Source organism: Coffea eugenioides, chromosome 2 (assembly GCF_003713205.1).
Source record: "Coffea eugenioides isolate CCC68of chromosome 2, Ceug_1.0, whole genome shotgun sequence".
NCBI lineage: Eukaryota > Viridiplantae > Streptophyta > Magnoliopsida > Gentianales > Rubiaceae > Coffea > Coffea eugenioides.
In genome coordinates, this window is record NC_040036.1 from 71,355,948 (window position 1) to 71,427,130 (window position 71,183).

Below are 71,183 nucleotides of genomic sequence, written 5' to 3' on the forward strand. Positions count from 1 at the left end.
ATAGGGTCGTAAATTTTGACCTTCCCTGGTCTTGTTGAACAACAATTATGTATCTATTCATAGAGCTAGAATTCGTAACATCCTTGCCTACAAAAAGGGAACTAATGTTCCCAATCTCAACATACCTGCATAACCAATTCATAAATCCATTATTTGCATATATTTATGTTATTATTTTGCTTAGCTTTTGTTGTGGGTTTGTCAACTTATATATTTTCTATGGTCCTCATGAAAACAAGTTGAAAGATTGAATTGAGAAGATATTGAGAAAATTTGAGGATACTATTGTGGAAGTTATCAAGATATGATTAGATATATCATTGGGCACTTATCATGTGATTACACCTTGGCCAATCAAACAAGATCCCATTTACAATCCAACTTAACTTTGAAACGAAATTTGGTGTGAATTGGAGAGATTTTCTTTATCAAATATCTTATCTCCTAAGTTTTAACCTTGATAGGTTATCATTAATATCATTTTTCTTTTCTGTGTTTTCTTCTCTAGAAGATGAGTGGCTAGTTTTCTAGTTCAATTCAAGGAGAACAACTTTCGTCTCCATCATCGATTTTCAAAAGCATCGAATTTGAGAAGTATGGCTCGTTATTTGTAATTCCTTTATATTCAATTATTTATTTCATCTTTGTTCGATTCTAATGCAATTGATTATTATTTTTCGCTTGTTGAATTAGTTGTGGGATTGTAGACATGCTTTCTAGCTTCTTCTAATCTATAATTGTTGTTAGGGATTAGAACAAGAAACAGAGTGAATTAATTTGATTGTAAGACAAGTTAAATAATTATTTAGACTTTTGAATGGTTGCATGGATTAAATTTACAATATCTAATGCTATTATTGAATGAATGAGAATTGCTTTTCAACATTGAAATTGCTTGGTAATAAAAAAAAATTGACCAGAAGCTTCTTCTATGTAATTTGAGTATTGAATATCTCAATATTCCTTAGTTTTAAGGGCAATCAGATTTATTTACTTGAATTGAAAGGATGTCAGCAAAGTCTGTAGAGAGGATGCTTAACTTTTGAACTAAATTATTTTAAATTGGTTAGTTTCTTTAATATTTTAGAACTTGTTTATTAAATTTTTAATTCAAACCCCCCATTTTCTTTTCTGATTACAATTTCCTGTAAGACATTTAAAGTTAAATTTTTCTTCAGTTCCACCTGGTTTTCATCATTGTATTACAAAATTTTCTTTGTTGTGATTGAGGAGTCAATATTATTTTTGGAGGTTTTGACAGTCGACCGCGAACCTATTGTACGGATTCAAATACTAAAGGTGAGAGTCCAAAATCAATTGAGAACTGATTCAAATACTAGAGGATGAGAGTCCAAAATCAATTGAGAACAACTTGTTGGGTAAACTTGATTTGTTAGAAATTGCTTTAGGCTCTAAAGAAGTTCTTGAAATTTAGATTTGTTTTGAAATTGATAATAATGGCAGTCTTATAGTATCTATTAGAAATAAATCTATAGGATGGATCACCAACAGTAATGTTGTGAAAAGGTTGTCAAAGGAAGAAATTTACAATCACGCAAAAGGACTTGAGTATTGAGGCCAAGGATGCAATTTTCAGAAATAATAGATGTTTTTGAAGGAAATTTTATATATAAGTTTGGAAGGAAGGAGGTGTCTTGGTTCCATGTTTGCCGCACAATCCTCAGCAAATTATGCATCTGCAAGAAGATTAATTTGCTCTATCACTTTCCAATTCAATTGATCAAAAATTAGATATCATAGTGACTTCAGTATTTTGCTCTGTTGGTATTTGATAGCCTTAGAGCATGCAAACTGTTCAGAGCAATTGGCATCATTTATGGCTCACTTGTGTCCATGGTTCAAAGTCGTGGTCTTGGTCAAAATTGTGGTCGTCACTATTTCATATCGATTGAAGTGGAATCATCACAATCGTGGCGAGATGCATATTTAGTATAAAAACTATTTGCAAAAAATACATATATTATGTCTTACACAATCATTCTTTATTGTTTAGTAACAAATATATTTTTAACTCATTTTAGAGCATATTGATGTCCACTACTTAAATATTTTTGTGGGTCTCCCAAATATCACCAAATAAAGATTTGTCAGAAGTTTTAAATTTTTCTCCCTTCTTGTTAACTCTACAATGTTAATTTGATATTTTAATAATTATTATGAATCTCAAACCACTTTAATTATTGAGCAAGTATATTATTGTGTGCGCCATGTAGATGTAATCAAAATTGCAAGAGAACTCATAAATATATTTTAAAACATTTAAGGGTCATAACACAATATTTAAAAAGTTTAGTTTCCGTAGTCAATTCTTTTGTATATCTTGCTTCTGTTCTAATTTAATTATTGTTTTTTCATAGATATTCCACTTTAATTATGGGGGATTCAAAAATTCAATTAATTCAAATTTTGACATGGTACTATGTGAAATGCAGAATGATATTAACATAAAATTTAATTTTATTTATGTTTAACCCTATATATCTCTAATCTTTATAGCATTCACCACAATTAAGATCTGCTTATCAATAAATAATCCAGTAATGCATTGTAATACATTTGGATTTTTAAGGTTTTTTTTTTACATATTTCATCCTTAATTCAGCATTTTTTTTCTTTTTTGTGATTGTGTAAAAATTATATTAAATATCTTAAACCATGGAAGGGTCATGACCAGTAGTGGAGGAGAACGAGAAGCCCATAATATTTGTCATGCTCATGGTTGGGGTGCACACAAACCAAACTAAGTCAAGTTTTGGCTTAATCGAGTTGAATCAAGTTTTGGTCTAATCGAATCGAGTTTCAACTTAGTTTTATGAATCTCGACGAGCTCAAAATGTAAAGCTTGAACTTGAGCTCGACTCAAATTAACTTAAAAAACTAAAAAATGATTATTTTATTTTTTTAAAAAATGAGTAAAATAATAATTTTTCTTAACAAATAATAAAATATTAGGGATATAGATGTAATTTTACTATATATATATATATATATAATCAAACTGGCTCACGAGCTAACGAGTTAAATATCTTTGAACTCGAGTTCGAGTTCGACTTGATTAGTTCGAGCTCGAGTCGAGTTCGGACTCGAGTTGCTCATGCAGCCCTGCTCATGGCATTGAAGATTGTCGATGTAGGCTTGAAACCCAGTTGGAATGTGAAACTCTCATCCTTGTCCATGACTCTTCCTGGAGAAAACCTGGAATTAATGGTCATCCCCTTGTACCATTTGGGAGACCAGTCTCTCCTCCAACTCAGAGCCTTTTTGTTTTGATTAATGGTGTTGTGTATTTATTGATGTGATGCCACGTTTATGATCCTACAATTTTGATTTCGTTTGATCTCCGCAAGGAGGAGTTCGGGTCCGGTCAATCAAACCATCCCAGGATCCCTTGGTTTTGCTCAACCAGCTTGATTGGGTACTCGGTACAATTCATGGGATGCTCAGCGCTGTCAGGTCCTACTATAACTTGTGTTCCTTGAAACATTCTGTTTTATGCACTAGAAGATGATGATGGCGATTCCTGGAGGAGCTATGCTCTTTCCTTGCCCATTCCGCCTGAAAATCTAGTTGGAGGATCAGCACCACGTTGGGTGGCATTCCCATCTGGCAATCTCCCCAATGGCTAGATACCATTGCCCTCCTTATCCTGCATCTGAAGTCTGATTGCTTCTTTACACGTGTTTATTCTTATTATCATTGCAAAAGCAGTGTTGAGAGACTGCTCGGAGGGGGTGACCTCAACATGTTATCGGGTTCTGACAGAATTCTGGGCATGTATAGTTGCCTTAGGATCACCTGTCTAGAGGAAAATATTGCACCATTGGAGGTTTTATTCAGTACAGGTGGATGAACAATTATTGTTAGTACCTCCTGCCATAATTATCTGATTGTTGTAACTTAACTAAAGCCCCTGTAAATATTGAAAATTTTGATTTTAACACTTTGGCTTTATATGCATTCTTTTCACTGTATCTCTTCCAAATTAGTTTAAGCAGAGTTTGGCTATAAGCTCAAACTTGCGAATCAGCAGATATAGTCTAATAAACTACTGTCAGCTCAATTATACCGGTTCAGAGCAGTTTTGAGTTACTAATTACGTTTTGTTTCATCGCAAACAACAAGTTTTATTAAGAGAAGCAAGAGGAAATTACAAATAGAGGTAATCCATAGTAATACAAAACTGCAAACGTGCAGGAATCCGACATAGCACAGCTAGCTACACACATTCACCTATTTATCATCACAGCAAACGGCAAACTCTACTGCAGGACCATAGACAAGTTCTCATGATTCCTTCGGATACTTTTCTGAGCAGCGCAAGCCCCATCTACTGTTGTTCATCCTTCACATTGGCCTTACATACACAACATTTGTTCATCCTTCACCAAGATTTGCTAATGGATTTATTTTTTCCTTCCTTTCCAAACACGTTAAACTGAAGCACCTAAGGCCAACCTCGTCCTGTAAACTTCTGCTGCATTCCATAAACAAGATATCACTCAAACTTTAGCAACCTCGAAAATACGCTATAAGCTCTGAATCTTCTCCCAAAAGACTGATGAAATGGACAAGCAAAAAAATAAGTAAAGGAAATGATTAGCGGACCCCTCGACTAGATGACACAGCGCATATCCCAAATTAGTAGCAATTGAGGCCCCGTTTGCTAAAATCTTTCCTTGCATGTCGTTATTCCATTCAGAAAACTAGAACTTAAAGAAGACTTCATGACGGAGCAAATAAAAAACAACTCCGACGAAAATACATATAGTTGTTTTTGGCAGAACTATGTGAAATTTCTTTTAGTCTTTGTTCAACTATAAATAATCTTCTTATTATTCTGAAAGCTAATAGTGTATTATTGTATATGTGATCTTGTTCTTATGTAAAATCAACAGGTTTCTTTTAAGACGACTTTTATGCTTCCGCGGTGGAATGGTCAATCTTGGGAAGCTACATCCTATTTAGTGACCAAACTGATAATGGTTAGGATTTAGGAAGAAAGGGAACAAATCAGAGGAAGCATCAATTATCAATTACCTTGGAACGTATGGTCAAGAAAATAGGGTTGCAATTTCTGACCTTCCCTGGTCTTGTTAAACAACAATTATGTATCTATTCATCATTATCATTATCATTACTGTATAAAAAGTATGATGAGTTTTGACAATAAGGAGTGTGAGTGTAAGCATATTTTGATTTTAGTTTTTGTTATGCCTAAATTACCTTCATGTCTTTTAATTAAAGTTATTGCATTTTAGTCATGACACTAACAAGAAAAACGAAATGTTTCAATAAATTGCATCTCAAAAATGTTGGTAATTAAAATTAAAAACTACCCACTTACAACTATATTCACCAATCATTTTCTTCATCTTCAATTATTGTATGTGTTAAAATTATCTTCAATTATTATATTCTTTTGCATGGTAATTAAAGCTAACCATATTTTATACACATATTGGTTTAGAAGAAAATCACAATTAATAAGAAGACAAAAAGTTATAAACAATTAATGATCAAACTAAAATGTTAAATTGATGATTAAATTCACTATGTTATATCATATTGATTAATAAAACTTCAAAAAAATTATCGATAATTATAAAAATATAACAGAAAAGATTTACAATGACTGAAATTGATAAAAATTTGTAAATGTTGGTAATTAAAATTAAAAATTGCTCACTTACAACTATATTCACCAGTCATTTTCTTCATATCCAATTATTGTATGTGTTAAAATTATCTCTAATTATTATATTCGTGTGTGTGATAATTAAAGCTAACTGTATTTTATATACATATTGATTTAGAAGAAAATCACAATTAATAAGAAGATAAAAGGTTACAAACAATTAATGAGAAAACAAAAGGTTAAATTGATGATGAAATTCACCATATTATGTCATATTGTCTAAGAAAACTTCAAAAAAAATTTAATAATTATAAAAAAATATAATAGAAAAGGATTACAACTATTGAAATTGATAAAAATTTGTTATATCCAAATCATAATGTTTTAGTATGTATTTTGCCTAGGTTTTGTTTTTTGCACTGGTTTGACACAACATAGAAAATCTTCTCTTCTTATTGTCACAACCCAAGTAAAATATGCAATAACTCAGTTTAAATATGATAATCTTCCATCTTCAAAGTTCAATAAACTTTTAATTATTTTGTATATAATAAACATTTTCTACAACCAACAATTGCTTAATTTTGTTTATTATATGGCTTCTTAGTCACTATTATACCAACAACTTAATTTAATTATGATAATTTTTCATCTTCAGAGTTTTTATAATTGTAGAATGCACAATAAACTTTTAATTGCTTTGTACACAATAAACATTTTTTACAATTGTAGGGTTTGTTGTCTCCATTCTCTCATTCTTCACACACCACTAGCGAGAAAAGAGAGGAGCGATCAGAAAAGATGCCGGCCGGACATGGACTCAGGGCTCGGACGAGGGACTCGTTCTCCAGAGGCTTCAGGAAGCGCGGAACCATCCCGTTGTCCACCTATCTCCGGACCTACAAAATCGGACAGTACGTTGACATCAAGGTGAACGGAGCCGTTCACAAGGGTATGCCTCACAAGTTCTACCATGGCCGCACCGGCCGCGTCTGGAACATCACCAAGCGCGCCATCGGAGTTGAAGTCAACAAACAGGTTGGTAACAGGATTATCAGGAAGAGGATTCATGTTCGCGTAGAGCATGTTCTGCCTTCTCGATGCAATGAGGAAATCAAGCATAGAATCAGGAGAAATGATGAATTGAAGGCTGCAGCAAAGGCAAGAGGTGAAGTCATCAGTACCAAGAGGCAACCTGAAGGCCCCAAACCTGGTTTCATGGTGGAAGGTGCAACTTTGGAGACCGTAACTCCAATTCCATATGATGTGGTCAATGATCTCAAAGGGGGTTACTAAGTTCGTGCTGTTTTGGAGTACTCTCTGTTTGTTTATCGCTTAAACAATTAAAGACTTAAAAATCTGTTTTTCTCCTGATAGACTTCAAATTAGTGCAGATTTGGTATTTTTGCAATATTAGTAGAGGCATTGGGCATTGAGTTTTGTGTTTAATGAAAGCAATGTTGACAAAATGATGATGTGGTACCTGTTTCCAACAATTTTTGTTTTCGAGCAAAAAAAAAAAAAAAAAAAAAAAAAAACATTTTTTACAATTACCAATTACTTAATTTTGTTCGTTATATAGTTTTTTAGTTTATATTATGCCCATAATCAAAGTTTGGCACAAAAATTTAATATATTAAAAATTTTATACCTTAAAAAAAAATTTCACATGCAAGTCACGTGAGTTATTACTTGTAGAACTAGAATTCGTAATATCCTTCGCCCATTAGTGACTAAAGTGTCTACGAAATTGTAAAATATAGCCAACATTTCCAAACTATGTTTTAGTAACATATCGAACCAACCAAGACCTGACTTCTATATAGCTATCACTATCAGGTTTAATATTCCAACAAACATTCCCACCATCTGTGGTGGATACAATCTGGGTTATCCACTTCTTCAAAATTCAAACCCCGCGCGCTGAAGAATAAAATGCAAAGGAATAAGAAGAGAAATCAAAAGGCGCTTTTCCTTACACGAGCCCGCAGGGTAATTGCCCACCATAAACTCCACATAACTTTGGAAGAGAGGTATAATAATTGCCAGTGCAATCAAGTCTAGAATTCTAGAATGCGGTGCACAATCTTTTAAACAGGTTCTAATTGACAGTAAATAACTTGAATAATTTTGTTATAGGGATGTAATTTTTAATTACTGCTCACATGGGTTGTGTCAAAATTACGTATATAAGACAATGGTCTCTACCCTTGTCCAATAACTCCTAAACACTTACCAACGTAAGTTGGTTCAATTGGTAAGAACAAAACACTTTCCAACAATAGATCGTGTATTCGCATTTCACTGTCGATGTAAGGACTGTATTAGTGGACGATCTGTAAGAACTTCTTTAAGCGATCTATAGTTTCGAATAAGGTATGCCCTAACCCATAATAGTAATTGGAGGCAAACCCATTCAATCCTAAACACCTTTGACTTGCCATCTAAATTTTTTTTCCGCTATTGTATTGTCTGGAAGAACCGAGTATGTTTCTGAGGCACAGACATTGAGCTGATTCATACATTTCTTGCATTTGAAAACTTTTTAAAGTTGTACTCTTTTATGCATAATTTTAGATGCATTTGTCTTCTGGTCTCCACACACTTGGAATACAATATGCATGGTAAAGAATAAAAGTAGAAACCCACTTTCGAAGAAAATATCTATTGATAATACTTGAATTGTTACGTAAATACTGGGGCTCATAATAAATATGAAAAGTTTAATACTAAGTGTTGTTTGCTAATCCAAATACAAGCATAGAGGGATGAAGATATGCATATCACCTTTTAAACTAAGTTTTTTTTTTTTAATTTAAGAAAACTACCAAGGGAAAGAATTATGAATTTTAGAAGCTTGATAAGAGGCCGGGTACACTGAGCAGCTAACAGTCTTATTGAAAAAACATTAATACTTATAAGAATTAAATAAATTGATCGCATTTATAGACCCTATTTTTGGGTCCAAGACCATACCCATGCTTTCCCTAATCTTTATGTCTACAAAAAATCTAGGAACAATATCATAGTAGATGAGTTTTTCTGCACAATATCATGTGATGCAACTATTAGTAGATATTTTCTCACAATCTATAAGCATTCTAGTATAGATTAACGGTCATCTTGTGATCAAAATAAGAGTACTCACATGAGTTAGGTGATACATGTTGATTTAAGAGGGTAATTAAGATAATTCTTGCAACCTAATTGATTACAGGAGTGGTGAAATTCTTGTGACTTAATCGATTACATATTGAATTATTGACTACTTTGCATTTCTGTTTATTGGTAATTACTAATTAGGCTACGAAAAACCGATATATACTAGCTGAATTTTACCATCACAAAGTCAATGTAAGATCATCTATTTTTTGTACTACATTATATTACACATAGTATCTATATTTAGTTTTCTTCAATTACTAATAACAAAACCACATCCAATTTCGTCATAAGCCATCAAGTTTCCTTTGAAAAAAAGGATTGAAATGATTTGAAAAAAAAATAATTTGCTTCACAAATCCCAATCATCTTTTTATCTTCCCAATCACTTTTTATCTGACATATATCACACCACAAAAAGTGCTACAGTAATTATTTCAAATAAATCATTCAAGTAAATTCTTATCCAAACAAACTCACTATAACTCATGAACCGTTTATCTGTGGCATTAGCATTTGGCTTCACAACTCGCATAGCTCAGTTCGAATTCTCGATATCACTATCTAATACTAAATTCAATGCCAATTCCATTTATCATATAAAAGTAAAGAAAACTTGAGTTAAACCAAACTAATTCGATTTATTAAAAAATTAAAGAGCACATGAAAAATTAAATAAACATGATACTTGACATAAATATAAAAGTGAGATTAAATTGCCATCAAAAAATGACATCGAAAATCTCTATGTGCTCATAGCCTGGTTATTGCAAATGCAGGAAATGTGGTTCGAACATCGTTAGACTTGGAGTTGACTAGTTTCACCCTAGAATTTTCTGATGTTTTCGGGTCATGTGTTCACATTAAACAGCAATGGATAGGGTTTGGATAAGATTAACATCGAACATATGACGCCAAGCCAGTGACGTTTCTTCCATTGGGCAAAGGCTTTGCCCAATTTTTCTATGTGCCATTGCGATATGCATTGACCTAAGACTTTGACTGACACTTTTCCAACGGGAATTTGACCCTACAAATGTGAAAGTAACTCCTTTGACGGGACACGGGGACAGCAGTATCGTTCTTATTCTTATCAAGAAACAGTGGTGGAGTTACGGGAGAAAAAGTTTCAGTGGATGTATAATTAAAAATAAAGTTCTCCGGTTTGATAAACATTACTGTCAATAATTAAACAAATAGTGAATAATATCAAGTAGTTACACAAATAAAATTAGTGAGACCACATTGATAAATTAGTGAGATCTTTTAAAAATTCTATGCCTAAAAATAGATCTGCCACTACTAGTACCAGCATTTTTACGTGAAGGTACATACTTCCCCATTGACGAATGAATAGATCTGCCACTACCAGCACTTTTTTATGGTAAGAAATAATTTGGATGCTTTTGGCTCCAATCATCACCACGAGTCAATGTATAATTTTAGAATCATATGTAACTTACAAAGATTCTTATAAATCGCCCATTAATACAATTCTCACGTCGATAGAAAAATCCAAATACATAATTTTCTGTGAGCAAGTGACTCATTCTTGCCAACTAAATCAACTTGTGTTGGCGCAACTACTAGTACCTCACAAGCAAAAGTTAAGAAACCCCAAAGCAAGAGCCACCACCCCAACAAGACACCATGTGCATAGTGATCCACTCATAAAAATCAAAACTGAGGAGGTTTTGTTTACTTAGTCCCGTTATAATAAAGTTAGCTTCATGCACATCTTTCTTCCATATGGAAAGCTAAAACATATAAAGTGACAATTGTCACCCAAGCAAATAAACAACAATTGAAAGGAAATTTCGTTACACCGATTGCTTGTTTGAAGCACAGCTAGCCAGACTTCTCTGCTGGTCTTTTTCTACTCAGAACACGTTCTGGAGAAAATGATGCATGTGTAATGCCACTTTCAAAAATGGTTTTCTTCTCCAATTAAACTTAGAAAAAGACCAAACTCAGACTTCTATGTGGCTACTTAAATTTGGAATTCCGGTGCAAATAGCGTAATTTACCTGCTATATTCAATTTTGGTCATTAACTTGCAAACCCTTTTCGGACGATACCATGCATCTACGGATTTATGACATGATTAACTATGTACCACAGCTACTATACTTTTAAGTAAGTAATTATACTCCGCCATTAGCCGGCTAAAAAGAATTTAAAAGGTGAGTAGACAAACATAAAAGTACTTTTCAACTTAATTAATAGAAGTAATACAAGCTTTGGAAAAATAATGGCAATACTAATATAATAAGGTACGTGAAAGCAAAAGCTAGCTACCAATATGGAAGTCACCAACGATGATAACCAATTACTAAAAGACAAGGCTTTCTAGAAATTATTTTCAACAAAAACTACATGTATTAGAAAAGCCTGGGATGTAGGAGAGAAATTATTTTCTAGTAAGTTTCATTAAAATTTTAGACAAACACCTAAAAAACTCATTTGCTAAATAGGGGGTTTATTTTTAGTTTTTTTACCAGTACTTGTGTTAATGTAGGAGAGAAATAAGACTAGATTACAGTACGACTATAGCATTCAAATGACATCTAAAGGTAGAAATATTCAGGTAAAATTAAAACAAAATTTTAGAAGCCTAGGAGTGCAACTCTTCCAATAACTGTTCCATGCATAACTGTTGCAGGGACAAATAACAAGACACTTGAGAAGAATAAGGTTCCGTTTGATAAAACTGAATCTGAATTCTGAAGTTTGAATTCTAAAATCTGAATACTGAAACAATTAATTTGCTGAATTTTAAGCACTGAAAAGAAATATATGATTGTTTGAATTTTAATGTTAAATCTATTTATACTATTTGATAAATATTTATAACTAAATGTTTAATAAGTTTAATTTGACAATTTTGCCCTTATATCTTTTCAGTCAAAAAAGAAATAGAACCTACAATTTAATTAGCTTAAAATTGTTAGGTATGAAAATAACAATATTTATTTTTAAATCAAATTAATATAAAAAATGAAATATATTATATGAGGAGTATGGAGAAGAAGTGAAAGTCATTAAAAAGGGAGAAAAGAGAAATAGAAAATCGTTAGATAGAAAATATCAAGTTGTTTAATTAGATAAGAATTTTGAATACAATTAACAAATAATGGTAGATTTGGTAAATAAGATAAAATAGTTAAAGTAATTTTATTGATTATTATCAGAATTAAGCATTCAGTTAGGATTCTTGTGCTGAAAATAATACACACAAGTTCAGCACTTCTTAACAAGTTCAGTTGATGGATTTTCATTTATCAAACACTAAAAACATCTGAATGTCTGAAAAGTTTCAGTTTTAACACTTTTTTATATTATCAAACAGACCCTAAGTCGTTCTTTCGAATATCTTTCAAACCTTGGGTTTTAGGTTCAAATTTTAGATTATTTGGAATTTGAATTTTTGTTACACTTGATTTTGTTGTATAGTGTTCATTATCGTAGTAAAGGGTACATAGAAATGCTGTATTTTTGGCTTACATTGGTTAGCGTAGTTGTTAGCCTTTAATTTCAGGTCCAAGATTCTTGGGAAAAACAATTATTTTAGTTCTTTACACAAAAATCAGAAACAAATTGCAGTACCCTACGGCACCATGGCTGCGGTCCACTTAAAATACACAACGTCCAGTCACTAAATTCAAAGTTTTCTAAGTATAGTTTGAAATATCGGAGTTTTATATATATATATATATATATTTATTTATTTATTCAATCCCCAAAAATGGAAAGAGTTCCAGCTCCCTAGTCAACATTTTTTGGGTCTTACATTTTTCTAGCGTTTGGAAAACCTTGAAGTAGTACTCATACCATACTTTTAGATGCATTTGTGTTGTCCTCTCCACACTCATGGGTTAGAACATGAACTGGTAAGGAATAAAAGTAGAAGCTTAATTTCAAAGAAGTTTTCCATCTATGGAACTTTGAATTGTAATGTAAATACTGGGTCTTATCCTAAATATGAAAAGTTTACTGTTAGTATAGGGAGATGAAGATCTGCATATGACACCTTAGAAAAACAAATAAATGCACATATCTAAGTCATGATCAACAGACATTAAATTTAAGAATTGAGGGAGGAAAAGTACGAATTACAGAAGCTTGATAAGAGGCTAGTAGTAGTACAATGAGTGTTACTGAAAAACATTAATCATAATAAGAATTAAATAAATTGATCACATTTGTTAGGCTACGAAAAAGTGGATAAATTTACCTCCACGAAGTCAATACAAGCTCCATTCCGTTTTTTTTTTTTTTTTTTTTTGAAAATGTCTTTTTTATTTTATTAATGGAAGAGATATACAATATATTCCTCTTACAGACGTCTAATTTTCCGAACTGAAGGCAAACCTAACTTGTCTAGACGAATTGCCCCACAAGCTTCCCTTGGGAACATACTAAAGTTGTACATAAACCTTGACTTGTTGGTGTGGATGAGATGTACCAACATTGGATAAAGCATCAGCAACTGTGTTAGCCTCTCGGTAGCAGTGTGATAAATGAACAGGATCTTCCAAGAGCTTTCAAATCTGCCTGACCTCCCTTCGAATCTCCCACGGACATTGAATGCGTTGCTGAATGATCCCAACTAAAAGCAATGAATCTGATTGAACACTTATATTTTCAAAGCCCCTATGTTTACATGTTTGAAGACCAACAAGCTCCATTCCGTTGTTGAACCATATTATATTGCACATATTGTATTCTATATATCCAGCATCAAGACTTTCTTTGTTAGTCGCAAATTTAAATAAAACAACCATGTCTAGCTTACAAAACGAAAAACAAAAAGGAACAAAATACCACCTCTTAATTTTATCATAAGCCACCAAGTTTCCTGCAAAAGAAAAAAAAAACTATCTATAACTCATGAAGGCTCGCAAAACTTTTGGTTTGGACATCTTTAGACTTGTAGTTGACTGGTTTGAGAGACAACACCATGGAATTTCCGATGTTTTACTGGTCATAAACTCGCGTTATACAGCAATGGATGACATTATTAAGACTACTGAAGATATGACGTGAACTCAATGACGTTTTCAAATTTTGGGCATAGGCCAGTTTTTCCAAATTCGATATTGCCATCCAAAAAGCATTGACTCAAAGCTTTGAATGAAGCTTTTCAAAAGACATTTTGACTGCTTTCAGAGACTGAGGAGGTTTTGTTTGCATGGTGTACGTCCTTATACTAAAGTTAGCTCCATGCACATCTTTATCCCATATGGAAACTACTTGTCTGCATTGTGATTTTTCGCAAAAAAATATTTATATTTTTTTCGAATATATTTTTTAATTATTTTCATATTTTTCATGCATCAAATCATCGCAGTATATTTTTCTACAAATATTTCTAAAAATAGCAATCCAAATGGGATTGTAAAGTGATCATGGTCACTTGAGAAAATAAACAACAATTTGAACGAAATTTCCACAACAACGCTTTTGGAATCACTTCCTGTCTGAAGCACAACTTGTCTGAATTTTCTGTTCGTCTTGTCCAATCACAGTACATGAATAACGTTCCGATGAAAATGACGCATGTATATGTTATGCGTGTAGCTCTATTGGTGGTTTGACAGGTTTCATATGAGCAACTTTCATATTCTCTCTTTTATCATGGAAAGTTAATAATAGATAATGACCAAACTCTGTCGTCTTTTTTTTTTAAAACGTTTTTGGGGTACAATAAACGACTGGGCTCATGTGATCATGCCGGTTTTATAGAATGAACAAGTCAAAAGCAATCAACACTAATTAAAGTTAAAATTTGTAATTGACTTTCTGATTTGTTAACCCCCATAAGTCAAAAGCAATGTACATGAATATTACGAGATTTTGAGAATACAAGAACAAGAATCACTGCTGATGTTAACCCTGTGACGTCCATGAGATCGCAAAGGCAGTCAAAATTTCAAACTTGTGTTTTCTTCTCCAATTAAACTTAGAAAAAAAAAAAAAAAAACTTTCCCAAAACTCCTATAACAAATTGTGAAATGATGCAAAAGCAAACGCGTCCAACGTGGAAGTCACCAACGAGTGTAACCACATACATTGGTGAGATTAGGAATTTGGGTCGTCTCCAATGGATTTTCTCTTCATTCATCATAATGCACATTTAAATGAAAATATGTGTTTTCATTTATTAGAAAGGGATATGATCATTTTAAATTTGACTAATTCTAACCCATATTAGTAAATGAAAATATGTGTCGTGAATTTAGATATCGGCTGCAGAAAATGGAGAGAGCATCCACTACAGAAGAGGCAAATCCTCATATTAGTAGTTAGCCCTTTAACTTCAGGTCCTAAATTAAGTTGTTGTGGGAAATAATTATATTTCTCTTAAATTTAGTCTCTTTTTTTAAACACAAGAAGTCAAAAATGAATTGAGGTGTTGTGATCTCGATTTGGACGCTACTTTTGTCTAACATTTGTCTAACTCCAAACTCAATTCAACAGAATGAATCATCATGAAAATTTGTATCCTTACCTTCACGACACTACACAGGACTTTTACCACATCAAACTTCTCTTACATGACTTGCTAACTCACAAAAATTTCATCATCCTAATTCGCTTCTACCTGGTACTAACAAGCTTAAAAAGAGCTCCACAAGGCTAGAAATTAATATTGAGGTCCGAATTACACATTAGGGATTTGAAGCTGGAATCCCAGGCTTGAAGTCAAATTTTGCAACATAGAATAGATGTTACCATATCATTTCTTCAAAAAAAAAAAAAAAGAATAGATGTTACCAAAAAATATTAAGTGAATGTCAATAAAAACTAGAGGTATCAAAATGGGTGATTTGGGCGGGTTTGGGTTGGGTAAAACATCTATTCTTTTTTTACTGGAAGATGTTACCAAAAAATATTAAGTGAATGTCAATAAAAACAAGGCTAGAATGCTATCTGCTCAACTTAGGTAAGGTCCACCCACCAAATTCAAATTCTTGTAAGCATAGTCCACATGTCTACAGTGTAGAAGCTATTTCTTGTGTTCAATCCTGTTTGCATGCCTAATTTTCATGTCCAACATAACAACATTTTCAAACTATTATCTGTATACATGTAGGGTACCCCACTTAATCCTTGGTTAGTTCTATCTAGGTATCTAACTTAATTAGATGCTATCTACTATTGATCCCTTACATAAAATCAATATCATGCCAAACATCTTCCATCGTATGTCGTTTAGTATAGAATTTTTTTAACAAAATTAGTTTATTAAACCCGTGTCTAGGCAAACATCTTCCATCGAGATTCCTTGAAAACTCCAACCAATTACGGAATTGGTCATTAAATTAGTCTTTTAGTAGTATTAGAACTAGTAATCATATTCTTCTACTTATATATTAGGATGAAGAAGCAATTGGTTGTTTAAGACCAAGACCAAGACCAAGACCAAGACCAGGCAAGCATGCAATGCCTTCAACGCAATTGCAGAACTATGGCCAATAATTTCACGAACCAATTCAAACATCGAACAACCAACATCTGACTTCTGCAGGGCTAGCTCCCAGGTTCGAAACTGCAAGGAACATATCCCATTATCCACTTCTTCAAACCCTACAAGCCCCACCCTAAAATATACAGAGGAACGAGAAAGAGAGAGCCAATTTCCAAATGGCGTCATCTCATTAATCACATTACCTTCTTCTCCACGTATCTCATTAAACAACTTTGACTTGACTGCTGACTCCCGGCCCCACATATATCAACTTTGTTTTCCCATCTAATTGCCCGAAACCGAGTACTCCTCTTATTTATGCTTTTCGATGCATTTGGCTTGTGGCCTCCACACTCCTCTTGGAGTACAATATGAATGGGAAAGGAAGAAAAGTAGAAGCAGAACACGGTACTTGACTTGTAAATGTAACGTGGATAATGGGGTCTTCTCGTAAATACCAACTGTTTAATATTTGGTAGGGTTTGATGAATGTGACACAAATATGAGTACATGGGGGACGAATATATGCAAAAGAAAATTGCTAAGCTGGAAAAGGATGACTTTTAGAAGCTCGAGAAGAGGCCAGTACTAACCTGGCAAAGCACCTCTAAGTCTTATTAGATACACATTCTTAATAACAAGAAGATGGACCAACGGATTAGTCAGGGCAAAGCCCTGGATACCGTGGCAGGCAACCAAAAAAAAAAAAAAAAAAAAAAAAAAGAAGATGGAGCTAATTAACAAATTGATGGCATATTTTATATCCAATTTTTGGGTGCAAATAAACAATAAGAAAAAAAAAATTTCTAACAAATACTCAGTGACCACTCGTTCGTACATCTAAATTATATTTAACTGAAATACACATAATCACAGTTATTACATTTCTACATTTAAATATTTTTCCAAATGACTAGTTGCAAATTTTTGTTAGTGCAAATAGCAAATGATGGTTGCAAATTTTTGTATATATTTTCACCATTAGATACATAATGCATAATTCGAATTTGAATGTGAAACTCAAATTTTACATATGTGTCGTATATCCAACCGTAATAGTATATATACTGTTAGTGTATATGAGATTTAATCTAATGTTAATATTGTGTCAAAAATCATTACTTTGGCAAGAAATTTTCTACTCAGACAATAATATCACCACACGAAATATATAACCCAAGTAATGGACTTATAATTACAAGATATTAAGGATTTCGGTGACAAGATATTCATATATTAATAATAGCATATTATCTTAATAATAAATTTAGCTTTATAATTGAAGCAAATAAACAACAACTCGAGCGAAATTTCTATTGCAATTCTTTCGATACCAGTTCTTGTTTGAAGCACAACTTGTCTGAATTTTCTGATAGTCTTTTCCACTCAAAATATATGTCATGTTGCTTTATGTACACGCAATTGGGCAGGTTTCATTCATGTGACCAAACTTTTATAATCATCAATGGCTTTATCTTGCAAAGGTAACCATAAATAATGATCAAACTCTTGTCTTGTGTTTTTTGGTACAATACAATACAACGACCAGACTTATATTGTCTTTAAAGAAATGGAATCTTTTGTAATTGATTGTTGACTTGTATCAAAAGAAATTACCATAGCAAATGATAGATACCCTGTCCTTCTCCTATCAAACATTTTATGAGAATATGAGATCATATGAAAAATAATTGCTGATGTCAACCTGATGACGTTCGTATGATTGCAAAAGCATCCAATACGTCTAAAGAGTCATTTCTGTGTTTCAACTTTTCAAAAATCCACCCTTCAGACAGACTTCTCTGTCACTATCAAACTTTGGAATTCCAATGCCCATAGCGTATTTTGTCTGCTATATTTGATTTTGGTCATTTACTGGCAAACCCTTTTGCACGATTGCAGTGTATCTGTATCTAAAAGCATTTGACATGATTAACGATGTGCCACGGATCCAATGTGGACTTGCTTTACGGAAGTAAACTCCACCATTATTAGCCCCCCTAAAAAGTTGAAATGAGTAGACGAGCATAAAAGTTTTTTAAGATTAATTAATAAAGCTAAAAGCAAGCTTTTACAAAATAATGGTAGTACTAATTATAATAAGGTTCGTGAAAGCAAAAAATGGCTTCCAACATGGGAGTCACGAGAGACAATGACCACTTAATTATACGACAACGCAATAGGGAAATTTCGACGAATGAAAACCACATGCATGCAGGGCCTTTCATTAGGGGTGGACGTACCTAAAGTTTAGGCACATGCAAAGAGAATAAGCAAGTACAGTGAAGCCTCCATAAATTGATAAACTCTATCAAATAATAATTTTTCTCAGTCCTGACTTGGGCTAACAAGTTAATTATATGAGTTGGATAAAATAATAAGATAATAATATTTTTTGAAAACCTTAAATAACTATTTGGTGCCAATCATAGTATAAATTAATAATTCACTAAAATTACACATCATATTTTCCTAAAATATGAGTCTACTATTAATTTGTGAATGCCTTTTAGATGGAAAGCCATCGTTTAACGTTTAACAGTGAGACAAAAGAGAGAACTTTATGTTTATTTATTATAAAAAGAGTTCCTTGTCATTTATATGCATAATATTGTTAATATGATTCATTGTGTGCATTTAATAAAATGGAAGTGGGCATCTATCATTTAGTATTCCTCCTCTTGATAATAGAAAAATGATATTAGTTACATACGTACATTGAAGATATTAATAAAATTAAATTGTACTTGTAAATCAAGTAGATATGGATTGGTTTATATTTCTTAGATTTTTAGACCCCTTTTAATAATAGAACATTAGTTGATTAAATGAGTATTTTTTGAATTGTAAGTATATTCAATAAATTAATAATTAATTTATCGATTAATTAATACCTCCTTAAATTAATAGAGTTTGTATATATAGTCCAAGATTATTAATTTATAGAGATTTTACTGTACTTTAACCGTATTAAATTACAATAAATGGTTAAGAAAAGTGCGCGAGGATAAACAATAGCCTGTTAAGGACAATTCATGAGTCATGACACTCAATAGATGTTGGTCGTCACATTAACTACCTTATATTTAGCCAGTATTCCAGAAATAAACCACGAAATTTCGTAGTGCTTTATGTGTATAATAGGGGGGAAAAATTGACACACTTGGTAACTCTCTCATGCGTTGGGATAAAAAACATCCGAACCCACATGAATATCTCTATGTATAAAGTTTGAGTAGGTTTGGTGTTAAAAAGAAGTGTCATTATTTACTTTTTTAAATATATCCTTCCAATATTCACTATTATCTACTCACATCTTATCTATTAAACTTCCCACTCTCACATAACTCCCACAACAACCAACACACACAAACACATACACATACCCCCATTTTTTTTAACCTAATAAAACTTCCAATGAGACAATAACTGCCAACTAAAGTCAAATTTTTGTATATATTTTTGCTTAATTGGTTAGGTTAATAGTTAACTTTTTAACTTCAGGTTCACGATTAAGTAGTTTTCTTCCCCTTAGGTAAAAAAAAAAAAAAAAAAAACCCTAAATCGATTGAGGTCCAAGATTAAGTTGTTGGTATAATTAAATTTGTTTTCTACCCTAAAAAGTCATAAATGAACTGAGGCAGTGAATATTCCGATTCAGAACCTATTTGTCTAACCTCAAACCCCGTTCGATTAAATAAGTGCTAATGCAAAATTGTATCCTAATTAACTTTCGTTTACCACATAATACAAAACTTTTACCATATCGCACCATTCTTGCATGATTTGTTGTCAAAGAAAAAAAAATCATCACCCTTTTTCGTTTTTACCTAGTATTAAGAAACCTAAAAGAGTACATAAAAAAGAAAAAAAAAACTTAAAAGAGCTCCTATAAAGCTAAAAATTTTGAGATCCTAACTTTGCAATAGGGCTTAGAAGTTGAATCCTAGACTGGAACTCAAATTTTGTGAAGATAGAAGAGGGTATTACCGTACTAGTAAAAAATAACGAGTAAATGTCAAGAAATATATAGGTGTTAAATTCAGCTCGGACATCAACCTGGCAAGGCCAATTATTTAACAAGGTAGTAGTCCAGTCGTGGATTCATCAGTTGAATCGATGGCTAAATAATACAATAAAATATATATATCCAAATACCAAAAATATATTTATAATTACAGAATTGGGTTAAAAATGGTAGTTGGATTGACCCATTTTTAAGATTTTATCGACTGAACCGATAGGTCATTCAACAAGTTACTTTTTTATTCCGTCCAACTACTAACCTAGCCTGACTGCGTAGCTAATTTATGGTGTTATTAACCGGTTAAACTCCCTAGTTAGAACGGGGTTAATAAATATGAAGAAAAGCTTTAACAAGTTAGTCCAGGTCAAAGTAGATATGGTTCCCCCACTAAATTCAAAATCTTCTAATGCATAACTACTACCATAACATGAATGCTAGAATGCTATTTGCTCAACATGGATAAGTTCCACCCACAAAATTAAAAATCAACATGACATACTATTGAGAATGAGGAAAATGGGTTCTTTCGTTTTCCGCGTTGACACAGTTCAGGTTCGAATCGAAATCGAACTAGAATTGGACCAACCTCTTATTGAATCAGAATAATAATTAAATGTAGAGAACCGAAACTATCACTAAAACTTTGGTTAAATGTTCTCATTTAGGTTCTTAAAAAAAATTAGAGTTTGAATCAGAACCGACAATTTTGTGAAAGTCATAACTCATGAATCGTGACAATTAATAGAAGTTTGTGATCATATTACCTATAATATATATAGCTAATATTCGATGAATAGAAGTTGATCGTCATATTATCTATGATACATATAGTCAATATCCAACGGATAAATTATGAAATTTCATAGTGCTTAAGTGCATAGAAGGAAAGAAAAAAAAAGAAAAGAAAACATTGACGTACACTTGGCAACTTCAACATACTGTGGGTGTTCAAAACCCGCATGAATAAATTAGTTAATTAAATCTGCGTCTGGTGGGAAGTGGCCAAACTTGTTCTTCAAGATTTCGCAAACGCCAACCGAAATGATTTCCTTCTAGGGTCGAGAGAATGCGTGGAAATACAGAATTGGTCACGAGTCACCGCCTTAAGTATAATTAGTTTAAATATTTGAAAACGCAATTGCAAATGTTTCAAAAAAGGGGAAATTGCCCGGAAATTCACTCAATTAACGCGCGAGGGCTAAAACAACTGACTGGATAATGCGGTCGTGCTCTATATATATCTCAGACGATCGTGATGATTTCTGATTCCTTGATGGGAGTGAAGGGAGGAAGGGAGGGAGAGCGAAAGGAAGAGAGTTACTGGGAAATTGTTTGGCTGTTAGTTTGTTAGACAAGGAGAGAAGCAATGGGGGGATGCTTTTCTGATGTGAAAGGAGGGCAACAAGCTGTCGGAGGAGGCGGAATTGTGGGCCACCCAGGGGCCCAGGGCGTTCGTGGTGCTGGAAGCGCCGCCGGGCCCGCCGCCTCTGGGCTCAATGATGCTGTGGAATTTTTCTTCCAGACTAAAGGTGTCCAAGCCCTTAGCACGCAACTCGAGGTCTGTCTAGTACAATTAATCTTAAAAAAAAAAAAAGTGGTCAACATAGGAGCAATAAACTAAGCCCCTGTTCAGAATTGAATTGTCTCTGTTAAACGTTGTACTTACACGAATTGTTTACGCTGTCTGACTTTTCAAATTGTCTACAGTATGTATATATTGGTCTTTTATTTTTTGTTTTCATTTGTTTCTAATATTTGAGTTTTTCTTTATGGTATGCATACTTTGTTTTAGAATTCTTTTCAAGAATTTTGAATTATGCTGACTAGTATGCAAGGTACACTTTAATTTCAAGGATTCAAGATGAGAAAAAAGATTAAAAAAAAAAGGGGTTTCAGGAATGAGTATGATTTTGGAGATACAAGTAAGCACTTGTCAAAAGTGAAGATTCTCGCATTCAATAGACTAATGTGAAAGAAAAAACTACTAAGATCTCACTGATATTTGAGATGGAAAGTAAGACAGAGGATGATAAGTCGATTATTAGTGAGCTAGAAAATCATGATACAAATTTGAGAGAGAGAGATATGATAGTCATGAGAGTTTTACTTTTAACTTTTTTAACTTGTTGAAAGTGAAAAATTTTGTGTGCAATAGACTAATGTGATTAAGTTAATCTATCTGTGGAAAATAAACAATGGCCTCCATCAAAGGGCATAGTAAAAAACGTTTGCTGCCCTAATTTAATTCCATTATTGTGGGCTAGTAGGAGGATGCCTTGTGATTGCTCCAACTGAATTGTAGTGCTATAAGTTGATTACTCACTCCATCCTCATCAAATCCTTAGAAGTTTAACTTGGGGTTTATTGGAAGAGTTTACCTTTTGTTTGATTCTGGTGACAAATTGTAAAATATTTTGGTATATTAACTTGTTCCTTAATTGTCTTGAAGAAAGGCCACCAGAACAGGAGTTTCTTTTGTTCTTGTGTGCTGAAAAATCAAGGGTAAACTTAAGTCTTCAACTACTTTATAAATTGTGCTGAAAACAAAGCAAAAAAGTGGATTAAGATCATAATTGTTGATTTTATACTGCTGTTCAGCCATACATAAGGACAACAGAAGAATATGGTGTATTCCATATCATGCTAAGTTGTTTTCTTAGTTATGTATTTTGTCAGCAGTATCTTCTTCATATTTGTGCAACCCGACAGTGAATTCTGGTAGTAAATCTGATTTATGATCTTTTATCATGTTTCAAAAAATTACAGTATTGCCTTTATAAATATGCAAAAATGGAATGGGATGGAATCTGTTGGATTATCATCTAGAGTACATGAGAATGTAGGAAACTGTTCCCTGTTTATCCTTTAGAGTTAAGGATATTACCCTATGGTGGGATACATGAAGGGTTAATCATATATTGGGCTATATTGGACACTTTCATGTGATAAGTTTACCTGCTGATGGTTCAATTGATATTGACATCTTGTTTTGACATGCATATTACCACCAGCAACTTACTTGTCGACAGTTGAAGTATCACAATAAGTCACCTTACAGTATTTCATAATTTAGTTGAGTATGGACTGATAGTAATTATTGTCATTGCTTCGTTAAACGCAACCAAATATGTTTCTCTTCCTTCCGTAAAATGAAACAAAGGGAGACAAAGTGGTAGTGATTCTTGAGTTTTTATGGTGATTAGAAAATTTGTCAAGTGTACCATGGCGGGCATCCACTTCTCAGCTAAATGTGGCCCATGTTCTGCTGTTGACTTATATGGCATACTTAGGCATTGTTCTAAGGCCTTGTCTGGCACTGTGGATTGGCCTGGAATTGATCAATAATGTATTTTGATCTAAAGTTAGGTTATTCACCTAAAAGGAGTGGATTGTTTAGTCTTGAAAAGATGGTGATTATTTTGACTTTGAAGTTGTCCAACGATTGAAAAGTGTCTTAATCTATAAGAACTAGCATATATCTGGCGAGGAAACATTATAAATCTGATTCCCGATTGGTTAAAGCAATTCGAATCCATAAAAATGGTAATTTTGCAAATTATTAATACACAATGTGCTATTTGTACATGTGGTAATCATTGAAAAACTGCTGCCTTAACATCGTTGATACCGACTAATTCTGAATATTTTGTTGGAAATAGGTTTTGCATTGAATTTGATATGTAAAGTGATATTTAGATCTTGCTATATATGTTGCATACTTTAAATTATTTAGTTATGAAATTTCTAGTACTTCTTGAAAAAGGGTAAAAGTCAAGTCACTCTAGATTGACAAAAAGTTTTACAAGTAACTAGAAAATGGAATGGGACTTATCTTTCGCATCACTTATCTTTCCCATAACGTTTGGTGAAACTTATCCAGGGTCTTGTTCCTTTTTCCATTCCTGTGAACCATGCGACGCCGGAGGTTTTTGCTGGAGATGAATATTGGATTTTTGAAATAATGGGTCAATTTAGTTAATTTTCCCCTTATTAAGCAGTTGCAGAAAGTTATCTCATACTGGATTTCCAGTTGGGCCAATGTCTGTCTTGCTGACAGTAGAAAAAGAATGCTTACCAAAAATATATTCTTGTTTGCACTGGTTTCGGTATGTAGAAATATATGTCTTGCAGTGGAAACCTTATTTTTTCTGAAGAGACATGCTATTGCCATAAAAACTAATATTCCTTAGAAAATGGCCATAGAACTGATGGTGGTCCTTATGTTGTGGGGCCATAAATCATGCAACGTTGATGACCATCTATCGTACGATGCGGTTTCTTCCAGCATTATTATCATAAAATATGCTTGCTTCTGAAAACTCATCCTTTTTCTAGCATGGTTCAACATTAAAAGTAGCTTTCCTTCAGAAAAGACAGGACATCTACCTTTTATATAATCTGGAAAAGTATTGCAGTTACTAGTACTTGGTAGTTAAGCAATGGACTCATGAAAAAATTATAGGGGTTTATAATGCATGGGTTTGAAAGGTGACTACAATTTTTAGACTGTTGAAAATACAACAAATTCAGATGATCAATGTATTTTTCTGAATTTGGAATGCGTCTGCTGACAATAGGAAAAATACAACAGTTGGAAGTTGATTTTTGTATAGATTTATACGCAAACGTATCTGAACCAGTTCTCTCTCCATATAAATATCATTCTTGTTTGTATTTAAGTTTTGTTTATAGAAGGATCCTATTTGATTTTGTTGTCCATCACGTAGACTCTGGTTTAAATGAGAGTTTGTCACCTGCAGTTATGTTTGTCAGCTTCAAAGTTGCGTGATCGTGATATTATCTCAAAGGTTCGTACATCATATTGAGTTTGGCCATGTAAATCTCTCTCTCTCTCTCTCTCTCTGTGTACATGTGTTTGACTGTTTGCATGGTGTACATGTACATATATGTATATGTATTTCGTTGGTCATCAATTTTCCTCTGGGTCTAAATAATCAAGAGGCCATTATTTGTATACCCACCTAAACTGTAGAGTAACAAGTAATTAGTCTGGTTATATGTTAAAATTTGGTCTCATGTTTTATGGATTTCTATGTAAGTCCATTTATTGCTTTGGCTTTCCTGGGTTTAAAATTTGAGACTGACTGTTGAAGATAAAAGAGTTTGGGAAGTTTTCTTATCAAGTACTTCTCTGGCTATGTAAATAGTTTTCCTCGGAAGTTACTGAAACCCGCTCTACTTCTTGTCATGTGGAAGTTTTGTAAAATAGGGAAAGAGTCTGGATTTAGGAATTTCAAACTTTGGGATTTTAGAGTTGCAACATTACCATTTTCTCGAGTTAGTTTCATGATCTTTGTGTTTTCAAGACCTTCATTTCTTTCTGCTCCATCACCGATAAGTCAGTATTTGCAGTCAGCATTCAGACCTTATTGGCATCTTAGCTGGTGCTCTAGTACTGTAATCTTGATTAGTTGGCTATCAAAATCTTGGTCTTGCAAACTTAAGGATCTTACAAGTGAATGTTGTTTTCTACCTGGCAACAGAGCGATCCAATGGCTGTGGTTTATGCAAAGAAAAGGAATGGAACCCTTGAAGAACTTGGTCGAACAGAAGTGATTATGAATAATCTGGAACCTGCTTGGATTCAAAAAATCAGTGTCAATTATCAATTTGAGATTGTTCAGCCATTGATGTAAGCTTTTGTACAACCTCTTATTTGCTTCCTTTTGTGCTCATAGCATCTTGACTATCTTTTGTCACCCCTTGCAGCTTACATGTTTATGACATTGATTCGCAATACCACAATTTACCTGTGAAGGTATGCTATGCTGTACTATCTGCTCTTGATGCAGTTCTTCTACAATTTTGTTTTTGGGTTGGGACTCGTCATTTGCCATATTTGCAATACACAGAGATGATATTTTGTGCTCAATAAATGTCTTTAGTTGTAGTCATTGATCCTTGATTTTTATTTGTTAATTGTTGAGTTAGTTTTTGGATTGTACAGCTACCCCTAAAAGATTGGTAAAGCTAATGATTTTGAAGAAATTATGCAGTTCCAATACTCCACTTACTGTGAGATTTTCACCATACTGAAAAAATGTGGGATTTTTCTGAATCACTGATACTGTTTGATCACTAGTAAAGAACAGAATAGTTCAACTTTTCATGCAATCAATAAGTAGTGTTCAATGCTGTACATCAAGCTTAAGGATTGAATGTGTTTGAATGATGCTTCTTTAGATTGAGATAGCATTCGATTTGGTTCATGAAATTTTGGAGCTTTTAAGCTTCAGATCTGTATGGAAGCTTATGCAAATCTTTGTCGTTGCAAACTTGCAGAACTTGAACTTGAAGGATCAAGATTTTCTTGGTGAAGCTAGTTGTGTTCTCTCTGAGGTGGGTTACTTGCATTTTGTTGACAACTGTAACACATTAGTGTTGCTGCAGACATAGTTAATGTGGTAGTCTATTTTGGGTTGGTGAATTGTGTTAGTACCTGGAAATAAGTGTCTTTTACTGTTGTGCTTGGGAATGATGCAGTCTTTACCCTTCTCCAATGCAACATTAAGGTGGGTGCCGGGGAATGGGTGGAGCGGCCCGTGTGCACACTATAAGTGATAACTGTTAGAAATCCTCGTAGACTTGATGCTGATTTTGAGTTTTATGCTCAGTTTCTACTTGAATTTTTTGCCATCCATAGTCTTATTCTAAACTGTTCGGTTCCAAGTTTAAGGATTGGTAATCTATATAGTTGGTAAATTCTCCTTTAAATCTCCATTCTCAATATATTTTCTGATTAGTCCTATTAGAGACCTCCATTTTTGGAATGTTAGCCATAAGTTAAGATTATAGGGAATTAGCTAGCATAAAAAGTATTGGAAACAAAAGAGATGAAGATTGAAGTATCCTCAAATATATACAAAAAGTCTGAAGATAGTAGATTGGATTATTTTCTTGCTTTAATGCATTATGAAGTTTTTAACTGTTGCTCCAATGCGCCATGTATTAGCGAACTTGAAATGGAGATGGCATTGACTTTTTCTGATAAGAGACATTATGAAATTGGATTGTTTCATCCTTTTCGTTGTTGATACAGTCTATAATGTTGGGTTTTTATGGTTCCAGATAGTAGATTGGATTATTTTCTTGATTTTATATGATATGAAGTCTTTTTATTGTTGCCCCAATGCTTCATATATTAGCGAACTTGAAATGGAGATGGCATTGTCTTTTTCTGATAATGGACGCTATGAAATTGGATTGCTTCATCCTTTTCATTAACGATACAGTCTATAATGTTGAGTTTTTGTGGTTTCAGATTGTTACTAAAAGAAACAGAACTTTGACCTTGAATCTTCACAATCGAGATGGTCATGGCTTGAAAAACTTGGGTACTCTTACTGTCCAAGCAGAAGAAACTGTAGCTTCAAGGAATGCTGTGGAGATGACTTTTCGTTGTTATCATCTTGATAACAAAGATCTGTTTTCTAAAAGTGTATGGATTTTGTAAATATCAATTGTGATGAACTTTGAAGCTATTTCAACTTTATTTTTACCTCAATCTTATTTTGCTGTTTTCAGGATCCTTTTCTTAGAATCTCTAGGATTGCTGAGAGTGGGGGTTCCATTCCAATTTGCAAGACACAAGTCATAAACAACAACTTGAATCCAGTCTGGAAACCGCTGTGTCTAACCATGCAACAATACATGAGCAAGGTAGTTTCCTGCTTGCTGTTTGCCGAATCAAGGGTCCGTTTGTTTGCCTATAGAATGTTTTCCCCTAGAAAATATGATTGCTGAAATCATTTTCTTGACAATATTTGGTTTTTCCAATATTTTATAATGTGTGGTTGACTTTTTGATAATAATTTCTTCACAAGTCACAACTAGTGATATGCCAGTACTATTACCACCACCTTTTAACCACTACCACCCAAAAGACAATCGAAATTATTTTTGTATGCATTCATAATCATAGAAGGCCCAGGAATGATTCTAAGAAGTATTGAATAAGATATGTACCCAACAAGATGCCACCAATTGATCCAAGCAAATTCAATGCCTTACTGGAGTTCCCTCCCTCAAATCCATGAAGCCATAGATGGATTTCTTTGTCTCCACCTATATGTAAGAAGAGAGAGGAAGAGGAATAAGTAAATGTGTGTTAGAGATGAGAGAGGAAAAGGAAGCGATGAATTAGTGTGTTTGAGAGAGGATGAATAATTAAAGAGGAAGAGCCACTTAGAAGGTAAGCTTTTTGTTTCGGAAGAGGAATTAGTGTTGGTCTGGAAACTTCTTCAGTGAAAGCTTTATGTAATTGTTTTTATCTGATTGGGTAAAACCTTTTTCTTTCTGGAAAAATTTCCTGACATATCATGCAGCCTAATACCCAAATAAAGGGAAAATATTTCCTGGGAAATGTTTTCCAGCAAAACAAACTTGAGATTAAATAGAGGGAAAGAAAAATCAGGGAGGAGGTTACAAGAATGATAAATTAGGAAGATATATGAAGCTAGAATCGGAGAAAATGGACCCAGGCTAGATTGGAGAAGTCATAGACACAGGAACAAATGAAGTTACAGCACGGATAACCCCCATATTTAACATTTGCATGCACTCTATATATATTAATAAAGATCTGCATTGCAGGATAACCCGTTGATCATTGAGTGTTTTGATTTCAACAGCAGTGGCAATCATGTCCTCATTGGGTAATTTCACTTTTCTCATTCCACTTTTTTGGTACTCTATTTTATGATTTCTAATGTTCCATTATTTTATCCTCAATGGTTCTGCTTAATGTTCAATGTTCATTTTTCCTCCTTCCACCTGTTCCTCTTGAGTCATAACTATTGACATAACTTCAAATCTTAACAGGAAACTGCAAAAAACAGTGGCAGAGCTGGAACACCTTCACAAAACTAGATCTGGTGTAAATCTTGTTTTACCTCCATCTCATTTGCGGCGAGTTGAAAAGGTTTAATTATCTCCTCTATGCATGAGTTATCGGTGCTTTATGGATCTGTTTCCATTAGCCAATGGATATGACCTTTGTCTTGTGTGTATGTCTCTGTCATCCATCATCTCATGCATGTTTTTTATATCCAATCTTCTTGCATTACCTATTTGTAGATTACTGAAGGTCAGCTGTTTGTGGATGGGTATGTTGAGAAGCAACTATACAGTTTCCTTGATTACATTTCGAGTGGGTTTGAGCTTAATTTCATGGTTGCAGTTGACTTTACTGGTAAGTAATCTTAAACCCTTTTTAGGCCTTTAACAATTTGGTTATATCTTTCTTATTTGGTCAATCTCCACATATTTCTATTTAAGTCTACTGTTCCTCTTTTAACTTCCTTTTTATTCAGCTTCAAATGGAAATCCTCACAATTCAGACTCCTTGCATTATATTGATCCTTCAGGGCGCCTGAATGCTTACCAGCAGGTAAAGCTGGTCTTACCTCTCTCTTAACTTCCTTATACATTACCGGTCATCTCTTCTGTTGTGCTTTTTAGAATATCTGAAATTTTCTAAATTAACCATATACTTAAAAACTTCACTTGTATTAAGTAGATGGATGATGACATAAATTGGACGTATATATTGGCCATAATTTTCTAAAACTTATTATATTGTTGCCAGGAAATTAATTGGATCAGTTCACAAAGCTAACATAATGCCCTTAGTTGTGTGCACGTGTTTCAGTTTCCTGTGTCTGCATTTATGACTTATCTGGAAGTAGCTGAAAATTTTATGAAATGCAATCCTCTTTTTCTTGTACTTCAGATGTTAAAAGCTTATAGTTGAATTATTAACTGAAAATCATTACAGGCTATAATGGAGGTTGGGGAAGTTATACAGTTTTACGACTCTGATAGACGCTTTCCAGCTTGGGGTTTTGGTGCAAGAACAATTGGTGGTTCAGTGTCCCATTGTTTCAACTTGAACGGAATCCCTACTGATTCTGTGGTAACAATCTCTTTTATAGTTACTATTTATCTGAAAACATCTTGTGCGTTATCCATATCACTTGATTCCATTTGCAGTGCTTCCTGCATTCAGTTATCTTTATCTTGGATTGGCTGATAAGCAACAGAAAATTATTTTATGCTAGCGTTTGATTATTTAATTTCAAAAGGCCCTCACAATTATGTGATCTTAGATGGTACAATTCACTTTCAAGTTACTAGAGAGACAGATAACTGTGATTGTATTCCTGATGTTCTATTTGATGATGGTCCCATGACCCGCAATCACTTTTTGTAGACACACATTTTGGCTAAGACCAGTGATACAGGCCTTAGGAATGGGTTACAGACATTAGTACATATCTAAAACTCCTTAACAATGATTACTGATGAGCATATTCATGGTTTATTTCTTTTTGACTATCAAAAGATGGATGAGAGATAATGTCTATTATTAAAATGTCAATATCTTTTGTCAGCGCAATTTGCTCACACAGTGTTGATATTTTGGGGAAGTCATAACCCTGGAACTTTAAATGTTATAAATTTCAGGGTCTAGAATATTGGTATTATTAGTCGCTTCTTCAGCATATCCACCTATGCCAGGACAAATAAGCTCAAGCAAGAAGTAATATAAATTCTTTTGCCAAATTAATCAAATAAGTTATGAAAGCAGCCGAGGGAATTAAATATTAGTTTAAAAATTCTCCCATGTTATGATGTTTTGCCATTCTAATTTGGGTAACGAAATTCACTTCTCTCTCACATCAATTTCTCCATTGCACGTTAGCCGGAACGTTGATTAGATTGAAAAAAATGTTTGATTCAAACAGGGACACCAGCAGAGTAAAATTGTAGTAGCTTGAGGATTTTTCTCCCGCTTATTTAAGAGTATCAGAATTAAATGAGATCCCCTATTGCACTTAATCCTTGTCGTTGTATTGTTGGGTATACCACTTGACCAATTGAGAAGTCAAGGAGATGCCATTGAAATTGACTATATTTATGCCAACTTTGCATATGTTTTGTCCATCTATTAATATTAAAATATGAATTTTTTGTTAATTAAATTTTGAATTCTGTGGCAGTGGTTTCATTTGATTGGTATTCTTTATTGTAGGTTACTGGTATAGAAGGCATTATGGCTGGTTATTCAAGTACGCTGTATAATGTCACCCTTTCTGGGCCCACATTGTTTGGTCCAGTTATTAACAAGGCTGCAGAAATTGCTGGTGGCTCCCTCTCTGTCAACCAGAACAAGTATTTCATCTTGCTAATTATAACGGTATGCAAAATAAATAGTTGACGTTTACTGTCTTTGCAGCATAGTTTCATGCTTTGCTCCTGAAATCTGGCAAATTTTGCTTTCTTGTAGGATGGAGTCGTAAGTGACATCCAAGAAACTAAAGACGCTTTGGTCAGGGCATCTGACCTGCCACTTTCCATCCTTATTGTTGGAGTTGGCGGAGCAGATTTTACGCAAATGGAGGTACATTCTTACTGTAATAATTTTTTAACTTTTTTAGCTGGAATTTGACTAGGTCCATGTAACGAGTTTGCATGTGAAAAAAAAAAATCATTTCATTTGGCAGGTCCTTGATGCTGATGATGGACACCGATTAGAGAGTTCAACTGGAAGGGTAGCTACCCGTGACATAGTTCAGTTTGTTCCTATGCGTGAAGTACACCGTAAGTGCTTGTTCACTTGCTTTATATTAGGATATGGTTCTTTTCTAATAGAAAGACCACTTGTTATGTAAATATACCTATTCTTCTTCTGGCGGTAATTTTAGTGGTTATTTTGCATCTTTTGGTAGGGATTCAACACCTCGAATTTCTAGCTTTTATATTAACAATTTAGTTGACATAGGACAATTGCGATGGAACTACCCTATTACAAGATAACTTGTTATTGCCTGTTAGAACTGGCCAAGCTCTTATAGGCATCTAGTCACTTGGCTGTTGTTAATTAGCTCGTGGATTTCATTTCATTGAATGTTGAACTTTTTACTCTGCATGGTTCCTTTCTTCAGTTACTGTGTTTTTTGCTTCATTTTTTTTTTGGGGTGGGGCCCGGGGGGGTGTTGGGGTGTTTGTGACAGCCTATCAATGGACTGTGAACTGTTGATCCAAGTCTCCAGATTGTCGAGAAAGCTTATGGTTAGAAACTAGTTTATCTTTTACTCGCTTTCAGTTTGTAGTTGGTGGATTCAAAAGGCACTAAAAATCTTGAACTTGGTGGAGAATTTTGTAGTTGGATTTGGTGGAGACTTTTGTAGTTGGATCATGCTCAAGTTGTTTAAGCTAATTGAAGTGGTATGGTTTATAAGTGCTTTACTTAAGACACTGAGAACTTATTAAGAAACGAGATGCATGGTAGCAAGGGAATGTTATGACCATCTTGAGGATATACTTGGTCCTTAGTCTGAAGTAGTCTGAAGTTCTGGTTTTGGCTTGATAAATGGATTGCATGCAAGATGAGTTAAGATTGAATATGGGTTCTGATGCCTGAAGACTGACTGAAAAGTATATGTACACTAAGAGGAATAAAGGATATTGAAAGAGGCACAATATTTTTGGTACTTGGAGAACTTGAATGATTTCACAAATTAATCATTTTCGTACTGTGTCTAGTACTTACAGTGAAACTATTCTAATTCTCCATTCTCATTGTCTGCAGAAGTAATTCTAACCTTTGAAATGTTAACGACTACCGTGTAATATATGATCACAGATTTATTCAAAGTTACTAGTAGACTCTTGACCAATAATTAAGAAGTTGGACTAAATACCTAATTGCAATTATTGCCTCAAATACTTACTAAACACAATGTGATCAGGAGTGTAAACTATGGTCGCGACAATAGTTATAGGTGCCTTGAAGGTTTGTTGTAAAATCCAATCCCCTCGATTAGTTCCACTGCCCTCTTCAAGTTCTTGAACATCTTCAAGGAACCCTCTCTGAAGCTGGAGCCTGTTTTTGAAGATTCTTCTCTTATTTACTCTTCCTGGACCTCTGACTGGTTCACAGTTGGCATTGCATTGATTGTCATCATTAACCATGAAGCTATTTAAATTTCTATTTATGAAGTTATATATTAAGTGGAAGACAGGCTGTAGAAATAATCAACTTCCAGCAAGATTGTCTCGTGTCATGAATGGATTTTTGGGAGTTAAGTTGCCAAGTGTTAATGAGAATTACAACCAACGTTAATATAAATTGTGTTGAAGATCTTGGAGATGGATTGGTGGAGTGCATGTTGTTTAAAATGACAAATGCAATGCTTTTATAGAGCTGCATAGGTCTCTGATTAAATTCTGCTTTAAGAAGTTAGTTTTAAGTTGTTGGCAGCTTCAGCACAATTTAAAATCTCTTTGCTTGTCAATCTTTCCTTGTGTTTTTCCCCCTTCACTTGCTTTCCTCTACCTAATGTATGACCTGATATTTGGCTAACTTTGTGTAGGTGGAGAGATATCAGTTGTTCAGGCTCTCCTGGAAGAACTACCTGGACAGTTCCTGAGTTACATGCGTAGCAGGGATATCAAACCTCACTTTCCTGATATGGTTCATGCTTCAGGCCGGGGAACCCTTTATGGGGTTTGAACTATTAAAATGCTCAAAAGTTGCTTAACATGTAATCTTCTAGGATTTTAATCTAACAGAAATTTCAGAATGTAAATATCTAGGGAGAAAGAGCAGAGCAAAAATAGATGTTTTTTTCGGTGGCAGAAATATGTCAATTCTTTGATTCTGTTGGTCTTCCTCAAGTACATATGAGTAGGTAGTAGAGTATGGATGTCTGTCCCCATCTAAATTTGTTTACAAGCAAGTGCAATGTCTTATAGCATAAACCTTTCTACATTATTTATTGGTTTGAGACGTGAATATATCTAGTAAAGAACTTAAAATACTGCTGGGAAAGGGGTTTGCAAGTTGAGCCCTGGCGCTAGATCATTATCCAGCATGGTGTCTTCGCCAGAACCTGATTCCTGATATGCTGTGGTCTAGGTACCTATCTGTTTTCATTCACTTAAATTTTAGGACACAGGTATTATCCCAAAAAGATCAGAAGAGAGAGCTTTTTTAGCGTGAACTTCGCTGGATTATTGATGTCTGCCATGCTATCTGTTCTACCATTTTAAAGGATCACAGAGACACTTGAACAAACGATAACAGTAGATGAACATTACATCAATATTTTCTGCGTTTCTAGGGGTTGGGATGATGTAAGAGGGTAGGAAATTTAATTTCTGTGTGTGTGTGTGTGTGTGTGTTTTTTTTTGTTCTGTTTGCAGCATGAACTAATCTTTCCAAGTTAATTAAAATTATGCAATGTTTTCCCTTAGAAATAAGACTTATAGAAGATGTTCTCAGATTCTTCTCCGATCGAGTTGTTAATGCAAGGATGATAGCAAAATGATCATGGAAAGTAAGATCCAAAAGACCTAATTGGATGACATTACCAAACTTTTCAGGCATCTTCTTTCTGGCGTTTCGGAACTTCTGCACTGCAAATTAATTGGAGGAAGTAACTGATGGTTTAGAGATAGAGACTACCACAAATTCGCAAGTTAATTACTTCTGAACATTTAGCTTACTCGTTGGTTGAATCTGGAACACGAAACAACTCGATAGAGAGTCGATGTTTTGCAGATTCATTCCACCTTAGATGGTAGAAATGCTATACGATTTGCTGACCAAAGTACCATAGTTGATGTCTTTTACTGCTGCTAATCAATTCTTCGAAAACATAAATGTCTGGAAAACAATGTTAAGTATGAAGTAGGGGGTTTTGTCCAATGATATTTGTAAAACAAGTTTCCAATAAAATTGAGCCCAATCGATTCTAACAATGAACGGAAAGGGAAAAAATACTTTTTGCCTTTTCTTTTTGGTATTTGCTTGGACCTGCAGAGTCCTAAACTGCACCTCCTGGTGCCAAAAAGAATACACACTGTCCTGGCAATATGATGTTGATATGCGGTCGATTAAGGAATTGAATTTTCACATTTTCCGCGTGGATTTCTCTGTAACAAAGAAAAGCATTTGCGGATCAATATGGGTGACGGCAATATTCTCAAATATGCGGCTCAGGTAAATCAGATCACATTTACTATAGTTTGCAGTAATATCTTAAATCTCTAGTCCAAACAAGACAAATTCTGAACTTGTAATCTGAAATTGTTCATTGTGAGACATTTTACCCCCACCTCTCTTCATGACAAACCGACAGATTACGGTGACCATTTTAAGTTTCCCTATGCCAGAAAAGTGAGCTCTTTACATTCTTTTTGCCCGTTCAGGCATCAACAAACCTGATACTGCAGAATTCAGTAACAGAAATGCAGCTCGCATCACAATGCAGCATAATCCTATCAATGATGCCTGCGGCGATCCTTCTCCCTCGATGAATAAGAACTGTGGTACTCGCGATCTACAACAGATGAAATGCAACTCAAAAAAGGTCTACTATAGCAACAGTTTGCCCAAGAAAAATCATCAGATAACTGATTTACTTACCTCGAGAAGAGTGATGTTTCGATTTCTCCCCATGCCCTGAAGTGCGAGGGGAAAATATCAAATGACGAGTCATTCATTTTCACTAAGACAGAAAAGTGGCAAAGAGATTGCAAATCTGCAAATATACTAAAAGATACTTACCTTTGTCCCTTGAGCGATGACTCCTGTCCTTAATTTTATCCCTGTCTCTCTCACTGTCCTGTCTTTCCCTTTCTCTTTCCCGTTCCCGTTCTCGTTCCCGATCAGATTCCCTTCCCCTATCACGGTCCCGGGATTTCACTCTCTCCTTCTCCTTGCTGCGATCCCTGTCCCTTTCATTCTTGTCCCTTTCCTCACTTGCCTCTGTTTTATGCTCGGACATTGATTTTGAAAGAGGTTCTTCTCTTGACTCTCCATCGGTAGGCAAGCTTCTAGATTCCCCATCACTTTTCTTCGAGTCATTTAATTTGTCTGAAGCACCTTTGGATTGTGCATCCTTGCCTGATTCTTGATTGGCTCCAGTAGATGTCCCCCTGGGGCTGGTATTATTATCATTTGCAGGTGGGACACTCAAGGATCCTTCCTGCATTTAACAAAGAATAAATCAATTCATACATTTATAATGCTACACGATACACATTTGACTGATTGAACCACAGTAAAAACTAAAATTTAAAAACACAAAACATGCATGCCTAAGCATAGCAAAACAGAGAAAACTAACCCTTGGTGGCTGAGGCGATAAATCCCATGATTTGTTAGATGTTGTAAACGACCCTCCATCCTTGCATACAGGAATGTACTGTGCCTTGGGAAGGCTATACAAGTGGGCAAGTACTCTGCAAACCTCATCTATCCCAGATTTGTCTGCATCAAATGCCTTCCACCAAGGAGGATTCTCAGGTAGGGGTACCTGAAACCTACGAGCTGCTGCATAAACAACTCCACAAGCCACGACTTCACTTTTGAATCTCACACACAAAGTAGTTCGCAAGCTGCTCGAAGATGCATAAGCAATGCAGGAAACTATCAGAAGAGAGAGATGCACAGAAAACCATGAAGTCATATCCCATATCCCATACAAAGCAAGTGAACCCAACTTCTAGTTCTTTAGAAAGTAAATAGAATACTGAGATAAATTCAATATTCACTATTCAACCAAGACATCAAGCTTTTAAATTTTCATAAGGAAATGCAATAGCTAAAAGTGTTGCTAGAAAATGGCAAATGTCATCAAGGCAATTGATATAAACTTCTGAATACCATTGAATTTATATTCCTTAGTGAAAATTTCTGAATCCTTGCTAGCACACTTGAAGGTAGGACTTGGAAATATTGCAGTTATTTGGGTCAAATCTGTCTTATCTTAAAGCTTGATACCTATCCCAAGTTTTAACAACCCAAGTTATGTATGCCAAGACCAAATATGTCCTAAGTCTCTCAAAGTCCTAGACCACGTCCAAGGTCCAAGATAAAGCTCAGGTTTCAAGCCTGTATCCAAGACCAAATATCAGATATAATGTTTGACAAAGTCCAACTTAATGACTGATAAAACCCCATAACTAATAATGAGATGAATGAGAAACTCATGTCACCTTAAATCAGACATCTCTGTAATATTTTAATAAATCTGCAGGAGGAGACGGTTTGAGATCTGCCTGCAATAGAGGCTGTTTTAAAAGATGTTGAAGCACCTAATTCCTGAACTGGTCTTTTGGTATTACCTTTAAGTGATATCCCATCAGTAGGTCATTTAACTTACCCTTCTACTTCTGTCACTGACACATCTTTTGAGCGCCGTTCTAGTCTTTTTTCTCCTTATGCTGTGGTAAGTACTTAAGCTTTCTACATTATATTATCCAAAAGCTTCTACAGCTAGATGGCGGCCCTAGCGAAAAACAACATATAATAATTCCTGCGGAGAAATTCCAAAATTACTCAAACCCTATTTGTGCTTCCAAATTTCAAACCCCCCCCCCCTCCCCCCATTGATTAGTTCATCCTTTGTTTATTTTACAAAATCTACATCATCTATCCCATGTGCTGCATCCCAGATCTACAAGCAGAAACAAATGAAAATTCATTAATTAAATGTCAATCTTAATCTTTAAGAACTAAAGTTTTACTTGACACATGAATTTCTTAATTGCAGATTTACTGGCCAAGTGAGAAACACAAAGAAAATCCAAGTGCTTGACATCAAGGTCACATGAACAAGCATACTGGAGACCAAAACTACCATACTTTAGCAACAACTCAACTGTACAAGGGAAGACATCAACTTAATCACTTCCTTTCTCAATAAAATGTACCGTGCAAAGAATCTGTTCATCAAGAGGAAAATGTTGTTTTTCGAAAGCTGAAAAATTCAAGCTCTAGTCTTGGAATCACTCTTTCAAATTCCCTGCATCTAAGAATGAAATCACAAAAGACATACGTGCAAAAAGCTTGATGTTTAGCTCCATTGATAAAGATCAAACATGTTTCCAAATATGAAGACCCCCCTTATGTTCAATGTGAAGCTATAGCTTAATGCTTTTCTGAGATTAGAGATAATTCTTTTTTGCTATTATTTCTATTGACACTTTCAGGTTTAGAGAATGAATACTATACACATTGAAACACTTCCGCATTGTTTAAGTTCATGAAGCTTGCAAGATCAGAAAAATTGCACACCTCCTAAGACTATAGTTCAGTTAAAATTCAGACGACCACGTGGCAACACACACACACACACACACAAAATGGCAGAGCTGAATGTTTCTCAGAATTCAGAGACATCCAAGATATTGGAAAAAAGCATCTAGTTGGTATCAAAATCGTTGTTAAGGGATGCAAATGGGCTAATGAGCTGCCAAATTTTGCCATTTTGCTACACTAAATTATGTAAGTCTCCACTTTCAAATTCAACCAACAACACAGCATATCAGTGCATTAGGTAACCCTTTTTTTCAACATTGGTTAGACTTGTCTTGAATTACGAAGTAGATTGTCCTTACAAAGTAATACCACTTAGCAACAGGAATTAATTTCAGGTTGATCTTTACCTATCATTTGCCAGATTCCAAGCTTCTTGACTCAGTTCAGGTGTTTCAAGCACCCGTAGGTAATTCGATATGAATTTGTGTGGATGCTCCACGTGGCAGATGAAGCCCATCTCCTTCAAAAGATGTCTTTCTGTTCTAACCAAATCTGCCTTCAACTCCACATATTTCTGTCCTCCATAAAAGAAAAAAAGAGACCCAAGAAAGTATGAATAAGAAAGGGAACTTTGTTTAATGGACATCACCAATATCCTTAAAGATGAGTCAAATTCACAATCACCGTGTAAAAGAACTAATAAGTCAAAAAGTGTCCTAACCTTCAAAGACGTATCCAGATGCTCAATTGGCAGGTTCTCCCTTCTACATTCCATACGATGAAAAACAACGAGGACTTGTCTCGCTTTCCTAGGGCTTTCCTCAAGCTTTGAAGCAAGCCAGACGCAGCTCGCAGCAACCCTCTGACAATTCACAAATAAAGCCATTGTATTATCATAAACAAACATTGCTGCCCATCTAGATAAACTTAAGAAAGTAAAATATGAAGAACCGAAGTTGGATGGGATAAGAAGATGGAAAAATACCTTCACGTTGAAACGAGCAAATGTTTTTTTACAATAAAACCGGTGGAATAAAACTTGGCCAGTTGCCATGACAGCCTGAGGTCTGGAAACAACCAAATGAAGGAAAACCAAAAATCCAAAAGCAACAAGAAAGAACCTCAAAAAAAAAAAAACTTTATCAGAACCAAGAATTTTCCAAAAACTATATCTAGGAGATCCATAGTAGTTTACCATCCACAATCTCATATTTGAACAGAACCAAATAAAAGTAGCATAGCATTAAAATGAAATTAAAACTGAAAGAAAAAAGATAAAAAAAAAAAAAGAGGCAAAGAAAGGATACAATCTGAGCAAAATCCCGCTCTCCTGGATGAGATCACAACCATAGATTCGTAATGTAGTTTCAGTAGCTATATCGATCCCATCCTTCCTAGAAGGCGAATTTTCTAGTTGCTCATCAGTTAAGTAAAATGTGTCGATGGCTGTGTAAATCATGGCTGATCAACACCTTCAGGAAAAACCCTTAACAACCTGCTGCAGCGAACCCAATTGAATGCTTCATATTTCAATCATAAACTATTCTCTCTAGTAAAGAACCAACATTTCCATCGACCCCTACACAAAAGTACTTGTATATATCAACCATGAAATCGACTTCTGGTCCTACCCCTACTAAATTGGCAATCCTACACTACTCCAAAAAGTTAATCAAAATGCAATAATTCAACAAATTAACTAAATTAAGCATACCCAACTTCCTACTTAATTAAGCGATAACTCTAAAAAAATAATCAAAAAGTAATAATTCAACAAATTCATTAAATTAAGCATATCCTTGATAACTGAAAAGAAAATTTTAAAAAATTAAAAAAAAAAAAAAAGGATATGAAGAGATGAAACTTACTACTAGTAAGCAAACTGGAACGGCCGCGGAGGAGTGGAACCGGTGGCCACGTTAATAAGAGAAGAACGACGTCGGATGGGACACTTGGAGAAGAGGGGTCTCTGGTGCCGGCGAGGGATTTAGAAATTTTGGAGGCATCGGACGTTGAAACCGTTTTCTTCTTGTTTCAGACGGGCCACAAACTACATCCAACTATTAGGCATACCAACCCGACCCGTGTAAGGGATAAAAAAGGATTAATATGTGCGACTACTACTCTAATATTTTTTTTTTTTTAATGTCAACATAACTACATGTGTGATGTGTAGTTTTGACTTTGAGAGGGGAAAAGAAAGCTAGATATCCACTTAGTAGTGCATTTTGTGGAGAATTCTTTCTTGTATTAGTAGAGTTCATATTGATCTAGGCCATTTGAACATGAATTTTTAAATTGATAAGATATTTTGTGACTATTTGAAAAGAAAATTGCCAAAGGAAGAATATGTAGAAAGGTAGGTAAGCAATTGATTGTGTATTAATAGATTATTTGCAAAACAAAATTAACTAATATAGCAAAAGAGTAAGAATATAGAGGTAGAGAACAAAGAGTGCAAACCTTTCTATATAGTATGGATAAAATTAATTATAAAATATAGAGTAAATTGTTTAGTCGACCCTAAACTATTACTTTTGTACACTTTTGGTTTCTAAACTATAATATACAACTTCTAAATGTTTAAATATGGGTGTAAACAAATATAATCAAATCGAACACTTTAATGTTCAAACTTATTTGATTATTTTAACGAGTTCGAATTTTTGTCCAATTTTGGCTTGTTTATTTACCAAATTGAGCTTGAACGAGTTTTTTATCCAACTTGAATGTTATCGAACATAAAATTCTGCTCAAATTTGGGTTTGCTAATTGGAAAATGAAGTTCGAACAAACTCTTACCAAGCTAAGTTCGATTCGAGTATCGAGTAGTTTGGTTCATCTTTCAGTGTTAAATGTTTAAACAAGAAAAATGTGTAAATTTAAAAAAAAAAAAAGGAAGAAAAAAAAGAAGTTAATGTGCAAATTATAATAATGAAACTACATGTAGTCCCTTGTATTCTACATTCTTGAAAAGGGCATCGAGTTAGCCATGCAGAAAATAGGGCATTCCCATATACGAGGCCAGACAAAGTAATCTGCACCAAGTTGGACATAGATCCTCTAGAAATCAACCTTCAATGAGAATTTGAATGCCATCCCATAAATGTGAATCATCTGATATAAGTCAATCCATGTATAGACAAAGGTACATTTCCCAACAGAAGGAAAGAATAAAAGTACATTTTCAAGAAGAGGTTATGGCGAAAAGATAAGGTCTCTTGTAATATATCAGAGAGGACGTATACAACAAAAAACGCAATTAGTCATAAGAGTCTAACAAGTATAAGAAGCAGAGGCACCTAGTCAAGAATTCATGAAGTATCTCCTTGTAAACTGAGTTGCTGTCAGATAACTAGGAGGACAAACTAAAGTATTGCATGCCAAAAATTAAACAACTAATTATTTGGAGGGCAAGTGCTATCTTGTTGCATGGGAACACAGATGTGCTATGAATACCTTTTTCCAAATGCTCAATCCATATCATCATTCTTTTTACCTTAAAGTGAGCTGTCAAAGCTGCAATAGGGCATTGAGTACCATGTAGCAAAAGGGACCTATATTACAACATGACAGATCGCATAGACAAGGTAAAACCCCATATGACCTTCCATTTAGATTGTTCTCCGGGAGTAAAGGTCATCCAGGAAGCATAAGAGCTAAGAATAGCTAGCAAGCCACCTCCACCAGAAGTTGAAGGGATTACTAGCGCAACTTTGATTTCCTTTACGAAAATGACTTTCTTGTTGAATAAGGAAAAGTTATCCCACATACATTGTGGAAGAAGCTTTTATTATAGTATATGTTATTCTGAAGAGCCTCCACTTCTTCTAGGCAAGATCTCCTGAATATGGCCTCCCATTTGCTCTGCGGAAGTTTCTTTTCAAGGCTGAGTTCACTAAACTTTCTTTAAGGGCCGCCTCGCTTGCCTTTGCCTCAAGTAGCTTCCTCTACCTGTTTAAGTACTCTTGCCACTCAAAAGAGAAGAAAGTTTAATAGTTCTTGATAGAGAATATTTGAATTGTTTGTTCACTGTTCAATAATCCTTGTTTAGATGCATAGCTCATAACATACATGCATAGTGTTCTGATCTACGATTTAAATTTTTCCATCTTATAGTAGTTGTTAAATAATAAAAAAAAAACCTCCAATAGAGATCCAACAGGACAAGCATCATGCCGCAAGCGCGTACCCAATTTCACATGGTTTATGAAGCTGCCTACCCAATTTCACATGGTTTATGAAGCTGCCTAAGTTGTAAAATTTTTCTCCAGCACCAGTAAGCGGCATTTGGAATTTTAACTGCCCACTTTGATCAATTCATTATGAATCAGGTGGTATCCAAGGAATCCTTGTTTTAACAAAGTGACGATTGATTAAACCTCGAAGAAAGAGGTTTCAAATATAAGATAACTAGTGTTGTATTTATATTAATCTTTCCGTGCTACAATAATCTGAGATCTAGATAATATCGATTCACGTAAACAAATACATAGATTATTGATCCCTGAAAGCAAATTTGCAAAAGGATAATCCAAAATACACACGGTGGAAGATATACAGTAGGTAACTGGGAGGGATCATGCTACAGTAATGACAAGTCACCTCACGAAATACTAAAATAATGTTAGTTACCAGTAGTTGTCTAAGTTATTCACCTTTAGCGACAATTTTGGTCCTTTAGCATCTTTTCTGATTCCATTAAAATAATGATTATAAATTTTGCGTATTTTTTTTTAACTAAAATGGTAAGTTTGTTCACTAAACTAGAAACTTTAATCATTCATCAAATTTACCAATTATTTGTAAAACTTACCATTTTTTAACAAAAGCTTACCATTTTTTGAATTAAACTTACTAATTATAATTATTGTAACTTTCTTAAGTAAAATGGTAAGTTTGTGAAAGAAAGTAGTAAGTTTGGACAATTCACCAATTTACCATTTTATGTGTAAAACTTACCGTTATGTCAATTAAACTTACTAATTATAATTGTTGTAACTTAAGTAAAATGATAAGTTTGTGAAATAAAGTAGTAAGTTTGTATAATTCACCAATTTACCATTTTATTTGTAAAACCTACCATTTTTCAACAAAAAACTTACCATTATTTGAATTAAACTTACTAATTATAATTGTTGTAACTTAAGTAAAATGGTAAGTTGTGAAATAAAGTAGTAAGTTTGTACAATTCACCAATTTACCATTTTATTTGTAAAACTTACCATTTTTCAACAAAAACTTACCATTATTTGAATTAAACTTACTAATTATAATTGTTGTAACTTAAGTAAAATGATAAGTTTGTGAAATAAAGTAGTAAGTTTGTATAATTCACCAATTTACCATTTTATTTGTTAAACCTACCATTTTTCAACAAAAAACTTACCATTATTTGAATTAAACTTACTAATTGTAATTGTTGTAACTTTCTTCAGTAAAATGGTAAGTTTGAACAATTCACCAATTTATCATTTTATTCGTAAAACTTACCATTTTTCAACAAAAACTTACTATGATTTGAATTAAACTTATTAATTATAAAGTAGTAAGCTTCGTTGGAGAAGTAGTAACGTTCCATATTTAAAGAGTAAACTTCATATCACACTTATAATTTACCAACTTTATTACCAAAGTTACCATATTACTACCTGATGTTACTTTGAATATTAGAAATCTGAATGAACAATAGTGTAATTGTCACTAAAGATACCAATCTTGGATGTGAGAACCACTATTAACCAATTGTACTAATATTTTAATGTAAAATATTCACAAGTTACGGTAACGATCGGCACTGGTGCGTTATCCGGACAAATTACTCTTTAAAAAAAATAGTATAAAATGAATAACTCAATGTTAATTTATCATTTTCATGCGAGGACAAAAGTACATCTGCAAACCTAGCTAATCCGAATATTTCCGGCTTGGTTTACATGTAATAATGCAGTAATTATTTGGAATGAATACGACATAGGAGGACCAAGAAGCTAGCAGAAGATCGCATCAGGGAGGACAGCGACTAATTAATGCAGCTTGAGTCGATCCAAGAGGGGCTTCTCGTGAAGTCTGGTCACACGTTGTACATTCACGTATTCCATGTACTTCATCGGACCATATGCTGCCGGAGCTTCACGCAGCAGCGGCGCGGTTGGGGTGACAATTGTATCAGGTGACGGACCATTCGGCACCACTAAGGTAATTCTAGTCTTTTCGTTGTTCACAACCGCTCTGTGCCACACACTCTTGTGCTTCCCGTTGCTCAATATCTAGTAAATTAAGTTCATGCATCCTTAGTTTTTTCATATATTAGGGTAATTTTCAGTCAATCTTAATCAAACAGCCCAGAAAAATATCAACCCTGCTCAGTAAAACTTGAATAGCATACCTCGAGCTGATCGGCAGCGTTGACGAAAATGGAGTTGGGAAGGGCATTAACGTGGAACCACTGGCCTTTGTGTTGTATCTCAAGGCCTCCAACTCCATTTTGCAGAAGAAAGGTCAAAAGGCCATGATCTGTGTGAGGTGGTATGCCTATTGCCAATTCAGGTTGAGGACAGGGTGGATAGTAATTTGCAGCGAAGATTTGGGTGCCATGATCCAAGTCCATGGCTTTCTGGATGTTGTCTTTTTCCATGCCCAAGCTTTTTGATACTCCTTGGAGTAATTTGCTAGCCAAATCTCTGGTTCTTTGTGAATACTCCGATATAAGATCCCTAGAATATAATCATGGTCAAAGAGAAAGCGATTGGAACCTTTCATAAGAAAAGAAAGGAAAATGTAAGGCTTAGATCACTTGGTATATACTCCTATTGTTTTTAACGAAGCATGGGGAAACAAAAATTTATACCATATTACATTGTGTTGCAAGTGATTTACATTCAGTTGAATTGAACAAAACTAATTTGGGGAACCATCTGTGCCCCAAGTGATTGGAACCTTTCGTAAAATAGATTCACACACATTATTAATTTATTACTAAAGATAAAAGCTCATGTAAAATTTCTTTTTAATTCTTTGTGAATGTCTTAAGAGAATTAGGGGCAAGAACAGTGGTTGCAGGTAACAACCGTCTCTGAAGGTTAAGGACTAAGATTCAGTAAAAGAAAAAAAAAAAGAAAATGTAAAATTTAGATCATTTGGTATACATTATTCTCAACGTTGTGTGTGAAATTCACTAAAATTTATACTGTATTTACATTGCGTCGCAAATGATTTACATTCAGTTGAATTGAACAAAACTATTTCGGGAACCGTCCGTGCCCCAAGTTTATCTGAAGAATATGGTTCAATGGAATAAACAAAGCATTCATGTTTTTATACTATTCAAAAACCTGATTTATAACTGATCATCTAGAAGATTGGTATTGCTTTAGTGTTTAAATATTGGCTTATGATCTAATTATTGCATTTTAAGAAATTTACAATGCTTGTTGCCTTCAAAGTATATTTGGAAGTCAAATACGTGGCCTTGTAATAACAAACTTCCTTCCTATCCTACCAAATTTTTTTACCTTTGTGGCAGAACAAGAAAAGAATTGCAAAATATTGGTGACAATATTGGAAAGGGAGAAAATATTATCGCTACCTCAACTCTTGGGGTTTATCAGGACAGTAAAACTCTGGATGCACAAAGAACCTTAGATAATCTCTCCAGAAGAGGACTGTTTGGTTGGATTTATCGTGGATTGTGCTGCCAGACCTGACCGTGACAGGATACAGGCGATTTGTGGTTTCAAACTTAAGCTTCGCCTCCTCCGGCATATCGAAAAACTCATTACACACGTTAAACAATGCGTACGTTGATTAGGTTTTCCGGTATGCCATGGTTTACCGCCTGCATGCATACATTCGCTATCATCCGATCACATGCATATACTACTGGAGAAGTGATACACTAAGTGATTAATCAGTACCAAGTGAAAAACACGGTGTCTGTATACTTAAATTTTTTCAGATAATATTTCCCTTGTATTATAAACACATTTTCCAACCCACCTTTTTATATTCTCAACTACATTTTATCTCATATACATCATATCACAAAAAAAAATGATACAATAATTATTCTAAATAATATTTCAAATAATACTCTATCCAAACAATTAGTTGCATTAGTCAATACAGATCCTTGTTGGGGTTTTTACATATATTTTGCTCTTAGAAAAGTTTAAGGTGAAGAAGAATACCGAGTGTGGTTAAATAGGTAAACATTATTTTACTTGCTTCATAAATACATTTTCTAACCATCTTTGTATAATTTTATGATATTTTTATCTCACATACATCACATCACAAAAAAACTTAAGTAATTATTCTAATTCAAAGGGTGTACAGTAACGCACTCCTTTGATCTAGACGTGGAATCCTCTCTTTCTAGTCCTCCGTTCACCAAATTGCATCCTGGTGAGGAGGATCGACAAGAACATTGAGGATTGAACCCGCTCTCATTCTAAAGCGAAGAATAAAACAAAAGAAACTCTTATACTTAACTAGTTTGCATTGGTTAGATTGTATAGGTTCAATTCTCGAGTAGAATAGCATGTTTGCTAACTCTACCAGTTCATCAAGAAAGGACAAAAGAAAAGTGTACCATGAAGAAGCCCCATTCCTCACAGGCTTTTCCAAGGTCGTCGATGACTTTGGCACGTTCATCAGGATTGGATGAGCTGAGCAAGGAAAAATCAATGACAGGGAAGTGCAACTTCAGGGCCTGCTACAATGGATTTTTGGCTATCTTTGAAGTGTGCATAATCAGAAGGGAGGGATTTGAGGTCTTGTGATTGGACAAGTGCTTTAACGCTTGTCATTTGGATGAATTTGCAAGTAAATACTATATTGCTCAAAGTTAAACTCTAAAGCTGAGAAGCCCTAAACTAAGCAAACTAAGCAGTGGAATGAATGGTGCTGGTAAAAAACATGGGCTGTGTCTCAATTTATATAGAGAGGCAAACAAACAAAACTCAGGTCTCAAAATTGGACAAAAATATTCAAAAGGGTTTGAAGCAAAATCGTTTAAACAATTTGTTTCTCCCCACTGCCAACCAATCTTAGCATCAAGGACGAGACTGCTTTCATTTCTTTCTTGATTAATTAGTTTATTTATGCTAATAGGGAACACTAGAATTGACTTTTCCTTCCTAAAGCAGATCAGAGAGTATCAGATGGCTATCTTTTTTTGTTGACTAAAATCACAACAATCTTTTTCGAGATTAATATTTAGTAAAAGATTTTGTGTCGTTAGTTGCCACATTTGGAATTTTAGATACGAAAGTGCATTATAATACTAACTTCACTTTCACGTGGCTTTACTAAATAGTCCCACCAATTATTTTTCTTTTTCGATAGGTTGTAGGCTGGCATGAGAATATAGTACAACAAACATCTGTGCTAATAATCAAGTGAGAATTGTATGTGCTATTTTATTGATAGAAGTGGAAGCCATGTAAGGAACGTTTTCTTTTAATCTTTTCTACACTGTCAGCGGTGAATAAATGATAATTATGTAAAATTTGAAATTCAAATTCAACTTTTACACACATATTATAAATTCAATGATGATAATATATGCACTATCAGTGTATATAAGGTATACTCTTAAAAAGAAATGGGACAGATCAAAACATTTTTTAAGGTACACATGACTCCTGATAACGAATAATTTTAGGATATTTTGGATATAACGCCAAATGACAAGATGTTCAGGAGCATTCATTTCTTCACTACTGAATCATTACCATTTGTCACATTGTAGCGTACATCTGCTCATATATCAAATCTACGTGCTTATATTTCAAGTGGCCTAGCTATTTGGATCAGGGCTTCATACTGTTACCAATAGTGATAGCATCGTACAAAATAGATACAAACTCAATAAATATATAATTTCGTCTGGATTAATTATTTTTAGAGGTATTTTTAAAATATTTTACTTTAACAATATATATGAAAAAAAATTTATTGTAAATATTTTTTATGATATTTTTGAAAGTGTTTTGGAATATATATTTAAATATTTTTAAAATTAAAATTTTTGTGATACCTTTTAAAAATTACCATCACCGCCCATCACCTTTTCCCTTCTTCTCCTCCCTCCTCCCTCCTCTTCCTCCTCCCTTCTCTTTCTTCCCTCCTCCGCTCCTCCGTCTCTTTCCTCTCCTTCCTCCTTCCCTTCCCCCCCTTTCTTGAAAGGAGAGCGGTGAGCTGTGGAAGATAAGGGAGGAGGGGACAAGGAAGAGGGAGGAAAAGGAAAGAGGAGGAAAAAGGAGGAGGTAGAGGAAGGGAGAGGAAAAAGGAGAAAGAGAGGATGATGGCGGTGGGGGGTAGGGATGGTGATGGTAGGTGGTGATAATAGATGGAAGAAAAAAATAGAGTAGATTTTATTTTTTATTTCTTTATATATTTGAAATTATTTTTGATATACTATATGGGTGTGGTGTTTTTGGAATTATTCTTATTTGTATATTATTATAATATTATATATAATAAAATTTGTTTTTAAAAAAATGAGAAATCCAAACAGAGCCAACACTAAAATAACAAGTGTAGACACTAACACAACAAGATAAAATATAACAATGTTTTTTATACACTGAAATTTGCACTGTGCATTCAATCTCCTCCATCCAATTTCACAACTCCTCATCTACCACCGTCAGCTATTCTCTGAAGTCACTACTGTGACTACAGAGGATGTGGATCCCAAATTCCCAATTAATTGAACCTCATCGTGCGTGACATAACAACACCTTTTTTTTTTTTAGAATTAGTAACACAATAAACAGTCAATTCAAGTTTATCCAGCTAGCTTAGGTTAAAAAGATTGATACGAATATTCTGTCTCACTCTCTGCTCCACTATTTATCCCACTTTTGATGATTATATCATCATTTCTTCTTTATAAATGTCATATTTTAATTCTATTTTTTTTTCTTTTAAGTTCCAACAACTATTAATAGGATAATACATGACATTCAACAAACTAGAAAGTCAAAATTCACAGGAAAATAAAATTTTTTGTGAATTTTCTACTATAGTTTTTATTTTTCTATTATATATTATCTTTTTAAACTGTTGTATTTTATTTTATTTTTACTTTGTTAAGAGTTATTTGAATTTAAGTAAACAAAAAAGAATAAAAAATATAGTGTTCATGAATAAAAAAAAATATAGTGGTGAAACAAGGAATGAGACAGAAGATCTATTGCGAAAAAATACTGTAGTGTTAAGTCAGCAACGATGTACGATGGGGTAATTTGGAACTTATGATAGGAATGATTATCAAATCAACCGTCCCTGGACGATATAACACTGTCTGTATAAATTATAACTCCTTGTACATTATTATAATGAAGGTGTGATACTCTATCCATATGAATCTCATATATAATAATTACTTATGTATTGTGAAGTTTTATAAGTAATTCATGTAGAGTTATAAACTCTTTTAAAAAAGTTACACCCCAAGTCCGGTAATTTGACTGACGGCTGTTGCAGCCTGCAAAGTCGTGACTTCCTAGATGAACCAGAATTTCCTCTGCAGCAAAAAGGGGCCGTTTGTGCCTTAAGAAAATTAACGGCATTCTATATATAATATAATAATCACCATTGTTGAAGAAGTGTCACTGGTCCAAGTCCGCGTGAATTATGAGAGACATGCCAGAGAACTAGTTACCACATGTGTTTTTTTTTTTTTTGGTTATAAATCACAAGTATATGCATATATTTATGATTTGCAACTAATTCTATTCAAATAGAATCAAGTTCCTTACCATGAAAAAACTTTCTCAATATTATTCCTTTCATTTTTATGGATTTCAAACCCAAAACCTCGTGGTAAAAGATAGAAACCCATTTCACCGGCGCCAACATCCTTTGGTGTTAGCCCATGGTTTTGACTTTTACAGTCGGCTGATTCAATTGGTGTTAGCATAAGGTTTTAACTTTTAGACTTAGTTGGTAGCTGATGCTACCGGATAGATTTATTTGAACTTGGAAATCTTACATGAATAATTTGGAAATGATAAGTCAATCCTTAAGACGAATTGTTAGAAATTTATGACTATAGAGCAATATTTCGTTTGATTAAATATTTTGATATCGCCAATTTATAAACTATCCACATAAATAGATTTAAGAACATACAAAAGCAAAAAAAATTGTATCGGATTGTAAATTTAGCACTCACCGCCAATTTTTTTTTATTTTTATTTTTTGTCTATATTCACCATCTACATCTACTCTTACTCCTATTCTAATCTATACTAAAGGAGTGACCCAACAGGATCACAAAAAATCGATGAAAACTGAACCACCATCAAATCATATGAGTATAAGAGGCACCCATAAGAGAATTTAAGAGAAACCACGTTAAGTTGCAACTTTTGTTGATGGGAAACAAGGTTTGAATCCTTGAACTCCCACCTCACAAAGACATCTGATAGCCAACAACTTACCACCGCCAATTCCTCTGATCAATTTTAGTTCAATTGATTTCCATCATGTCTTTAGAGATGGTAATGTCCCTGCTGACACTTCAGCAAAATCAGGAATTCAAACTACCAATTATTTTGATGGAGAAAGCTGCAGACTTTGTAATGCCAGCCAATTTTGGCTGATATATCAGCTTATTAATAAAATGTTTTATTAGTTTAAACCCAAAAAAAAAAAAATCTTAGCCACTAGAAAAAGGGCACTAAGTTGTGAGTCTAATCTAATTATATATTTCTACCTGTATTATCAAGTCTTACCAAATTGTCAATCTATTCTAAATATACTATATTAGTAGAATTTTTCCTACCAAGTGTGGGTGCTAGTTATAATTTGAACAGTACAGCATAATATTTGAGTAACCTAAAACTTGAGACTGGCAAGATAGATTCATGTTAGAGGTCATACATCAAGATACTACTGTTCTCAAAAGATCATTCATATGCAAAAACAAAGTTCATACCTTTGGTATTTCAATCCCATTAACAAACCGTCCGGAAACTATGAAGTGTAAAACAGTTAAAAGATGAAAGATGTGAATATTCATGCAATACCTCTCTATCTTGTTCAACAAAAAATTTAAATTTCAAATTCAAATTTTACATAATTATCATTCATCCAATACTGACAGTGTGTGTAAGGAAGATGAATCCCAAAATAAATTCATAGAATACCATTTCAGCTTCCAATTTGGAAAAGCAAGAATTTGAGAAGAAATCACCAGAAACTGATGATAAATTAGCCCTTTAATCCCCTCATCATCCATCCTTCTCGCCTCTCAAAACCAAACGACAAGGCTGGATTTTCTTCTCAAGTTCAGCAGACGGTTGGCACTGCACCACATCATCCACTGTGGTTTCACTGCTTATTCAGACAAATTACTCTTATCTATCACCTCCACATTAGTTGCTACATATGACTGCTCTCTTTTTAAATCTTGGAAAGAATGTGTAACGAGTAAAAACTCCTAATAGCAGTTCCCTGTAATATAGAGTAGACACTAAGCCATGGTACCGAAACTACTAGTAGCCCCTTCCACTCTATATATTCTGAAAAAGCACATTTAAGTTGGCCATGCAGAAAATAGACCATTCACATACAGGAGGCCAAACAAAGTAATCTGCACCAAGTTGGACATAAATCTTCTAGAAATCTACCTTCAATGAGTATTAGAATGCCTTCCCATTAGTGTGATGAAGCGTCTGAGAGAAGTCAATCCATCCATAGACAAGATACAATCCCATCAGAGGGAAAGAATGACTGTTAATTATCAAAGAGGTTATGGCGAACAGATAAGGTTTCCATAACTAGATATATCAGAAAGGACGCATACAACCAAAAAAATCAAGTTGTCATAGAGTCATAATAACAAGTATAAGAAGCAGAGGCACCTAGTCAAGAATTCATGAAGTATCTCCTCGTAAAACTGAGCAGCTGTCACACAACTAGGAACACTAACTAGAGTATTGCCTACCGGAAATTGGAGAACAACTGCAGTATTGGGAGAGCGAGTTCTATCTTCCTTTGGTCATTCTAGTATCTTCATTCCAAGCCACCAGTAGAAGTGACGCGCGTTGCATGGGAATGCTCATGTGCTATGAATACCTTTATCCAATTGCTCAACCCATTTCATTCTTTTTACCTTAAAGTGAGCTATCAAAGCTGCAACAGGGACAACGAGTCCCATGTAGCATAGCGACTTAGATTACACCATGACAGATAGGTTAAAAAGGGTAAAAACCCAAATGACCTTGAATTTAGATTGTTCTCCAGGAGTAAAGGTCATCCAGGACGCATAAGAGCTAAGAATAGTTAGCAGGCCACCTCATCCAGAAATTCAAGGGATTACTAACGCAATTTTGATTTCTTTTGTGAAAATGACTTTCTTGTTGAATAAGGAAAAATTATCTCATATAAATTGTGGAGGAAGCCTTTATCATAAATGTTATTTTGAACAACCTCCACCTCTTCTAGACGAGATCTCCTGAATATGGCCTTCAATTTGCTCTGCGGAAGCTTCTTATCAAGGCTCAGTTCAACTAAACTTTCTTTAAGGGCTGCCTCACTTGCCTTTGCCTCAAGCAGCTTCCTCTGCCAGCTTAAATACTCTTTCCACTTAAATGTCTGCAATTCATATTGACCAGCAAAAGAATACAAGTTTTACAATCTATGCAGCAGCAATATCACATCAGGAGCTACCAAGACAGATAATATTGTACCCGTCTCTAACAGAAAAGCTAAAACTTTGAGGTTGTTTAGCAGCAACAAACTGTATTCCCTGTTTGGACGTCTCATTTCTATGGTTAAAACATTTAATTTTATTTCTCTTGCATGAAAACTGTTTTAACTAATTAATATCGTTCAGGGGCTACACTTAGCAATGCCTAAATTAACTTGTATAACAATGTCAAACTGTGGGCCAAATGAACAAAACAAAATTGTTAGTATATAACCCCAATGAAAAGAAGCCAGACCTCATTTGTTGTGGTGTTTGTGATGCATAATTTAGCATGGTATCCAAAGAAACCAGATAGTAGTAGAGAAACAATGGCTAGAAACGCCATGATAAGTATTTGTGTATTGTAGGAGCTGAGCAACCACTGCATGAAGACAATAAAGAAACACCATCTTAGAGCATTTTAGTGAGAAGAAATGCTTGCTTAAACACAAATCATATACCAGAAAAGGTAGTAAAAGAAGATGAAATACATTAAAGACCGTGAGAACAACAACCAAGCAAAAATCACAAGACTGATTTCAGAAACACAGTATTTTCTTAACTAGTGCCACAGAAAGGAAAGCAAGACCACACCTAATAGCAAAACCTGAAATGCAACTAAACAGCAGGGATAACACAATTATATTTTCACTCAATCACCAGCCAATCAGAATCAGCTCAAACTTTAAAACTTATAAGAACAAAGTTTGCAGAACCAGTTTTAAAGCAAATGCAAAGGTGAACCACTCTAAAAAAGCATAAAGCCACACATGAATTTGTTGTTTTATCTTTTTTAGTTGAACCAAGATGAGATAAGAAACCACCCACTGTGTGTGTGTGCGCGCATGCATGCGCAAAAAGATACCCCTTTCTAATAGAAGCAAGTAAATTTAAGAATATCTAGAGCCAAGAACACATGGCTTTTGCAGCAAGGAATTAAGATTGCTAGTAAATCAGATTTAAAAGAAAACAATTAACAGGAAGTTTCTCATTTACTAGTTGTAACCACCCTCCTTGGTAAAAGTCCAAACACTACTAGAAGTCCTATTTCCTATATCAATACATTCAGTTATTGAGTTCATAACCATATCATCCAGCCAAAAATCCAGAATAGTGAAAGGCATTTCTCGTCTTACACACACTAGCAGGAGATAAACAATTTTATTCATTATTCTGCATCTCTTTCACACAATAGCTTTAAACAAAGATCAATTTCAGACCTCTATCACTAAGTTTCCAAAGATGAGCATGAATTATCTGGCTATGAAAGAGGAAAGCCAAATTGAGAGGTTCTGTATTTGGCCTTACCTTAAAGTTCGTAGACTAAATTATGTATCCAAATTCGATGAAATTGAAATACAAACCAACTCTTGCTTGATCCAACTTAAAACATCCAGAACTATAAATAATTGATATTTTCACAAACTTATAACACATCAAGCATCCTTTGAGTCAAATGTAATCCACCAAAATATCTTTCTCAAAGAAAAGCTTCTGCTCATTCATTTTTTGAAGCTACAACTTCTCCATAAAAGTTCTAACTTTGAGAGCCTTTTACCTTTTTGTACCCCACTTATTATCTCAAAAAAAGCATTTAAATTGTAGTTCTTAAATGAAAATCATGAATCCCACATGCTCAATCCACCAGAACTAAATGGGGCTAGTTCAGAGGTCAAGTCAATTACAGATGGACTCATCATTCCTGAAAATCTATCGTTCTGCTCTCATAAAAAAACCATCTTCATTGCCTTTTCGCTTAGCTTTCTCAGAATCTAGACAAACAGAGGAAGAATACTACACCAACAACCACAATTTCAGAACAGAATTGTTGCAAGCATTCTTGTTACAGCATTGCATAACCTATCCCCATGTCTCCAACTACTTCTTCATTCCATTGGTAAAGTTACAAGAACAGAATCTGTTATTTTGAAACCAAAATGGTCAACTAAGATCAACACCACCAGATTATTTCATTCTTTTAGACCATTAACAGGTACATGGCAACCATATGCACAACTCAAATGTTGCCATCAACTTATATTATTTAACAAAATGATCAGAAATAGGATTCGTTTCAGCTTTTTCTGGTAACATTAGATACATGCTACATGTTCATTAAGTTATCGTCAAGAAAACCATTTGCTAGACTTATGTGATGTCTCACTGCGTAAGCATGAAAAATTAAATGAACAGGGCCAAACCTATAAATCCAGCAAAACTGGCAAGTATTGAGATTTAGATTAATCAGAGAGGAGAAAAATTAGTAAAGTAATCTGTATAAGGAGCTTACCTGTACCACATGTGGAGCCAAGCTTCTGAATGAATTTGCAATCCCATAATACACTACAGCAAGAAAAGACAGATTACATTTGTTGTACTTTGATATGCAAATCAACACAATGAGAAACAGAATGGAAACACATCCAGTTAACCTGTCAATATATGTATCACTTGTAGTTCTTTCAGCCGACCAGCAAGAAGAAACAAAATTGCAATCACTCCATAAACACAAAGAAGAAAGTGCCTGCAAAAGCTCTGAATGAACATTGAATGAACATTACAAAAGAATTTACTGAAGAAAAGCATTACCTACAATCCATTGAAAACCATATGGGAACCCCTATCTTGTATGCATTACCATATAGTCCAACTTTCATATCTTCCCAGAATTCATTTTACAAATAATTAAATATTCCTAATCGACACAGGGAACAAACCCAAATTAGATTTTTTTGACAACAAACCGGTCCGGAGAAGAATGAGGAAAGCTACTGACTGTGTGATAGGTTCTTTATGAGAATATTTTTACTCACCAAAGAAGAAAAGCCATGAAATATCTGGTGTTCTTCTCGCCAATGCAATTGTTCTGCAGTAGTAGGAAATATAGCATAAAACTTCGACAATAAATGTAATTGAGTAATTATGAGGAAAGCCCACAGTTCATTTATTACAAGGAAAAGAAAGAAGTTATGATTAACAAACCATCCATCCACAATGATGGTCAAATCGAGCAACACAACGATTGCACACACTGCAATGCTTGGACCTTGCAGGTCTGAAAAAGGAAGAATTTATCCAATCAGTTTGATAATAAAAAAAGACTCAAAGCTCCAACAACCAAACGAAGATATAACCTTGGAATCTTGCAAGTTGAACAATCTTTCTCAAAAAATATAATGTTGTCATAGGGATAGGCAGCAAGATACTGAGATACATTCTCAATATTCACAGTTCCTGGATCAGAAAAGCTTGTCACAAGAAAAAGTAGGATACCCACGGCTACAGCCAAAATGCTTGTGTATCTGCAATAACATGTATATTACAAGTTATGCACCTAGTTTATGTCATAAATTAAGGACAACAATGAGGTTTACTACCTACCTGTGGACTTCACCAAGGTAATATCCTGGAATATAGCTGAAAGATGACTTCACAAGGATGTAAGACGTACCTCCGATTATTCCAAGATATATTATCTGCACAACAGAAAAGATGCTAACTATATTTCTTTGATGTAAAGATGAGACCGTTTTCACAATTAAACTAAGTTATTATCGTAGAATACTGTAAAGAATACATCTTTATAGCTTCACCATCACATTTTTTACGTAACATGGACTATCAACTGACCTTTATACCAGTCAATATCATCACTTTAGTTTTCATTTAGTACCCAAAAAAAAAACCCAAAATTCTTCTACAAAATCCAAAAATAATATAAATACACAATCAAATACCAAGAATGTAATAAATAAATAAATAACCATAACCAAGAATGTAAACCACTGCAAACTGCAAAGCATGGTAGTCCCCAGAGCTACAATCACTAGTGCAGTATCTACCTACCTCAGATTTTACTAGGGTATTGACTGAACTATCATCTTAATCTACTTCCAATTGCATTCAAGAAAAAGAAAAACAAAAAGGGTTCTTCAAGTCTGGAGAAACAGGTCAAAAAAACCTGTAAAATTGGGTTAGGGCGATCACAACAATAGTATTCCAGTGATGCCAGCGCTCCAGTTCCTTTAGGCCCAAACACAAGCACGACAAACCGCCTGTGTAACATTGAACTGTTAATTAAAGCATCACAGTCTATTGAAACCCACAAAGATAGAATTTGGTAAAAACAACGCCCCCCAAGAAAAGAAAAGAAAAGAAAAATGGGTACCTGAAATAATCATAAGCTCCAAAGGTAAGAAAAATATGGATACGTTGAATGAAGGTGCCCTGAAAAATTGGCCAATTGCCGCAGAGGAAGGATACAATCACCAGCAGTGTGACCAGACCGTGGCACACCAGAAGCCACTGTACTTCCATCAGGAATGGCTCAATGATTAAAGCCAGAGGGAAATGAGAATACTGGTTAAGAACCCATTTAATGGCGTATGCAGCAATAAAAAGTTCTTCGTTGTGGAAAAATATCTAGCGGAAGTTGCAAATATTCTTATTTTGTTTGTCTTACTTGCACTGGAATAATGGGTTTGAGGTCACAAGGTTTGATTGGAAAAAGTAAATCCATTTGAATTTTGACCCCTTTTGGGCCTGCGAGGTGATTTTGGTCCAAAAAAAAAAAAACTTTTGGATGTTAAAAGCAATTTTGAAGTATTTGATTAATATCATTTCATAAAATTAAGTGTAAAATTTTTTGTGTTAAAAGTACTTTTATCAAAAGGTTAAATTTGATACTTTTAGAATAGTTTTGTATTTTAAAAAATAAAATATTATATTTAATTATTTTATCTTATATTATAAACTAAATATAGAGATAAATACATTTAAAAAATTTAAAATTGCACTTTATCCAATATAATAGGTACTATTAAATTATGTATTCAAACAACATATTTAGAGGTGGCAAAATGGGCGGATGGGCGGGATTTGCTTGGGTTTGAGATGGAACCGAGTCATATGGGTTTGGGCCCAACCTTACCCATATGTGTTTTGGGACTAACTTGGGCGGGATCATTTTGGGATGGGTTTAGATTGATCCCGCCCAATACCCAAATCCATTTTCTACATATTTTTTTTCCTTTAATTCATTTTTTATTTTTATATAATTTTAATATTTTTGATTTATTAAATTTCTTTTAGTTTTATTAAATAAACATGCAAGTGCTTTATACTCAAGATTCCCACCAAAAATTGGATTAACAAATAAAGGAAAAGATAGATATACAGCCATATTCCAACATATATCAAGATGGCCAAGGTCCTTAGGATGTTGAATATTTATCCTTATCATTGTCCAAGGATGACAGGTCTAAACTAACTGAAATGCTGGAAATTCTTGTGGATAATGACTAGGAAGACTACTAGATTATATTCGCTGGTATGACTATAAAAATTGTTAAAGATAATTTTTGAATCTAAGATTCCGTTTGGATTGACTTTTTTTTCAAAAAATAAGTTTTTCAAATACAATGTTACAGTAATATACAATAACTCAAGAAACATCCCATCCATATTAATATATCAAATATTTCAAAAAAAATTTTATAGTAAAAATTTTTCATATACACTGCTACAATAAAATATTTCAAAAACACCTACCAAAAACAGCTAATCCAAACGGAGCCCTTGCCATTTGAGCCCAATGGGTACCCAAGTATTTCCCATCCTTTCCCATTCATTAATGGGTATAGTTGGGATGTGTCCCAACTTAAACCCAATACCAAATTATAATACCCATCCCGCCCAAAGTTCCTTTGGGCATGGGTAGCCCATTGGGACTTGGGACAAATTGCCAGCTCTAAACATATTTAAAAGTATTTGAACACTTAATAAGTGATTCTATTAGATAAAGTACTTTTCAACAACAATCCAAAACAGGTCCAGAGATGAACAATAAAAAAATTAGACAGCAAAGATGAATGGCAAAAAATTAGCATATCTTGTTTTTTGGGTTTCACCTTGGCCTTTTTCTTTCCCTTTTGCATACTAAGTTACTATGGGTCTGTGTCAATAATTATCTGCAACAGTGAATTTGAATCTGATAAGTGAAGTATAATAACAGTGTCAAGTGCTTGGCACCAATTACAATAATAGTATTAGTATTTGTGATTTAGGTCTGATTTGGCATTACGGTGACTTATAAAAAAACACTTATGATTTAGGCTGATTTGGCGTTACGTTACCAAACCCCCACCCCCAGCACTCAAAAGGGTTTTTTTTTTTTTTTGTAAACACACTACAATTTCAGACGGGATGTTAGTAGTTTATAATATTAACTTCTACCCTTTAGTTAATCAAAACAAGAACACTTGTGGAGACTTATGTACAAAATATATATTCCCTCCCTTTTTTTATAACTGACGTTTAAGGTTTTGCACACCAATTAAGAAAAGTTTTTCATTGTTTAAATCTATACACTACTTTCCTTTTGTACCCTCATTAATTATCCAATTCACCCATGTTTTCTCTCACTAGAGTACTAAATGGTGCTGTTTTACTAGGCCAAAAGCAATGCAAACTAACTAGGAGTAGTAATTAAGAACCCTGTATTGGAAAAGAGAGATAAAAGGGTAAAATTGTGAAAAAATAATTAATGCTGCGTGGGGATAGTAAAACGACAAATAAAAGTACTTAAGAGCAAATTTCTTAAACGTCAGTTATACAAAAAGGGAGGGAGTAGTTTATTACATAAACCTAACAGTATAGTTTGCACACAAGTTAATACAAATGGTTTACTGATTAATCATCTCACAAATGACAAAAACCATCAAAGAGGCTTCTTTATCCACTTCTAAACATAAATAAATAAATTAGTAAGTACACTATGCCTAATTTCATAGGAGATCTCTCTCTCTCTCTCTCTCTCGTGCAAGTTTCAAAATTTTCTCTCTTTTGAAAACTGTGCCTTGTCTCCTTGCTTCAGGAGTTTGAAGCTCCTACGTGAAAATCAAACAAACTTCCAAAGCAATAAACAACTCTAAAACCCAAACATATCCAAATTAAATACATTGAAGTACGATAGTCCTAACTCAATAAATAGCGCTCTTAAAGGCAAAGACAAAGATTCTACCAACTCCAGTCCTGATTGGCGGAAAGAGGGTGTAATAAACCAGCTAAGTATTCCTCCATTTTTGCTCCACTTTATCTTGACTTCAGCCTGGACAAGTATTTCGAAGCATATCACCTAACAGATCTAGTCTTGAATTTGTAGTACTCATTTTAGCTAAATTTTTCTAACTTTTTCAGATAAAAAAAAAAATAAGTAGTATGAATATCTAAGAAAGTGAGAAAGAAGTTAGCATCAGTTTTTCAGGAAACTAAAGAGGTCAAAATATCTCAGGGAGGAGGAAAGGAAGATAGGCATGTCAAATTACTGGTAATGGTGAATATTTCTTAGCCATTAAGGGAAGGTGAAATGGATAAGTTTTAAGTATGAGAGATGTCTTGACTTCTGTTATAAATGTGGAAGAATAAGACATAGTGAAAGAACTACAAGGAAATAGTGCTAGTGAAAAAAAAAGTCAACTGGAAAACCAATTCGGTCCATGGTTAGAGCAGGCAGTGGTAAAGAATCACTCCAAAAGAATTGAGAGAACAAGGTATCTCACATGTTTCCCCAAACAAACAAAGATGAGGATTCAAAGATGGGGAATTGATTCAAAAATCAAGCGGAAAGGAGCTGACAAAGGTAGGACAAACTAGCAAAAACGAGATAGAATCAGAGCTCCAAAAAGATGTTCCTCAAGCATACATGAAGAAATGTCAAGATGGACAAAGGAAAAACAAATGACGAAGAGGCCAATATGTACAGACTAGACCAAAGAGGAAAAGATGAACAAAGAACAAATGCTATGGGAAAGCAATGTTTAGAGGAGTTCAAGAATGCACAAAAAGGAATTTGAAACAAAAAAGCAAGGTAATAGAGGGTGAGGAAATGCAAGTGGATGGAAAGTTGGAGGCCCAAGGGGCGAAGAGTAATCAAAAACCCACAAGAAGGACCAGAAAGCAATTGAAATCACCAACCATCATTAAACAACCATTGAGAGAAATACAGAACAGTGTGAATACTTGGAAAACTTAGGCAAAGGGAAGTTCCAGTTAGTGGATGAAGATATGGTTGATGCAAAGGTGGTAGACATGATAGATAAAAAGGTCAGAGTGGAGACAGTTCAAGAAAACTATACAATTGTAGGAGAGGGGATGGAGACAAGCATAGGCTGGTCTCCAAAGAACAAATGAGGTTATTTGTGAGGAATTGTCAAGGTGTAGGGAGCCCCTTGACAATTCCTCAGTTGAAGGAGGCTTGCAACCTCCTCTCCCCAAATCTGATTTTTTCTGTGAGACTGAAAATAGACAACCTTTTTATGAAAAAAAGTAAAAAGATAGCCTATACTAGATGGATGATTGCAGTGGACTTTAATGACATCACTTCAAATGAGGAAGAATGGGGTGGAAGAAGAAGGGAAGAAGGAAGTTTTAGAGAGTTTAATGGTTTCATAGAAAGGAATGAGCTCATTGATCTAGGCTTTGATGGTAATCCCTGGACCTGGAGTAATCATTGGTCTACTGAAGGAGAGATCAAACAAAGGTTGGATAGAGCTTTTGGAAACAGTGCCCGGAGCCAAATGTTTGATAGAGCTAGAGTGAAGCATATAGAGAATCTTGGCTTAGATCATAGTACGATTTTTCTGGACTCCACTCCCCAACCTAAAAAGAGGAAAAAAAGAATTCTGTTTGACAAAAGATGGTTAAAAAAGGAAGGCATTAAGCAGGTAATCAAAAGTGCTTGGAAAGAAGATCAGGAGGGGTCAAACATGTACAGAGTAACAAGAAAAGTAGCAAATTGCAAAGTGGCTCTTCTAAAGTGGCAAAATAATTTCCAAGAAAATGCTAGGCAAAGGATAGAAAGAATCAAAAAATAGCTGGAGGACATCAAAAAGTTTGATTGCCAGGACAAAAAAGATAGGATATAGGAACTGAAAATTCAATTAAAAGAAGCTTACATGAGGAACAACTTTTCTATTTCCAGAAATCAAGGATCCAATGGTTGAAGAAGGGTGATAAGAACACAAACTTCTTCCATTCCAATGTAAAGGATAGAAAAAGGAGAAATAAACTGCAGAGAATCCAAAGGGAGGACAAATCATGGGCTAACACAAATAAGGAAATAGGTGAGAATGTGGGAAACTACTTCAAAACTCTGTTCAGCAGTAAGGGAGTGGGTCACTTGGATGTGATTCTTGAAAGAATACCACATACCATCACAAACCAGATAAACACTAACCTCACCAAACATATAGATGAGAAAGAAATCAAAGAAGCATTGATGGAATGACAAATCACCTGGCCTTGATGGGATGACACCAATGTTTTTTCAAAATTTTTGGCACATTGTTAAAACTAAAATCATCAAAGCCATTATAAGCTTCTTTCACTCTGGTATCATGCTGAGAGTTGTCAATCACACCATTATCACCTTGATCCCTACGATAGAAAGCCCCATAAGGGTCAAACAGTTTCAGCCAATAAGCCTTTGCAATGTTTTCTACAAGATTATTTCTAAAATACTTGCAAACAGACTCAAAATGTCTTAGATAATTGCATTCACAAAAATCAGGCAGCCTTTGCACCTGAAAAACAAATTTTGGATAATGTTATTTTGTCTCATAAGTACATGCACTATCTCAAAAACAAAAGGCAAGGATATCGAGGTTTCATGGTTTTGAAACTAGATATGTCAAAGGCTTATGACAGGGTGGAATGGAGTTTCTTGGAAGCAATCATGGCAAAGATGGGTTTTTGTGATAAATGGATTAACTGGATTACGGCTTGCATCTCAACAACTTCTTAAGGTACGTTTGATAAAATTGAAATTTGAAAATTGTAATCTGAAATTTGAGTTCATTAAGATATTGATTGTTAAGTACTAAATCTGATATATTTAAATGTATATCACATTAACTGATAAGTGAATAACTCATCACTTATTTTATAGAGCAAGTTTTGGCTAAAAAATTCAGTACTACATAATTAATTCAGATGTTCAATATTTGGTTAGTAAACGAGTTTAAACATGTTAAGATCTGAATTCATTAAATTTAAGTACTCAATTGTGATATCAAATAAGGCCTTACTCTTTTAACATAAATGGAGAACCAAAAGGATACGTCATTCCCACTAGGGGTTTCAGGCAAGATGAACCATTATCACCTTACTTATTCCTCCTAGTCTTTGAAGGCTACTCAAATCTATTGGCTCAAGCAAAGAAGAACAAACAACTGATTGGAATGAAATTAAGCAGGAATGGACCCTCAATCATCATCTTTTCTTTGCTAATCACTCACTGATTTTTTTTTTGCAAGTTAGAGACCAACCAAGCAAAAGAAGTAATGAGAATTTTGAAGATGTATGAACAAGGCTCAGGTCATATGATCAATTTGGACAAATCATTAGTGATCTTCAGCAAGAACATGGATAAGGAAAAGCAAAGAGAAATCTGCAGAGGATTGGGCAACATACAAGTGGTGAAGCACGGGAAGTAATTAGGATTGCCCGTAGTAATTACAAGAACTAAGGAACAGGTGTCTGGGTTCATCAAAGAGAACTACTAGAGAACTGTGAACAGTTGGAGGAATAAAAATGCTAAGTGAAGTAGGAAAAGAGATCCTCTTAAAAGCTATCACTATGGCAATGCCAATGTACGCAATGTCAAATTTCAAGTTTCCAGTAAAATTGTGCAAAGAAATAAATGGAATGATGAATTTTTGGTGAAGGGAAGAGAATGGAAAAGGAAAAACTCATTGGTGCTCCTGGAAAAAGCTCACAGTTGTGAAGGATAATGGTGGACTAGAATTCAGAGATCTTCGAAAATTCAGCAAGGCACTGCTTGGTAAATAGGTATGGAGGTTACTTACATGCCCAAATTTTCTGGTAACTAAATTCATGAAAGCAAAGTACCATCCCAAGGATTCAATACTAAATTGCAAGGTGAAGAATAATGCATCTTGGATATGGCAAAGTTTAATGGGAGCAAGAGAAGAGGTAAATAAGGGTGTTAGAAAGAAAAATGAAAATGGGAGAAGCACAAGAATCTGGGATGATGCATGGATACAGGATTGAAGGGGTGGAAAATTAACTTCACCGAAGGCTCATGATTACAAGTTTGACAAAGTGGAAGAACTGATCTCAAACTTTAGATGTCATACAACACTCATTTTTAGGACTGTAAAATACTTTAAATACCTATAAGCCTAGCAGGAAGGCCAAACATTTACTTTTGGAGTCACAGCAGCACAAGACAGTATATAGTTAGAACTGCATATGAAGCAATGACAATCGAGGAAAAACAACAGCAAAAAAAGGCCAACAATGAGGGAGAGACAAGCCTTACGAGAGAGAAAGAACGGGCATGGAAACAGTTATGAAAAATGAAAATCAAGCACAAACAGAAATTGTTCATCTGAAAATGCCTAAATCAAGCACTGCCAGTTAGAGAAACAATTTTCAAAAGGACTGGAAAAGGAGAACTAATTTACAAGAACTGTGGTGAGGAAGCTAAGACATTGGAACACCTTTTCTTTCATTGTAGAAAAGCAACAGATATATGGAAAATGGTCGCCCTCCAATGGGATGGATTATATGAACATATAGGAAACTTCAACAGCTAGTGGATAAGACTGCTAGAAGCAAGGAGAAGGAAGAATGGCAAGAAACACATTGCTTTGACAGTGGACATACCGTGGTAGATATGGAAGGTAAGAAATGAAAGGAAGTTCAAAGACAAAGATAGACACCCTATGCAAATAATACGAAAAGCAGTGAATGACTGAGAGGAGTATAGACAAGCTCAATATAGATGAGCATTTCAGAAACTGAAGTAGCCAATGAACAAGAGCAAAGGTATGCAGAAGAAGAAGTACACTGAAAATATGCGTGGAAGTAGAACAACACAAGAAAGGTCAAAACATGGGGATTGGGATATCTACTGAAAACGACCAAAACCAGTTGCAGGCAGCATGGAAACTAAGGGAAAGAAGAACTGGTTCTATGATTCTAGACAACCTTTAGGCCATTAAATTGGCCCTGAGGGACAAGGATGGTAGAGTGTTAAAGTCCACATATCCTGTCTTCAAATCCTAAACCTAATAAAAAAAAAACCATCCTCATGCAACATCAAAATTGCTGCACACCTGGAGGACATCAAGAACTTCAGCTCAATATTTAGGAATTACTCATTTGATCGTCCAAATGTTGAACAGAATAGACTAAGTAAAAGATTGAGCAAACTTGCTCAAAACATAGCTTTTGATAAGGAATTCTTAGATCCTCAGTGTCTTAGTACACTTTTGTATAGCTCATTTTGAGCTCTTGCTCATTAAGTGTATTATACTTTTGTCATTAATAATATCCACTATCGTTTCAGGAAAAAAGAAAGTACACTATGCCTAATCCTAGACCTTTAGGTGACTGATTTACTTCATGGACATATCAATGGGAAAGCAACAGGAAAAGGGCGACCTCAAAACACAAAATTGGTCCTTGTCATAAAAATTTCAAGAACAGTTTGTACAAAGGGGAAGGAAAAATTACAAGTTTAGGGAGATTGATTGAAGGGGCGGTCAGATTATTGACATAAACTAGATATCGTCATCATCTATGGTCTCTTCTATGATGTTAATGCAACCTCCTACGGATTTTCCCTCAGACATAGCCTGTGCGAGTTTTGATCTTGCGTCTTCATGGCGACGCAGAATTAGGACAGTATTTAGTACAGCCCATCTGACTTGAGAGTCAGCTTTCTTCTGTGTAAATCCCAAGCTTTTCAATAGCAAGTCCAACTGCAAAAAAGAATGATCTCATCAACCATGTAACTGAATCATCATTAATCTTAGAATTAGTTCCAAAGACCAACAGCAAGACCAGACTTCAGCTAAAAAGAACTGTCAGTTTTTCAGGATTTGATCCAATGTTATGCAAATGTCAGGCATTACATTTTGCTTACAATCCATGGGAGGGAACGAGAATGTTAACATCCTTGTTCTAATTCCTTTTTCCTCGCAATGATAGAAATATCAAGAGATGATTGTCTCTATGCTTTCTACCTTTAGCACAAGAAGAGATGCAAAGTCTTATAAAAACTGAGGGGCTTCCTTTACCGCTTACAAAGTAAACATAGCCTTAATGTTGACACAGGGATATCAATAGGAATCCTCATCCTGACTTACTGGTTAAGCTTTAATGTTGAAATAGGGATATCAATAGGAATCCTCATCCTGACTTACTGGTTAATACATCAATCACGAAGTGATAAACAAGTCAAACAGGTGACTACGAGTACCAACTCATTCAACACTGTATTAAAACCATAAACCCACGCCTCAAGCATTTATCTTGATGTTGCTGATATTAATCAGACAATTGAATTCAGAGATACTAGTTAAGTTGACATGCTCAAAATTCAAAGCCAAAAGAACAGCCTCATTAAGTGAGATATTCACTAATGGCCCTTGTTTTTATTTTTAAAAAAAAAGACTAAAAGAGACTTATTTCAATTTGTAAATACAGCATGATGAGAGAATGCATACCTGTGATTTAATTACCTGAATTGAAAAGGAAAGGAACAAAAGGTTTGAAAATGAATTCTCCCGTTGACATGCACCAAGAAAGCTCTATAGGTTATTAGATTAAATCAAAAATATACCACAGAGATCATCACTATGAAAAGCAAAATATTACGACTCATCTCGAAGAAGTGCATTCATAATGACAGTGGGGAAATAGTTCTAATGATTCAGTGCATTAACTTAATTGCTTGGAAGTGACCAAGTCCTTGACATTCACCGTCATGTTACTGAAAATTATGACATAGCATGAGGTTATATCATTCCTATTAGCCTTTTGCCACATCTACACTTTTCAAAAGGAAAGGTAATTATTGCATGAAGTCAATAATATGTTCTTCCACAAAAATTCTGACTTAAAAGCTGCCTACAATGTTCTCTTACTTTATCTTCATTTTTCTGGAAAGTTAATCAATTTACAGCAATAGTCAGCTCCCTACAGCTTGTATTTAAGTGTAATATTTAGTGGGAAAACTGAAGAAGCAGATTAATAAAGCAAACCTTGTCAATATCAGCAAGACCTCCCTCAGCATAACCAAAGAGAAGATATTCTGTTGCAACACCAGCAAGGGCAATACATGAAAACCTGTTCAGCATCTGAGAACAGCATGACATGAGAAACGTTATGCCTGGAGGATGTCATTTGAAATTCTATGTGTCATATCAGCTAAGGGGGCTTACCGTGGCTGATAATTTTCCTGAATTTACCTGTATGAGAAAGTAATGGAGCTCGTGTTAAACTGTTCAAAACAAGCATGCAAAAGCCAAAAAGGTATTTCATTACAATTTAGCAGATAATATACAATTACTTCTGGAACACAATTACTCTATAAGAATTTAACCTGTAGAGTACAACTCTACTGGAAATCCAAGATATACAATTTCAGTTCTATGTCCAGGAGTGCATCTTCTGAGATCTATGACCAGATTAGGAGAAAACTTACTTCTTCATTAAACTCGAAATCCACAAATGCAGTTCCTGCTTGAACATTGAGTGATCCTTCCTTATTCAAAGCATCCAAGCTGGTCAGTGTGTACCCCCTTGGGAGAATTCCTAGCAGGTAGGCAGTCAAGAAATGCCCAGCTTCATGCTATATCACATTTCGGCAACAAGCTACTTGTTACAAGATCAATTACGGAGACACAACAAAGGAAAAAATAAAGAAAGATATTCCTAAAGATAAATAATGATTTTTAACGGCAACTGGAATACAAATGCTAGGTGGTCGAATAAAGAAGTAAAGAATCTCTATGCCTGAATGTTTCTTGACAATAACGATTGCTAGACAAATTAAAAAACAAAAACAAGAATGTTTCTTGACAATAATGATGGCCAGACAAATCAAAAAAAAAAAAACAAAAACAAGTTTCTTGTGTGTGTGTGTGTGTGTGTGTGTGTGTGTGTGTGAGAGAGAGAGAGAGAGAGAGAGCTCTCACTTGAATAACCCTGCTATGATACTTTTGGCTGAAGGTGTGACCAATGGTATCAAGAAGCAAGCCACTGACTCCTCCATTGAATGAGACCTGAGTATATTTAATTTCAAAGTAAAAAGATGTATGATAGCAAAGTCAAGTTCAGTAGTTTCAATCAGCATTTCACCAATGTTCGAAATAACTTGTTAAGCTTCAAGAGAATATTTGGATGTGGTGAGCTATCATAGCCTTAATTTCACTGAATGTTACTGCTAGACAGTAGGCACGATACAAACAGATGATCTTATAAAAAGGGAATTTCTTAATCCCATTTTACCCCTGCATCAGGATTTCTATTCATGGGAAAGCATATGCTTTTAGCATCAAAAACTGGATCAAAGTCAAATTTGTGGCTCCACTTATATAGTTTCACACAACTTGGAAAGGCAGAGGATTAGCATCAGTCATATGTTTCATTTCATGCAAAAGAAAAATGAATCCATTTAACTGTTCATTACATCAAAGGGAACAAAGCTGGTGACATTTGATTTATGATATACCTAAACTTGCTCAGCCTAGTAATGTACAAATAAAAGGAAAGGGAGAAAGATAAAGAAGTATTGACCCTAGTAGTTACACATGCAGATAGAAGCAACAGTAATGTCTCAAGGCCAGGAAGCAATCTATTGAATATCATGCACAAGACGCAAAATCCTTTGATAGTACAGAACAGGTGGCTCAAACAACTTAACTAGTTTTCTCAGAACTTACACCATCTAGTGTCCAGAAAAACAACAATCCTAGTGAGAAAAATAGGAGTTGTTGTGGGCTTAAATCAAACACGTTCCATGCTGCAACTCCTCCTAAAAGAGCAGCAACCTGCAGATTCCTTTCTATAGAGCCTAGCGTTGCATCCACTGGTGAAAGTAGGGATGCAGTTTCAATCCCATTCAACTTTAGCTCATCCAAGGTATAGAGCCTCTGAGGTACCTGCACAAAATCTACTCAAGGACTTCAGACACATTGCCAAATATCCATCAACGTTACACAACTTTGAGTACATACAAATATATACGAGATAGCCCTACTTAAAATCAAGCAAACCAAGTATATACAAGAAAAAGAACAATCATCATTACTATGAAAATGTAGCAATGATGTAATCCGACGCACAAAGAATGTCCATTCCAACATTACCACAAGTTAACCTTAAAAGTTCATCAACCAATGCACCAAAAATGCAAGAGAAAGCTCCTTTTCCTCTGGGAAAAGAGCGATAAGTCAAGCAGTGACTCTCCAGACAAACCACAAACAATCTATAGTCATCCAAAATCAAGTGTCTAAGAATTCAACTAACTAGCCAGTCAAATTAAACACAGTTTAAATTCAAACAAAAGAAAACGAAGATAGTATTGAGTTTGAGCAATTAAACCTGCCGGGCAGCATCGAAACACCGGAGACCACCAGGTTTGCCTTGTAAATTCTTGACCAAGGACAATGCAGCCCTCTCATCCCCCTTGCTTAGCTCCTCATCCACTTGCTCCAGTACTTGCCACCTTAATCTTACTGCACCACCTGTATCCTCAGATAAGCAATTCACTGTCCTAGAATTCTGCAATCCAAACCTGGAATATGAACAGGAATAGTGAAAGGATAACATCCCTCTATGCCCACCATTGCCATATACCACACTAGCCATCCAAACAACTGAAAATTTCACCTAACACTGCATAGAATAATTAGCTTCTAATCTATAATTAATCTATTCTTATAATGTATTTATACTCAAAAAAATGCATTTACATAATTATGCAAAAAGGCTTTTATTTTCAGCCACAAAAAAGTCGAAGAGGATAAAATGCAATGGGTCCAGGCGACGTCGTATTCTCCGCATAGCCGTTATCTTTTTGCAACAAAACTTGAACTTTAATCATTCGTAAAATTCCTGAATTGATGAATATTTTGTCTAAAGAGATTTGCGCGCCAGCTGGAACCCTAAGGGTATGGGGGAGATTGAGAAACAAAGAAGACGAGGCCATACGACGTTGGAGAGGACTGAAGAGAGTGGATAGAGAGCTGGAGAAGGGGAATTTCAAGGCTGCGTTGTCTTTAGCAAAGCAGTTGCAGGGGAAGCCTGATGGACTACGCGGCTTTGGCGCAGTCAAATTGGTAATAATATATACCATCTAATTTTTGAAAATATTTTGATGTTCTTCGATGAAGCTTTTTTTGTTCTTGGGATTAATTATGTGTCTGTACTTGTCCTGTAAAGAAAGGGAAGAATTATTGGGTTTTCGAAGAAATTCTGTTTTGGCGGGAAATGCTGATTGAGATTGAATGAGGACAGGAGAAATGCTGATTGTAAGTATTGAAATTTGGTGTTAAAACATGGAAAAAAGAACAAAAAAACCCTCCTCCATTAGACCATATCTGATGCTCAATAATTTGTAAAACTAGCTTGAAAGAATCATGTCATTCAAGTCTTTTTGTAGGTTATAAGAAAGCTATTGCAGTCTGTATTGTGAAGTATGAAGCGAAAAAATTAGCATGTTAGGGTCCAAACACTTGATATATGTTCTGCCAAATAGGGCGAAGATGGGAATTAAGGCTGGTAATGTCTCTGTATGCAAAGTAGAAAATTCCCCCATATTTTGTTGAGGATTGTTCCGACTATCGAAAGTGCATATTTTGGTATGTGTAGGTGCCAAAAAGAATCTCAGTCGTGGATGAACTAGAGCTGAATGATGCTGATAAAATGTCTCTTCACTCATCTGTTGATTCCATTCTGCATTTAGTCAAGTGCTGCAGGCAGTTTGCATTGGAGGAAAAGGTAGGTAAGTTTTATTGTACTCATAAAAAAGCTGCCAGATTAATTTTCTTCCTCGATTTTGCATTGCCATGTTTCTTATTTGCTCTATCATGTTTCAGAAATTGTAACCTTAATAGGAGAATGTATGGAAAGCTTTTATTTTGTGTCCCACGTTTATAAGCTTTTCAAGTTTGTTGGCACATTTAAGGAAATCTACCATTAATCCACGTGCTATACTTTGTTTAAATTGTGGCATACCTACTTCTGATGGCATGTTCAAGGTGACAACATGGA

The 71,183-nt window shown here is 34.6% G+C and overlaps 7 protein-coding genes across 15 annotated transcripts in view; 3 read left to right on the forward strand and 4 right to left on the reverse strand.

The window, feature by feature from the left end:
• Positions 1-6,388: 6,388 nt before the first annotated feature.
• Positions 6,389-7,152, forward strand: LOC113760769 (60S ribosomal protein L21-1). Its single transcript, XM_027303486.1, has one exon. The coding sequence runs from the start codon at positions 6,458-6,460 to the stop codon at positions 6,950-6,952; it is 495 nt and encodes a 164-aa protein (XP_027159287.1). The 5' UTR covers positions 6,389-6,457; the 3' UTR covers positions 6,953-7,152.
• A 14,493-nt stretch (positions 7,153-21,645) lies between these two features.
• Positions 21,646-34,103, forward strand: LOC113763332 (protein BONZAI 3-like). Its single transcript, XM_027307101.1, has 16 exons — positions 21,646-21,874; positions 25,077-25,124; positions 25,821-25,969; positions 26,047-26,095; positions 26,620-26,676; positions 27,599-27,775; positions 27,862-27,996; positions 28,930-28,991; positions 29,158-29,257; positions 29,413-29,527; positions 29,649-29,725; positions 30,113-30,250; positions 31,370-31,534; positions 31,625-31,738; positions 31,842-31,938; positions 33,714-34,103. The coding sequence occupies exons 1-16, from the start codon at positions 21,683-21,685 to the stop codon at positions 33,851-33,853; spliced, it is 1,815 nt and encodes a 604-aa protein (XP_027162902.1). The 5' UTR covers positions 21,646-21,682; the 3' UTR covers positions 33,854-34,103.
• A 918-nt stretch (positions 34,104-35,021) lies between these two features.
• Positions 35,022-40,437, reverse strand: LOC113764108 (cyclin-L1-1). Of its 7 annotated transcripts, none has more exons than XR_003467481.1 (10): positions 40,261-40,437; positions 39,697-39,884; positions 39,375-39,456; positions 39,111-39,251; positions 38,797-38,963; positions 36,474-36,744; positions 35,912-36,332; positions 35,771-35,806; positions 35,566-35,684; positions 35,022-35,277 (listed from the first exon to the last, which is right to left on the reverse strand). XR_003467481.1 is itself a non-coding variant. In XM_027308170.1 (9 exons), the coding sequence occupies exons 2-9, from the start codon at positions 39,846-39,848 to the stop codon at positions 35,626-35,628; spliced, it is 1,329 nt and encodes a 442-aa protein (XP_027163971.1). In that variant the 5' UTR covers positions 39,849-39,968; positions 40,258-40,437; the 3' UTR covers positions 35,341-35,625. The 7 variants fall into 7 exon arrangements, 1 of the variants encoding a protein (XP_027163971.1); XR_003467483.1 differs by having other exon boundaries at positions 39,697-39,887; XR_003467479.1 differs by having other exon boundaries at positions 39,697-39,968.
• A 3,978-nt stretch (positions 40,438-44,415) lies between these two features.
• LOC113760177 (protein DMR6-LIKE OXYGENASE 2-like) lies at positions 44,416-46,153 on the reverse strand. The gene is made up of 3 exons (XM_027302746.1): positions 45,978-46,153; positions 44,778-45,105; positions 44,416-44,658 (listed from the first exon to the last, which is right to left on the reverse strand). Exons 1-3 carry the CDS (start codon positions 46,151-46,153, stop codon positions 44,416-44,418), a joined length of 747 nt encoding a protein of 248 aa, XP_027158547.1.
• A 5,862-nt stretch (positions 46,154-52,015) lies between these two features.
• LOC113762993 (probable protein S-acyltransferase 17) lies at positions 52,016-57,482 on the reverse strand. The gene is made up of 10 exons (XM_027306665.1): positions 57,265-57,482; positions 57,058-57,151; positions 56,478-56,572; positions 56,231-56,398; positions 56,079-56,151; positions 55,910-55,962; positions 55,529-55,620; positions 55,387-55,439; positions 53,353-53,478; positions 52,016-53,002 (listed from the first exon to the last, which is right to left on the reverse strand). Exons 1-10 carry the CDS (start codon positions 57,411-57,413, stop codon positions 52,727-52,729), a joined length of 1,179 nt encoding a protein of 392 aa, XP_027162466.1. The 5' UTR covers positions 57,414-57,482; the 3' UTR covers positions 52,016-52,726.
• An 8,075-nt stretch (positions 57,483-65,557) lies between these two features.
• LOC113760380 lies at positions 65,558-69,811 on the reverse strand. 2 transcript variants are annotated; one of them, XM_027302933.1, is made up of 8 exons: positions 69,513-69,811; positions 68,852-69,070; positions 68,105-68,191; positions 67,612-67,758; positions 67,349-67,375; positions 67,169-67,264; positions 66,632-66,646; positions 65,558-65,884 (listed from the first exon to the last, which is right to left on the reverse strand). In XM_027302933.1, exons 1-8 carry the CDS (start codon positions 69,777-69,779, stop codon positions 65,684-65,686), a joined length of 1,059 nt encoding a protein of 352 aa, XP_027158734.1. In that variant the 5' UTR covers positions 69,780-69,811; the 3' UTR covers positions 65,558-65,683. The 2 variants fall into 2 exon arrangements, with proteins under 2 accessions (XP_027158734.1, XP_027158735.1); XM_027302934.1 differs by lacking the exon at positions 66,632-66,646.
• A 204-nt stretch (positions 69,812-70,015) lies between these two features.
• The window catches only part of LOC113761540, a 6,043-nt gene continuing 4,875 nt past the window's right edge, over positions 70,016-71,183 (forward strand). The window contains exons 1-2 of one of the 2 annotated variants that reach the window (XM_027304569.1): positions 70,016-70,249; positions 70,782-70,914. In XM_027304569.1, coding sequence (XP_027160370.1) covers positions 70,034-70,249; positions 70,782-70,914 — 349 coding nt within the window. In that variant the 5' untranslated portion in view covers positions 70,016-70,033. Of the gene's footprint in view, positions 70,250-70,404; positions 70,442-70,781; positions 70,915-71,183 lie in introns of those variants that run through there. The other variant, XM_027304570.1, reaches the window with a different exon arrangement.

Excerpts from the sequence above, each read along its gene's own strand:
- LOC113760380 (XM_027302933.1), bottom strand. The coding sequence starts at position 69,779 with ATGGCTAGTGTGGTATATGGCAATGGTGGGCATAGAGGGATGTTATCC. Across the intron at positions 68,192-68,851 it reads TTTTCTGGACACTAGATGGT|GTCTCATTCAATGGAGGAGT; the intron begins GTAAGTTCTGAG and ends AAATATACTCAG. Across the intron at positions 67,376-67,611 it reads ATTTCGAGTTTAATGAAGAA|GTAAATTCAGGAAAATTATC; the intron begins GTAAGTTTTCTC and ends TTTCTCATACAG.
- LOC113762993 (XM_027306665.1), bottom strand. The coding sequence starts at position 57,413 with ATGGAAGTACAGTGGCTTCTGGTGTGCCACGGTCTGGTCACACTGCTG. Across the intron at positions 57,152-57,264 it reads GGAGCTTATGATTATTTCAG|GCGGTTTGTCGTGCTTGTGT; the intron begins GTACCCATTTTT and ends AATGTTACACAG. Across the intron at positions 55,963-56,078 it reads ACCATCATTGTGGATGGATG|AACAATTGCATTGGCGAGAA; the intron begins GTTTGTTAATCA and ends CTACTACTGCAG.
- LOC113764108 (XM_027308170.1), bottom strand. The coding sequence starts at position 39,848 with ATGATTTACACAGCCATCGACACATTTTACTTAACTGATGAGCAACTA. Across the intron at positions 39,252-39,374 it reads TTGCTCGTTTCAACGTGAAG|AGGGTTGCTGCGAGCTGCGT; the intron begins GTATTTTTCCAT and ends GTGAATTGTCAG. Across the intron at positions 36,333-36,473 it reads TATCGCCTCAGCCACCAAGG|GAAGGATCCTTGAGTGTCCC; the intron begins GTTAGTTTTCTC and ends TGTTAAATGCAG.
- LOC113763332 (XM_027307101.1), top strand. The coding sequence starts at position 21,683 with ATGGGGGGATGCTTTTCTGATGTGAAAGGAGGGCAACAAGCTGTCGGA. Across the intron at positions 21,875-25,076 it reads CCCTTAGCACGCAACTCGAG|TTATGTTTGTCAGCTTCAAA; the intron begins GTCTGTCTAGTA and ends TGTCACCTGCAG. Across the intron at positions 31,739-31,841 it reads CAGATTTTACGCAAATGGAG|GTCCTTGATGCTGATGATGG; the intron begins GTACATTCTTAC and ends TTCATTTGGCAG.
- LOC113760769 (XM_027303486.1), top strand. The coding sequence starts at position 6,458 with ATGCCGGCCGGACATGGACTCAGGGCTCGGACGAGGGACTCGTTCTCC.
- LOC113760177 (XM_027302746.1), bottom strand. The coding sequence starts at position 46,153 with ATGCCGGAGGAGGCGAAGCTTAAGTTTGAAACCACAAATCGCCTGTAT. Across the intron at positions 45,106-45,977 it reads GATAAACCCCAAGAGTTGAG|GGATCTTATATCGGAGTATT; the intron begins GTAGCGATAATA and ends ATTATATTCTAG. Across the intron at positions 44,659-44,777 it reads ACGCTGCCGATCAGCTCGAG|ATATTGAGCAACGGGAAGCA; the intron begins GTATGCTATTCA and ends TTAATTTACTAG.